Raw genomic sequence first — 72,089 nt, 5'->3', positions numbered from 1 at the left:
TCCACTCACTAGAGGCAGCAAGAGTGCGAAACTCAATAGAGTAATCCGTTATGGATCGATCACCTTGGCATAGGGAAGCCAGGGCCCTAGAAGCCTCCCTACCAAAAACTGAACGGTCAAAAACCCGAATCATCTCCTCTTTAAAGTTCTGGTAATTGTTAGAGCAATCAGCCCTTGCCTCCCAGATAGCTGTGCCCCACTCTCGAGCCCGGCCAGTAAGGAGTGAAATGACGTAAGCAACCCGAGCTCTCTCTCTAGAGTATGTGTTGGGTTGGAGAGAGAACACAATATCACACTGGGTGAGAAAGGAGCGGCACTCCGTGGGCTGCCCGGAGTAGCAAGGTGGGTTATTAACCCTAGGTTCCGGAGGCTCGGCAGGCCAGGAAGTAACAGGTGGCACGAGACGAAGACTCTGGAACTGTCCAGAGAGGTCGGAAACCTGAGCGGCCAGGTTCTCCACGGCATGGCGAGCAGCAGACAATTCCTGCTCGTGTCTGCCGAGCATGGCTCCTTGGATCTCGACGGCAGTGTTACGAGCGTCTGTAGTCGCTGGGTCCATTCTTTGTTCGGATCCTTCTGTTATGCAGGTGAATGAGGACCCAAAAGCGACTTGGCGAAAACAGAGTCTTTAATCCAGTAAAGTAAATATACAATCATAAAGCACAATTCCACTCGTAATGACGAGAACAGACTGGAGACTCGATCATGAACTGCTGGTTGCCTCGGGAAGGCACTTGAACGTAGCAGACTCAGACACCTGCTCACCACGCAGCATCTGAGGGAAACACGACACGACAGGGCGATACACAGACACAGCACGGTGAACAATAGACAAGGATCCGACAGGGCAGAAACGGAAAACAAGGGGAGAAATAGGGACTCTAATCAGGGAAAAAGATAGGGAACAGGTGTGGGAAGACTAAATGATTGATTAGGGGAATAGGAACAGCTGGGAGCAGGAACGGAACGATAGAGAGAAGAGAGAGAGGAAGGGAGAGAGAAAAAGGGGAACGAACCTAAAAAGACCAGCAGGGGGAAAACGAACAGAGGGAAAAGCAAAATGACAAGACAATATAAGACAAAACATGACACTATATCATACACCATACTGTATACACCCTCTATATCATGCACCATACTATATACACCCTCTATATCATGCACCATACTGTAAACACCCTCTATATCATACACCATACTGTATACACCCTCTATATCATGCACCGTACTATACTATATACACCCTCTAAATCATGCACCATACTATATACACCCTCTAAATCATTCACCATACTGTATACACCCTCTATATCATGCACCATACTATATACACCCTCTATATCATGCACCATACTATATACACCCTCTATATCATGCACCATACTGTAAACACACGCTCTATATCATGCACCATACTGTATACACCCTCTATATCATGTACCATACTATATACACCCTTTATATCATGCACCATACTATACTATATAAACCCTCTATATCATGCACCATACTATACTATATACAACCTCTATATCATGCGCCATACTGTAAACACACCCTCTATATCATGCACCATACTATATACACCCTCTATATCATGCACCATACTGTAAACACCCTCTATATCATGCACCATATTATACTATAGACACCCTCTATATCATGCACCGTACTATACTATATACACCCTCTAAATCATGCACCATACTGTATACACCCTCTATATCATGCCCCATACTGTAAACACTCTCTATATCATACACCATACTGTAAACACACCCTCTATATATCATGCACCATACTGTATACACCCTCCATATCATGCACCATACTATATACACCCTCTATATCATGCACCATACTACATATACATACTCTATATCATGCACCATACTGTATAAACCCTCCATATCATGCACCATACTTTACTATATACACCCTCTATATCATGCACCATACTGTAAACACAACCCTCCATATCATGCACCATAATATACTATATACACCCTCTATATCATGCACCATACTATTTACACCCTCTATATCATGCACCACACTATACTATATACACCCTCTATATCATGCACCATACTGTATACACCCTCTATATCATGCACCATACTCTACTATATACACCCTCTATATCATGCGCCATACTGTATACACCCTCTTTATCATGCACCGTACTATACTATATCCCACTTTATATCATGCACCATACTATTTACACCCTCTATATCATGCACCATACTATACTATATACACCCTCTATATCATGCACCATACTATACTGTATACACCCTCTATATCATGCAGCATACTGTAAACACACCCTCTATATCATGCACCATACTGTAAACACCCTCTATATCATACACCATACTGTATACACCCTCTATATCATGCACCATACTATACTATATACACCCTCTAAATCATGCACCATATATACACCCTCTAAATCATGCACCATATATACACCCTCTAAATCATGCACCATACTATATACACCCTCTAAATCATGCACCATACTATATACACCCTCTATATCATGCACCATACTGTTAACACCCTCTATATCATACACCATACTGTATACACCCTCTATATCATGCACCATACTATATACACCCTCTATATCATGCACCATACTGTAAACACCCTCTATATCATACACCATACTGTATACACCCTCTATATCATGCACCGTACTATACTATATACACCCTCTAAATCATGCACCATACTATATACACCCTCTAAATCATTCACCATACTGTATACACCCTCTATATCATGCACCATACTATATACACCCTCTATATCATGCACCATACTATATACACCCTCTATATCATGCACCATACTGTAAACACACGCTCTATATCATGCACCATACTGTATACACCCTCTATATCATGCACCATACTATATACACCCTTTATATCATGCACCATACTATACTATATAAACCCTCTATATCATGCACCATACTATACTATATACAACCTCTATATCATGCGCCATACTATATACACCCTCTATATCAGGCACCATACTGTAAACACCCTCTATATCATGCACCATATTATACTATAGACACCCTCTATATCATGCACCGTACTATACTATATACACCCTCTAAATCATGCACCATACAATATACACCCTCTAAATCATGCACCATACTGTATACACCCTCTATATCATGCCCCATACTGTAAACACTCTCTATATCATACACCATACTGTAAACACACCCTCTATATATCATGCACCATACTGTATAAACCCTCCATATCATGCACCATACTATATACACCCTCTATATCATGCACCATACTGTATAAACCCTCCATATCATGCACCATACTTTACTATATACACCCTCTATATCATGCACCATACTGTAAACACAACCCTCCATATCATGCACCATAATATACTATATACACCCTCTATATCATGCACCATACTATTTACACCCTCTATATCATGCACCACACTATACTATATACACCCTCTATATCATGCACCATACTGTATACACCCTCTATATCATGCACCATACTCTACTATATACACCCTCTATATCATGCACCATACTGTATAATCCCCTCTTTATCATGCACCGTACTATACTATATACACCCTTTATATCATGCACCATACTATTTACACCCTCTATATCATGCACCATACTATACTATATACACCCTCTATATCATGCACCATACTATACTGTATACACCCTCTATATCATGCAGCATACTGTAAACACACCCTCTATATCATGCACCATACTGTAAACACCCTCTATATCATACACCATACTGTATACACCCTCTATATCATGCACCATACTATACTATATACACCCTCTAAATCATGCACCATATATACACCCTCTAAATCATGCACCATACTATATACACCCTCTAAATCATGCACCATACTATATACACCCTCTATATCATGCACCATACTGTTAACACCCTCTATATCATACACCATACTGTATACACCCTCTATATCATGCACCATACTATATACACCCTCTATATCATGCACCATACTGTAAACACCCTCTATATCATACACCATACTGTATACACCCTCTATATCATGCACCGTACTATACTATATACACCCTCTAAATCATGCACCATACTATATACACCCTCTAAATCATTCACCATACTGTATACACCCTCTATATCATGCACCATACTATATACACCCTCTATATCATGCACCATACTATATACACCCTCTATATCATGCACCATACTGTAAACACACGCTCTATATCATGCACCATACTGTATACACCCTCTATATCATGCACCATACTATATACACCCTTTATATCATGCACCATACTATACTATATAAACCCTCTATATCATGCACCATACTATACTATATACAACCTCTATATCATGCGCCATACTGTAAACACACCCTCTATATCATGCACCATACTATATACACCCTCTATATCATGCACCATACTGTAAACACCCTCTATATCATGCACCATATTATACTATAGACACCCTCTATATCATGCACCGTACTATAGTATATACACCCTCTAAATCATGCACCATACAATATACACCCTCTAAATCATGCACCATACTGTATACACCCTCTATATCATGCCCCATACTGTAAACACTCTCTATATCATACACCATACTGTAAACACACCCTCTATATATCATGCACCATACTGTATACACCCTCCATATCATGCACCATACTATATACACCCTCTATATCATGCACCATACTACATATACACCCTCTATATCATGCACCATACTGTATAAACCCTCCATATCATGCACCATACTTTACTATATACACCCTCTATATCATGCACCATACTGTAAACACAACCCTCCATATCATGCACCATAATATACTATATACACCCTCTATATCATGCACCATACTATATACACCCTCTATATCATGCACCACACTATACTATATACACCCTCTATATCATGCACCATACTGTATACACCCTCTATATCATGCACCATACTCTACTATATACACCCTCTATATCATGCACCATACTGTATACACCCTCTTTATCATGCACCGTACTATACTATATACACCCTTTATATAATGCACCATACTATTTACACCCTCTATATCATGCACCATACTATACTATATACACCCTCTATATCATGCACCATACTATACTGTATACACCCTCTATATCATGCAGCATACTGTAAACACACCCTCTATATCATGCACCATACTGTAAACACCCTCTATATCATACACCATACTGTATACACCCTCTATATCATGCACCATACTATACTATATACACCCTCTAAATCATGCACCATATATACACCCTCTAAATCATGCACCATACTATATACACCCTCTAAATCATGCACCATACTATATACACCCTCTATATCATGCACCATACTGTTAACACCCTCTATATCATACACCATACTGTATACACCCTCTATATCATGCACCATACTATATACACCCTCTATATCATGCACCATATATACACCCTCTAAATCATGCACCATACTATATACACCCTCTAAATCATGCACCATACTATATACACCCTCTATATCATGCACCATACTGTTAACACCCTCTATATCATACACCATACTGTATACACCCTCTATATCATACACCATACTGTATACACCCTCTATATCATGCACCGTACTATACTATATACACCCTCTAAATCATGCACCATACTATATACACCCTCTAAATCATTCACCATACTGTATACACCCTCTATATCATGCACCATACTATATACACCCTCTATATCATGCACCATACTATATACACCCTCTATATCATGCACCATACTGTAAACACACGCTCTATATCATGCACCATACTGTATACACCCTCTATATCATGCACCATACTATATACACCCTTTATATCATGCACCATACTATACTATATAAACCCTCTATATCATGCACCATACTATACTATATACAACCTCTATATCATGCGCCATACTGTAAACACACCCTCTATATCATGCACCATACTATATACACCCTCTATATCATGCACCATACTGTAAACACCCTCTATATCATGCACCATATTATACTATAGACACCCTCTATATCATGCACCGTACTATACTATATACACCCTCTAAATCATGCACCATACAATATACACCCTCTAAATCATGCACCATACTGTATACACCCTCTATATCATGCCCCATACTGTAAACACTCTCTATATCATACACCATACTGTAAACACACCCTCTATATATCATGCACCATACTGTATACACCCTCCATATCATGCACCATACTATTTACACCCTCTATATCATGCACCATACTACATATACACCCTCTATATCATGCACCATACTGTATAAACCCTCCATATCATGCACCATACTTTACTATATACACCCTCTATATCATGCACCATACTGTAAACACAACCCTCCATATCATGCACCATAATATACTATATACACCCTCTATATCATGCACCATAATATACTATATACACCCTCTATATCATGCACCATACTGTAAACACACCCTCCATATCATGCACCATAATATACTATATACACCCTCTATATCATGCACCATACTATATACACCCTCTATATCATGCACCATAATATACTATATACACCCTCTAAATCATGCACCATACTATATACACCCTCTATATCATGCATCAGCGTCGCTGTCACTAAGTTAGAAAGTCCTGACAGGTAGCGTAGGCAGGCTGGCTCTGACATGTTAGGTAATTGCATCACCTGTGTGTGTCTGTGTATGTGTGTGTGTGTGTGTGTGTGTGTGTGTGTGTGTGTGTGTGTGTGTGTGTGTGTGTGTGTGTGTGTGTGTGTGTGTGTGTGTGTGTGTGTGTGTGTGTGTGTGTGTGTGTGTGTGTGTGTGTGTGTGTGTGTGTGTGTGTGTGTGTGTGTGTGTGCAGCATCAGTAGTGTGTAACGAGTCCTTGGCAGCGTCCCAGCAACAGGGAACTTCCAGTTAGCCAGTTGATTTCTAATCCAGCCCTCCCTAATCACCATTTACGTAACGCAGCTACAAAATCCTAACAAATGTGAGGACATATATCTGGTAGTTCTTGTCGGTTAAACAACAAGCAGATTTACAGAAAAGTATTCGCCCCCTTGGCATTTTTCCTATTTTGTTGCTTTACACCCTGTAATTAAAATGGATTTTTATTTGGATTTCATGTAATGGACAGACACAAAATAGTGAAATGAAAAAAATAACTTGTTACAAACAATTCTAAAAATAAAAAAAATAAAAATGAAAAGTGGTGTGCATGTATGTATTCACCCCCTTTGCTATGAAGCCCCTCCCCTTTGCGATGAAGCCCCTCCCCTTTGCTATGAAGCCCCTCCCCTTTGCTATGAAGCCCCTCCCCTTTGCCATGAAGCAAATAAGATCTGGTGCAACCAATTACCTTCAGAAGTCACATAATTAGTTAAGTACTGAGTCTTGCTGTCACATGATTGCAAAACCCAAGATAGCAGCATGTCAAGTCATTTGTCTGTGACTAGTAGATTTTAACCTACTAATAACCTATTCATTTATGGTTGCGTAAATCCAGTTTCCTTGTTGTGTCGTGCAAACTATTTTGTTTTGCTGGTGTTAAGATCGCGGGTCTCCCTCAACTCAGACACATTTTGTTTTCTCGCTATTTGCACTTCTTTAGTTGAAGTTTACTAAAGGAACCCTCTCTCTGGCTGGCCTGGGTTCTGTCCCCTTTCCCTCTGCAGAGTGTCTGCTCCAGGCTGCTCCTCTTCCCTCTGCAGAGTGTCTGGTCCAGGCTGCTCCTCTTCCCTCTGCAGAGTGTCTGCTCCAGGCTGCTCCTCTTCCCTCTGCAGAGTGTCTGGTCCAGGCTGCTCCTCTTCCCTCTGCAGAGTGTCTGGTCCAGGCTGCTCCTCTTCCCTCTGCAGAGTGTCTGGTCCAGGCTGCTCCTCTTCCCTCTGCAGAGTGTCTGGTCCAGGCTGCTCCTCTTCCCTCTGCAGAGTGTCTGGTCCAGGCTGCTCCTCTTCCCTCTGCAGAGTGTCTGGTCCAGGCTGCTCCTCTTCCCTCTGCAGAGTGTCTGGTCCAGGCTGCTCCTCTTCCCTCTGCAGAGTGTCTGGTCCAGGCTGCTCCTCTTCCCTCTGCAGAGTGTCTGGTCCAGGCCGCTCCTCTTCCCTCTGCAGAGTGTCTGGTCCAGGCTGCTCCTCTTCCCTCTGCAGAGTGTCTGGTCCAACCTGCTCCTCTTCCCTCTGCAGAGTGTCTGGTCCAGGCTGCTCCTCTTCCCTCTGCAGAGTGTCTGGTCCAGGCTGCTCCTCTTCCCTCTGCAGAGTGTCTGGTCCAGGCTGCTCCTCTTCCCCCTGCAGAGTGTCTGGTCCAGGCTGCTCCTCTTCCCTCTGCAGAGTGTCTGGTCCAGGCTGCTCCTCTTCCCTCTGCAGAGTGTCTGGTCCAAGCTGCTCCCTCTCTGCAGAGTGTCTGGTCCAGGCTGCTCCTCTTCCCTCTGCAGAGTGTCTGGTCCAGGCTGCTCCCTCTCTGCAGAGTGTCTGGTCCAGGCTGCTCCTCTTCCCTCTGCAGAGTGTCTGGTCCAGGCTGCTCCTCTTCCCTCTGCAGAGTGTCTGGTCCAGGCTGCTCCTCTTCCCTCTGCAGAGTGTCTGGTCCAGGCTGCTCCTCTTCCCTCTGCAGAGTGTCTGGTCCAGGCTGCTCCTCTTCCCTCTGCAGAGTGTCTGGTCCAACCTGCTCCTCTTCCCTCTGCAGAGTGTCTGGTCCAGGCTGCTCCTCTTCCCTCTGCAGAGTGTCTGGTCCAGGCTGCTCCTCTTCCCTCTGCAGAGTGTCTGGTCCAGGCTGCTCCTCTTCCCTCTGCAGAGTGTCTGGTCCAAGCTGCTCCTCTTCCCTCTGCAGAGTGTCTGGTCCAGGCTGCTCCTCTTCCCTCTGCAGAGTGTCTGCTCCAGGCTGCTCCTCTTCCCTCTGCAGAGTGTCTGGTCCAGGCTGCTCCTCTTCCCTCTGCAGAGTGTCTGGTCCAGGCTGCTCCTCTTCCCTCTGCAGAGTGTCTGGTCCAGGCTGCTCCTCTTCCCTCTGCAGAGTGTCTGGTCCAACCTGCTCCTCTTCCCTCTGCAGAGTGTCTGGTCCAGGCTGCTCCTCTTCCCTCTCCGCCTGGCTGTCAACGGCAGCTCCCCAACCCGTTCTCTCAATCGACCCTCACACCCATCTACTCACACTCGCACACACTCACATACAGACTCAGACATATACAGTCCCTCTCTCCTCTTACCATTCCTTGGCCTCTGTTTCTTACATCTCTCAGAGAAAATGACCATTGTCGTGGTGTTGCTTTGTGCACTAACTTCACTGAACTCTGGAGAAAACGAACATTGTCGCTGGGTGATCTGACAATGTGCTCTCCTGTACATCTGACAATGTGCTCTCCTGTACATCTGACAATGTGCTCTCCCATCCATTAGACATTTTGTCTGCGGGAACTCGCTCTTTTTCACTCCGTCCACTCGTCCAAGTGCCGATGCATTTGTGGCATGATGTGAACAGTACGAACTTGTGTCACTACCGAAGGTCTAACGGTTTTAAATGACTGTTTGGTATTGTCTGGAAACTCACTTGTAGAATCCGCTTGCGGAAGGTCTTAGCCCTGATATGCAATGTCTCCAAACCCCATCTTATTTTAAATCTAATATAATAATAATAATATAATAATATAATAATAATATAATATAATATAATATCTACTTCTGGCTTTGGTATTTGTCATGTTTTCAAAAATGGATGGTTTGGATTTGGGCTAAATCAACTGATGCTGATGTAATTGTGTTTTCTGAAACCTGGCTCAGCAAGTCTGTTCTAAGGGTTTCTCTATAACATTTACATTTACATTTAAGTCATTTAGCAGATGCTCTTATCCAGAGCGACTTACAAAAAACTGTGATTGGCTGCTATATACCCCCTCTCCTCTCTGTATATGTGATTGGCTGTTATAGACCCCCGCCCTGTGCTCACTATAACTGTGATTGGCTGATAGAACCCCCCCCCCTCTGCTCTCTGATGCACCTGATGTCTAAACTTCTTTAAAAAAAATTTGATCATATTACTCCAGTGCTAGCCTCTCTACACTGGCTTCCTGTCAAAGCAAGGGCTGATTTCAAGGTTTTACTGCTAACCTACAAAGCATTACATGGGCTTGCTCCTACCTACCTCTCTGATTTGGTCCTGCCGTACATACCTATACGTACGCTACGGTCACAAGACGCAGGCCTCCTAATTGTCCCTAGAATTTCTAAGCAAACAGCTGGAGGCAGGGCTTTCTCCTATAGAGCTCCATTTTTATGGAACGGTCTGCCTACCCATGTCAGAGACGCAAACTCGGTCTCAACCTTTAAGTCTTTACTGAAGACTCATCTCTTCAGTGGGTCATATGATTGAGTGTAGTCTGGCCCAGGAGTGGGAAGGTGAACGGAAAGGCTCTGGAGCAACGAACCGCCCTTGCTGTCTCTGCCTGGCCGGTTCCCCTTTTTCCACTGGGATTCTCTGCCTCTAACCCTGTTACGGGGGCTGAGTCACTGGCTTGCTGGGGCTCTCTCGTGCCGTCCCTGGGGGGGGATGCGTCACCTGGGTGGGTTGATTCACTGTTGTGGTCGGCCTGTCTGGGTTCCCCCCCCCACCCCTTGGGTTGTACCGTGTCGGAGATCTTTGTGGGCTATACTCGGCCTTGTCTCAGGATGGTAAGTTGGTGGTTGAAGATTTCCCTCTAGTGGTGTGGGGGCTGTGCTTTGGCAAAGTGGGTGGGGTTATATCCTTCCTGTTTGGCCCTGTCCGGGGGGTGTCCTCGGATGGGGCCACAGTGTCTCCTGACCCCTCCTGTCTCAGCCTCCAGTATTTAACATCTTGGCCACGTTCTGTTATAATCTCCACCTGGCACAGCCAGAAGAGGACTGGCCACCCCACATATGCTCTCTCTAATTCTCTCTTTCTTTCTCTCTCTCGGAGGACCTGAGCCCTAGGACCGTGCCCCAGGACTACCTGACATGATGGCTCCTTGCTGTCCCCAGTCCATCTGACTGTGCTGCTGCTCCAGTTTCAACTGTTCTGCCTTATTATTATTTGACCATGCTGGTCATTTATGAACATTTGAACATCTTGGTCATGTTCTGTTATAATCTCTACCCGGCACAGCCAGAAGAGGACTGGCCACCCCACATAGCCCGGTTCCTCTCTAGGTTTCTTCCTAGGTTTTGGCCTTTCTAGGGAGTTTTTCCTAGCCACCGTGCTTTTACACCTGCATTGTTTGCTGTTTGGGGTTTTAGGCTGGGTTTCTGTACAGCACTTTGAGATATCAGCTGATGTACGAAGGGCTATATAAATAAATTTGATTTGATTTGATTTGACTTTACAGTGAAATGATTTTGATTGGTCAACATCTCACTCTAAAGTTTCCAAAACTGTTACAATAATGTCTGTGAGTATAACAGAACTGGTCCAGGCTGCTCCTCAGCCTCCAGTATTTATGCTGCAGTAGTTTATGTGTCGGGGGGCTAGGGTCAGTTTGTTATATCTGGAGTACTTCTCCTGTCCTATTCGGTGTCCTGTGTGAATCTAAGTGTGCGTTCTCTAATTCTCTCCTTCTCTCTTTCTTTCTCTCTCTCGCAGGACCTGAGCCCTAGGACCATGCCCCAGGACTACCTGACATGATGGCTCCTTGCTGTCCCCAGTCCACCTGGCCATGCTGCTGCTCCAGTTTCAACTGGCCTGGGCCCTAGGACCATGTCCCAGGACTACCTGACATGAGGACTCCTTGCTGTCCCCAGTCCACCTGGCCATGCTGCTGCTCCAGTTTCAACTGTTCTGCCTTACTATTATTCAACCATGCTGGTCATTTATGAACATTTGAACATCTTGGCCATGTTCTGTTATAATCTCCACCCGGCACAGCCAGAAGAGGACTGGCCACCCCACATAGCCTGGTTCCTCTCTAGGTTTCTTCCTAGGTTTTGGCCTTTCTAGGGAGTTTTTCCTAGCCACCGTGCTTTTACACCTGCATTGTTTGCTGTTTGGGGTTTTAGGCTGGGTTTCTGTACAGCACTTTGAGATATCAGCTGATGTACGAAGGGCTATATAAATACATTTGATTTGATTTGATTTTGATTTGAACTGAAATGGCAGGCGAAAACCTGAGGAAAATCCATCCAGGAAGTGCTATTATTTTGAAATGGGTGTTTTTCCATTCAAAGCCTATCCACCATTTAAAGGGATAGGACCCAGATTATGTTTCCTATGGCTTCCACTATATGTGACCAGTCTTTAGACATGGTTTCAGGCCTTTATTCTGAAAAATGAGGGAGAATGAGCAGTTTCAATGTGAGGCCAGTGGAAAATCCCCAACCTGTTTGGTGCACAACCCCGAGAGCCTTTCTTGTTTTTCTTTTATATTGATTATTACAGCTAAAAACAACCTGAGGATTGATTATAATGCATTTGACAGGTTTCTGCCTCTTCTGACCGCATTTGAGCCATTGCATTCCTGAACAAAACGCTCTAACAAAATTGAGGTTTTTAGATATAAAGAGGGACTTTATCGAACAAAACAAACATTTTTTTAGTTATTTATTTCACCTTTATTTAACCAGGTAGGCTAGTTGAGAACAAGTTCTCATTTGCAACTGCGACCTGGCCAAGATAAAGCATAGCAGTGTGAACAGACAACACAGAGTTACACATGGAGTAAACAATTAACAAGTCAATAACACAGTAGAAAAAAGGGGGAGTCTATATACAATGTGTGCAAAAGGCATGAGGAAGTAGGCGAATAATTACAATTTTGCAGATTAGCACTGGAGTGATAAATGATCAGATGGTCATGTACAGGTAGAGATATTGGTGTGCAAAAGAGCAGAAAAGTAAATAAATAAAAACTGTGGGGATGAGGTAGGTGAAAATGGGTGGGCTATTTACCAATAGACTATGTACAGCTGCAGCGATCGGTTAGCTGCTCAGATAGCTGATGTTTGAAGTTGGTGAGGGAGATAAAAGACTCCAACTTCAGCGATTTTTGCAGTTCGTTCCAGTCACAGGCAGCAGAGTACTGGTACGAAAGGCGGCCAAATGAGGTGTTGGCTTTAGGGATGATCAGTGAGATACACCTGCTGGAGCGCGTGCTACGGATGGGTGTTGCCATCGTGACCAGTGAACTGAGATATTAATTGTGTAACTGGGAGTCTTGTGACTGCAACCATACAAAGATCATCAAAGTGATTTAATTTTATTTCTGACTTTCGTGACTAATCTACTTGGCTGCTAACTGTTTAATGTTTTGTGTGCTGAGTTGCATGTTGAATTATGATTGTCTCTGTTTGTTGGGGTGCTGTCCTCAGATAATCGCATGGTTTGCTGTCGCCGTAAAGCCTTTTAAAAATCTGACATGGCGGCTGGATTAACAAGTTAAGCTTCTTTTTTTTAATGTATTGTGATTTCATGAAAGTTAAATATTTATAGTAATTTCATTTGAATTTGGCGCTCTGCAATTTCACCGGAAGTTGTCGAGGTGAGACGCTAGCTCTGTAATTGGTCCCCTCTTATTCACTATTTATATAAATCATTTAGAGAAAAATGTACAAGATGCGCTACCTCGCTTTTATGCTGATGATACTGTTATTTACTGTTGTGCCTCGTCTCTTACAAAAGCTTCCCAGAACTTGTGAACTGCTTTTTATACTGTTCAACATACCTTGTGTCAATTGAAGCTTATCCTCAATACTTACAACACTAAACTAATGGTGTTTTCTAATGCAAGAAATAGATCTCTGAACCTTTCACCTAGTCTGTCAGGGCAAGGAGATTGAGACGGGAACCTCATATAAATATCTTGGAATTTTAAATGATGACGGCCTCTCTTTTAAATTGCAAATTGAAAAAAAATTGAAGCTGAAGTAGGGATTTTATTTTTGGAAAAAGGCCTGTTTTTCTTTTGAAGCCAGAAGGAGGCTAGTATCAGCTACATTTATGCCTTTACTAGACTATGAGGATATTTTATATATGAATGCTTACGCTCAGTGTTTGAGATCAATTGACACCCTTTATCATGGCGCTTTAAGATTAATTTTAAACTGCCAAACCCTTACGCACCACTGCACTTTGTATACCAGGGTTGGCTGGCCTTCTAGTCACTTGTAGGCTCAGTCACTGCTATACTTTTATTTACAAAGCCATTTTGGGTTTATTACTATTTTATTTGGGCATTTTTATTGTTCAGAAATGTGGTGGGTACTCTCTTCGTTCGCTGGACTTTATCCTGCTAACTGTTCCAAATGTCCGAACTGAATTTGGTAAAAGGGCTTTTATGTATTCTGCGCCATCGTCTTGGAACGCCAATTAAAATTACTTTTAATTTGAAGAACTTGTCCCGATTGGTGTTTTTAAATCATTGATGAATGATCTTGAGACTGATTCCCTGACCTGTCAATGTTTTTCATTAGTTGTTTTATGATTTTGTTATACTCTTGTGAATTCTAAGGTTTTTACTAGATTACTTGTAGTTTTCATGTTGTCAGTCTGTAATGACTTGGTGCTGCTTATCTTGGCCAGGAAGCTCTTGAAAGAGATTTAAAATCTCAATGAGCACTTCCGGGTTAAATAAAGATTAAATGAAAAATAAAGTCCACCTGTGTGCAATCTACGTGTCACTTGATCTGTCACATGATCTCAGTTTTGAAAGGCCCCAGTCTGCAACACCACTAAGCAAGGGGCACCACAAAGCAAGCGGCATCATGAAGACCAAGGAGCTCTCCAAACAGGCCAGGGAAAAAGTTGTGGAGAAGTACAGATCAGGGTTGGGTTATAAAAAATATCTGAAACTTTGAACATCACACGGAGCAACATTAAATCTATTATTAAACAATGGAAAGAGAATGGCACCATAACAAACCTGCCAAGAGAGGGCCGCCCACCAAAACTCACAGACCAGGCAAGGAGGGCATTAATCAGAGAGGCAACAAAGAGACCAAAGATAACTCTGAAGGAGCTGCAAAGTTCCACAGCGGAGATTGGAGTATCTGTCCATAGGACCACTTTAACCTGTACACTCCACAGAGTTGGGCTTTACGGAAGAGGGGCCAGAAAAAAGCCATTGCTTAAAGAAAAAAAATAAGCAAACATGTTTGGTGTTCACCAAAAGGCATGTGAGACACTCCCTAAACATATGGAAGAAGGTAGTCTGGTCAGATGAGACTAAAATGTAGCTTTTTGGCCATCAAGAAAAACACTATGTCTGGAGCAAACCCAGCCCCTCGCATTACCCCGAGAACACCATCCCCACAGTGAAGCATGGTGGTGGCAACATCCTGCTGTGGGGATGTTTTGTTTTGGTTAGAATTAAAGGAATGATGGATGGTTCTTTTGCATAAAATTTCAAAGCTCTACTATAATTCTTTATATAATTTATCTGTTTCATAGTGTAGTTTCTTCTTTTTATTCCATTTAGTCACATGATTTCTCAATTTTCAATACTTTTGCCAATCGATTGTACAGCCAGACTTAATTTTGCCTCATCCCGCTCAGCCATACAATTTTTCAATTCCTCATCAAGCCACAGGGATATAACAGTTTTTACAGTCCTTTTCTTAATGGGTGCATGCTTATTAGTAACTGGAATAAACTATGCCATGAATGTGGCAAGTGCAGCATCTGTTTGCTCCTCATTACACACAACAGAGAAGAAATATCATTTACATCAACAACATAGGAATCACTACAAAACGTATTGTATGACCTCATACACTATATTAGGCCCAGTCTTTGGAACCTTGTTTTTCTTAGACTACTATATTGTGATCACTACATCCAATGGACCTGGATGCTGCTTTCAAGCACATTTCTGCATCATTAATCAATCAATTAATCAAATGTATTTATAAAGCCCTTCTTACATCAGCTGATGTCACAAAGTGCCGTACAGAAACCTAGCCTAAAACCCCAATCAGCAAGCAATGCAGGTGTAGAAGCACGGTGGCTCTGAAAAACTCAATTGAAATGCCAGAACCTAGGAAGCAATTTAGAGAGGAACCAGGCTATGAGGGGTGGACAGTCCTCTTCTGGCTGTGCCGGGTGGAGATTATAACAGAACATGGCCAAGATGTTCATAGATTACCAGCAGGGTCAAATAATAAGAATCACAGTGGTTGTAGAGGGTGCAACAGGTCAGCACCTCAGGAGTAAATGTCAGTTGGCTTTTCATAGCCGATCATTAAGAGTATCTCTACCGCTCCTGCTGTCTCTAGAGAGTTGAAAACAGCAGGTCTGGGACAGGTAGCACGTCCGGTGAACAGGTCAGGGTTCCATAGCCGCAGGCAAACAGTTGAAACTGGAGCAGCAGCATGACCAAGTGGACTGGACTGAGTCAGACAGACAGACAGACAGACAGACAGACAGACAGACAGACAGACAGACAGACAGACAGACAGACAGACAGACAGACAGACAGACAGACAGACAGACAGACAGACAGACAGACAGACAGACAGACAGACAGACAGACAGACAGACAGACAGACAGACAGACAGACAGACAGACAGACAGACAATGAATACTGGACTGGAGGCAGCCACGAGTCAGACAGACAGACAGAATACTGGACTGGAGGCAGCCAGGAGTCAGACAGAAAATACTTAAATTGGCACAGGACACCAGATAAGACTGTGGCCCCTTCCGATGATACCCCCGGACAGGGCCAAACAGTCAGGACATAACCCCACCCACTTTGCCAAAACACATCCCCACACCACTAGAGGGTTATCTTCAACCACCAATTTACTATCCTGAGACACGGCCGAGTATGGCCCACGAAGATCAACCCCCACGGCACGAACCCAAGGGAGGGAACCCGGACAGGAAGACCACGTCAGCGACTCAACCCACTCATGTGGCACACCCCTCCCAGGGACAGCATGGAAGAGCACCAGTAAGGCAGTGACTCTACCCACTCATGTGGCACACCCCTCCTAGGGACAGCATGGAAGAGCACCAGTAAGGCAGTGACTCAGCACCTATAATAGGGTTAGAGGCAGAGAATCTCAGCGGAGAGAGGGGAACCGGCCAGGCAGAGACAGCAAGGGTGGTTTGTTGCTTGTGCCTTTCCGTTCACCTTCACACTCCTGGGCCAGACTACACTCAATCATAGGACCTACTGAAGAGATGAGTCTTCAATAAATACTTAAAGGTTGATGATTTCATTCCTGGTAGGGATTAACTGAGCTGGGTTTGGGTCACTGATAAGTCATTGTCTCAATGGTAGGGATTAACTGAGCTGGGCTTGGGTCACTGATAAGTCATTCTCTCAACGCAGCCTTATAATGCTGTAAAAGGATCCAGGAACCCAAATGATTTGGATGGATCCCATCCTCCTCATAAAACAACCTTTGTTTCCAAAAGGTATTGAAATTGTAAATAAAGTTACTCCCACTGAGCTGCAATAATCACGTAGGCAGTTGTGAAGAGAAAGAATTCTGCTAAAGCGTTCAATGCCTCAATTCAGAGAAGGGCACAGGGCCAGATATGATGGGTATTTTATTAGTGTCTAGCAGAGAGTCAACCAGCTCTTTAAAATCCAGTTTCAACTGTTCAGAACTGCCCTTCATAATGGCATTAAGACCCACATAGACTATGATAGAATTCATGTCCATGTCCTGGCCTAGTACACTGGGAGCAGCTTAGTAATGTCATTTACTCAAGATCCGGGATAAGACATTGTTTTTGCACCAGGAACGGTCCCATTTCTTACCATCGAGCTGCCCAAAATCATGGCTGGCGAGAAGGACGAGGAAATCCTCCCACTCCCACGATTCACAGGATTCAGAAAACACTTTCTGGATGGACGTGAGGCAGGACAACTTGAGCCCGTTGGTCCCGACGCCTGGTGCCACCAAACAGATGGAGAAGCTCGATCCAGGAGCAGAGACGGAAGGTTCCCGACGTCGACTTCAAAATCATAGGAGTTGTAGGCACTGCGGCCACAGACCCAGGTACCCCCATCGCTGAAGGTGCAGGAAGATCAGGCTCCAGACACAGACCCCCCCCCATCGCTGAAGGTGCAAGAAGATCAGGTTCCAGGATGGCGAAACTATTCGTTGCTGGTATCCCCTCCGGGCCTCTTGTTGGGAGTGTAGACTGCTTTATGGGAGGCCGCTGTCTTCGTCTTCCACGGCCCGTGACATGCCACCATCGTTGATTGTCATGCTCCTCTTGCTGTGCTCCTTCGACTCCACTATCAGGAGAGGCAGGAGATATCTCCCGTGGCGAACGAACTCTAGGCATCCAACAAGTGTGTGAGCGGTAGTGTTTGTGTGTGAGTGGAACAATGCAAAATAAACAGAATCTGACTACAAAATATATATTTTATAACATTTCTCCACATACATATTTACATGTTTTTACAATGAATCATATTTCCTCTTTAACCTATGTGGTCAAGCTTTGAGAATGTGCCACAAATACTTCATTCACAGCGCACTATAAATGCTGTGCACGCGAGTTAAAGTCTGGATCGGGTTTATGCGTGGTTCACCCTACGTCAAACAGCTTTTCAGAAGATCAAATAAAACAACAGATAATGAAAGGCCTTGCCTAATGAAACCAATAGTTGATTGTAGATTAATTTGGCCAAACGTCATTGAGGAAACACTACCTGGGCCACAACAGACGAGAAGAAAATGACTGCTGGACTGAGCTTTAAAGAGAGGGAACATCACTGTCTTAGTCGGCATCACAAATGGAACCCTACTCCCTATGTAATTCATTACTGTTGACCAGGGCCCATAGGGCAGTGGTGCCCTATAGAGGTAACAGGCTGCCAAATGGACAGACTAACCATGGTGATGGAGCCATTGAACCTCAGATTTGAAAGGAGGAGCAGTAATCACAGCACAGTTCAGTACTCAGGGTAGAAATAGTCTATCAGTTCAGTACTCAGGGTAGAAATAGTCTGATATCAGTTCAGTACTCAGGGTAGAAATAGTCTATCAGTTCAGTACTCAGGGTAGAAATAGTCTATCAGTTCAGTACTCAGCGTATACATAGTCTGATATCAGTTCAGTACTCAACGTAGAAATAGTCAGATGTCAGTTCAGTACTCAGGGTAGAAATAGTCTGATATCAGTTCAGTACTCAGGGTAGAAATAGTCAGATGTCAGTTCAGTACTCAGGGTAGAAATAGTCTGATATCAGTTCAGTACTCAGCGTAGAAATAGTCTGATATCAGTTCAGTACTCAGGGTAGAAATAGTCTGATATCAGTTCAGTACTCAGCGTAGAAATAGGGAGATATCAGTTCAGTACTCAGGGTAGAAAAAGTGAGATATCAGTTCAGTACTCAGGGTAGAAATAGTGAGATTTCAGTTCAGTACTCAGGGTAGAAATAGTCAGATGTCAGTTCAGTACTCAGGGTAGAAATAGTCCGATGTCAGTTCAGTACTCAACGTAGAAATAGTCCGATATCAGTTCAGCACTCAGGGTAGAAATAGTGAGATTTCAGTTCAGTACTCAGGGTAGAAATAGTCAGATGTCAGTTCAGTACTCAGCGTAGAAATAGTCTATCAGTTCAGTACTCAGGGTAGAAATAGACAGATGTCAGTTCAGTACTCAGGGTAGAAATAGTCTGATGTCAGTTCAGTACTCAACGTAGAAATAGCCCGATATCAGTTCAGTACTCAGGGTAGAAATGTCAGATGTCAGTTCAGTACTCAGGGTAGAAATAGACAGATGTCAGTTCAGTACTCAGCGTAGAAATAGTCTGATATCAGTTCAGTACTCAGCGTAGAAATAGTCTGATATCAGTTCAGTACTCAGCGTAGAAATAGTCAGGTGTCAGTTCAGTACTCAGGGTAGAAATAGTCAGATGTCAGTTCAGTACTCAGCGTAGAAATAGCCCGATGTCAGTTCAGTACTCAGGGTAGAAATAGTCAGATATCAGTTCAGTACTCAGCGTAGAAATAGTCCGATATCAGTTCAGTACTCAGGGTAGAAATAGTCTATCAGTTCAGTACTCAGGGTAGAAATAGTCTATCAGTTCAGTACTCAGGGTAGAAATAGTCATTTCAGTACTCAGCGTAGAAATAGTCTGATATCAGTTCAGTACTCAGCGTAGAAATAGTCTATCAGTTCAGTACTCAGGTAGAAATAGACAGATGTCAATTCAGTACTCAGCGTAGAAATAGACAGATGTCAGTTCAGTACTCAGCGTAGAAATAGTCCGATGTCAGTTCAGTACTCAGCGTAGAAATAGTCTATCAGTTCAGTACTCAGGGTAGAAATAGTCATTTCAGTACTCAGCGTAGAAATAGTCTGATATCAGTTCAGTACTCAGCGTAGAAATAGTCTATCAGTTCAGTACTCAGGTAGAAATAGACAGATGTCAATTCAGTACTCAACATAGAAATAGTCAGATGTCAGTTCAGTAGTCAGCGTAGAAATAGTGAGATGTCAGTTCAGTACTCAGCGTAGAAATAGTCTGATATCAGTTCAGTACTCAGCATAGAAATAGTGAGATGTCAGTTCAGTACTCAGTGTAGAAATAGTCTGATATCAGTTCAGTACTCAGCATAGAAATAGTGAGATGTCAGTTCAGTACTCAGCGTAGAAATAGTCTGATATCAGTTCAGTACTCAGCGTAGAAATAGTCTGATATCAGTTCAGTACTCAGGGTAGAAATAGTCAGATGTCAGTTCAGTACTCAGGGTAGAAATACTCAGATGTCAGTTCAGTACTCAGGGTAGAAATAGTCCGATGTCAGTTCAGTACTCAGCGTAGAAATAGTCAGTTCAGTACTCAGGGTAGAAATAGCCCGATATCAGTTCAGTACTCAGCGTAGAAATAGTCAGTTCAGTACTCAGGGTAGAAATAGTCTATCAGTTCAGTACTCAGGGTAGAAATAGTCATTTCAGTACTCAGCGTAGAAATAGTGAGATGTCAGTTCAGTACTCAGGGTAGAAATAGTCCGATGTCAGTTCAGTACTCAGCGTAGAAATAGTCCGATATCAGTTCAGTACTCAGCGTAGAAATAGTCAGTTCAGTACTCAGGGTAGAAATAGTCATTTCAGTACTCAGCGTAGAAATAGTCTATCAGTTCAGTACTCAGCGTAGAAATAGTCTATAGGTTCAGTACTCAGGGTAGAAATAGACAGATGTCAGTTCAGTACTCAGCGTAGAAATAGACAGATGTCAATTCAGTACTCAGGGTAGAAATAGTCTATCAGTTCAGTACTCAGGGTAGAAATAGTCATTTCAGTACTCAGCGTAGAAATAGTCTGATATCATTTCAGTACTCAGCGTAGAAATAGTCAGTTCAGTACTCAGGGTAGAAATAGTCCGATGTCAGTTCAGTACTCAGCGTAGAAATAGTCCGATATCAGTTCAGTACTCAGCGTAGAAATAGTCAGTTCAGTACTCAGGGTAGAAATAGTCATTTCAGTACTCAGCGTAGAAATAGTCTATCAGTTCAGTACTCAGCGTAGAAATAGTGTGATATCAGTTCAGTACTCAGGGTAGAAATAGTCCGATATCAGTTCAGTACTCAGCGTAGAAATAGACAGATGTCAATTCAGTACTCAGTGTAGAAATAGTCAGATGTCAGTTCAGTACTCAGCGTAGAAATAGTCTAATATCAGTTCAGTACTCAGCGTAGAAATAGTCTGATGTCAGTTCAGTACTCAGCGTAGAAATAGTCTGATGTCAGTTCAGTACTCAGTGTAGAAAAAGCCTGATGTCAGTTCAGTACTCAGGGTAGAAATAGTGTGATATCAGTTCAGTACTCAGCGTAGAAATAGTCCGATATCAGTTCAGTACTCAGCGTAGAAATAGTCAGATGTCAGTTCAGTACTCAGCGTAGAAATAGTCAGGTGTCAGTTCAGTACTCAGGGTAGAAATAGTCAGATGTCAGTTCAGTACTCAGCGTAGAAATAGCCCGATGTCAGTTCAGTACTCAGGGTAGAAATAGTCAGATATCAGTTCAGTACTCAGCGTAGAAATAGTCCGATATCAGTTCAGTACTCAGGGTAGAAATAGTCTATCAGTTCAGTACTCAGGGTAGAAATAGTCATTTCAGTACTCAGCGTAGAAATAGTCTGATATCAGTTCAGTACTCAGCGTAGAAATAGTCTATCAGTTCAGTACTCAGGTAGAAATAGACAGATGTCAATTCAGTACTCAGCGTAGAAATAGACAGATGTCAGTTCAGTACTCAGCGTAGAAATAGTCCGATGTCAGTTCAGTACTCAGCGTAGAAATAGTCTATCAGTTCAGTACTCAGGGTAGAAATAGTCATTTCAGTACTCAGCGTAGAAATAGTCTGATATCAGTTCAGTACTCAGCGTAGAAATAGTCTATCAGTTCAGTACTCAGGTAGAAATAGACAGATGTCAATTCAGTACTCAACATAGAAATAGTCAGATGTCAGTTCAGTAGTCAGCGTAGAAATAGTGAGATGTCAGTTCAGTACTCAGCGTAGAAATAGTCTGATATCAGTTCAGTACTCAGCATAGAAATAGTGAGATGTCAGTTCAGTACTCAGTGTAGAAATAGTCTGATATCAGTTCAGTACTCAGCATAGAAATAGTGAGATGTCAGTTCAGTACTCAGCGTAGAAATAGTCTGATATCAGTTCAGTACTCAGCGTAGAAATAGTCTGATATCAGTTCAGTACTCAGGGTAGAAATAGTCAGATGTCAGTTCAGTACTCAGGGTAGAAATACTCAGATGTCAGTTCAGTACTCAGGGTAGAAATAGTCCGATGTCAGTTCAGTACTCAGCGTAGAAATAGTCAGTTCAGTACTCAGGGTAGAAATAGCCCGATATCAGTTCAATACTCAGCGTAGAAATAGTCAGTTCAGTACTCAGGGTAGAAATAGTCTATCAGTTCAGTACTCAGGGTAGAAATAGTCATTTCAGTACTCAGCGTAGAAATAGTGAGATGTCAGTTCAGTACTCAGGGTAGAAATAGTCCGATGTCAGTTCAGTACTCAGCGTAGAAATAGTCCGATATCAGTTCAGTACTCAGCGTAGAAATAGTCAGTTCAGTACTCAGGGTAGAAATAGTCATTTCAGTACTCAGCGTAGAAATAGTCTATCAGTTCAGTACTCAGCGTAGAAATAGTCTATAGGTTCAGTACTCAGGGTAGAAATAGTCAGTTCAGTACTCAGGGTAGAAATAGTCATTTCAGTACTCAGGGTAGAAATAGTCATTTCAGTACTCAGCGTAGAAATAGTCTGATATCAGTTCAGTACTCAGGGTAGAAATAGTCTATCAGTTCAGTACTCAGGGTAGAAATAGTCTATCAGTTCAGTACTCAGCGTATACATAGTCTGATATCAGTTCAGTACTCAACGTAGAAATAGTCAGATGTCAGTTCAGTACTCAGGGTAGAAATAGTCTGATATCAGTTCAGTACTCAGGGTAGAAATAGTCAGATGTCAGTTCAGTACTCAGGGTAGAAATAGTCTGATATCAGTTCAGTACTCAGCGTAGAAATAGTCTGATATCAGTTCAGTACTCAGGGTAGAAATAGTCTGATATCAGTTCAGTACTCAGCGTAGAAATAGGGAGATATCAGTTCAGTACTCAGGGTAGAAAAAGTGAGATATCAGTTCAGTACTCAGGGTAGAAATAGTGAGATTTCAGTTCAGTACTCAGGGTAGAAATAGTCAGATGTCAGTTCAGTACTCAGGGTAGAAATAGTCCGATGTCAGTTCAGTACTCAACGTAGAAATAGTCCGATATCAGTTCAGCACTCAGGGTAGAAATAGTGAGATTTCAGTTCAGTACTCAGGGTAGAAATAGTCAGATGTCAGTTCAGTACTCAGCGTAGAAATAGTCTATCAGTTCAGTACTCAGGGTAGAAATAGACAGATGTCAGTTCAGTACTCAGGGTAGAAATAGTCCGATGTCAGTTCAGTACTCAACGTAGAAATAGCCCGATATCAGTTCAGTACTCAGGGTAGAAATGTCAGATGTCAGTTCAGTACTCAGGGTAGAAATAGACAGATGTCAGTTCAGTACTCAGCGTAGAAATAGTCTGATATCAGTTCAGTACTCAGCGTAGAAATAGTCTGATATCAGTTCAGTACTCAGCGTAGAAATAGTCAGGTGTCAGTTCAGTACTCAGGGTAGAAATAGTCAGATGTCAGTTCAGTACTCAGCGTAGAAATAGCCCGATGTCAGTTCAGTACTCAGGGTAGAAATAGTCAGATATCAGTTCAGTACTCAGAGTAGAAATAGTCCGATATCAGTTCAGTACTCAGGGTAGAAATAGTCTATCAGTTCAGTACTCAGGGTAGAAATAGTCATTTCAGTACTCAGCGTAGAAATAGTCTGATATCAGTTCAGTACTCAGCGTAGAAATAGTCTATCAGTTCAGTACTCAGGTAGAAATAGACAGATGTCAATTCAGTACTCAGCGTAGAAATAGACAGATGTCAGTTCAGTACTCAGCGTAGAAATAGTCCGATGTCAGTTCAGTACTCAGCGTAGAAATAGTCTATCAGTTCAGTACTCAGGGTAGAAATAGTCATTTCAGTACTCAGCGTAGAAATAGTCTGATATCAGTTCAGTACTCAGCGTAGAAATAGTCTATCAGTTCAGTACTCAGGTAGAAATAGACAGATGTCAATTCAGTACTCAACATAGAAATAGTCAGATGTCAGTTCAGTAGTCAGCGTAGAAATAGTGAGATGTCAGTTCAGTACTCAGCGTAGAAATAGTCTGATATCAGTTCAGTACTCAGCATAGAAATAGTGAGATGTCAGTTCAGTACTCAGTGTAGAAATAGTCTGATATCAGTTCAGTACTCAGCATAGAAATAGTGAGATGTCAGTTCAGTACTCAGCGTAGAAATAGTCTGATATCAGTTCAGTACTCAGCGTAGAAATAGTCTGATATCAGTTCAGTACTCAGGGTAGAAATAGTCAGATGTCAGTTCAGTACTCAGGGTAGAAATACTCAGATGTCAGTTCAGTACTCAGGGTAGAAATAGTCCGATGTCAGTTCAGTACTCAGCGTAGAAATAGTCAGTTCAGTACTCAGGGTAGAAATAGCCCGATATCAGTTCAGTACTCAGCGTAGAAATAGTCAGTTCAGTACTCAGGGTAGAAATAGTCTATCAGTTCAGTACTCAGGGTAGAAATAGTCATTTCAGTACTCAGCGTAGAAATAGTGAGATGTCAGTTCAGTACTCAGGGTAGAAATAGTCCGATGTCAGTTCAGTACTCAGCGTAGAAATAGTCCGATATCAGTTCAGTACTCAGCGTAGAAATAGTCAGTTCAGTACTCAGGGTAGAAATAGTCATTTCAGTACTCAGCGTAGAAATAGTCTATCAGTTCAGTACTCAGGTAGAAATAGACAGATGTCAATTCAGTACTCAGCGTAGAAATAGACAGATGTCAGTTCAGTACTCAGCGTAGAAATAGTCCGATGTCAGTTCAGTACTCAGCGTAGAAATAGTCTATCAGTTCAGTACTCAGGGTAGAAATAGTCATTTCAGTACTCAGCGTAGAAATAGTCTGATATCAGTTCAGTACTCAGCGTAGAAATAGTCTATCAGTTCAGTACTCAGGTAGAAATAGACAGATGTCAATTCAGTACTCAACATAGAAATAGTCAGATGTCAGTTCAGTAGTCAGCGTAGAAATAGTGAGATGTCAGTTCAGTACTCAGCGTAGAAATAGTCTGATATCAGTTCAGTACTCAGCATAGAAATAGTGAGATGTCAGTTCAGTACTCAGTGTAGAAATAGTCTGATATCAGTTCAGTACTCAGCATAGAAATAGTGAGATGTCAGTTCAGTACTCAGCGTAGAAATAGTCTGATATCAGTTCAGTACTCAGCGTAGAAATAGTCTGATATCAGTTCAGTACTCAGGGTAGAAATAGTCAGATGTCAGTTCAGTACTCAGGGTAGAAATACTCAGATGTCAGTTCAGTACTCAGGGTAGAAATAGTCCGATGTCAGTTCAGTACTCAGCGTAGAAATAGTCAGTTCAGTACTCAGGGTAGAAATAGCCCGATATCAGTTCAATACTCAGCGTAGAAATAGTCAGTTCAGTACTCAGGGTAGAAATAGTCTATCAGTTCAGTACTCAGGGTAGAAATAGTCATTTCAGTACTCAGCGTAGAAATAGTGAGATGTCAGTTCAGTACTCAGGGTAGAAATAGTCCGATGTCAGTTCAGTACTCAGCGTAGAAATAGTCCGATATCAGTTCAGTACTCAGCGTAGAAATAGTCAGTTCAGTACTCAGGGTAGAAATAGTCATTTCAGTACTCAGCGTAGAAATAGTCTATCAGTTCAGTACTCAGCGTAGAAATAGTCTATAGGTTCAGTACTCAGGGTAGAAATAGACAGATGTCAGTTCAGTACTCAGCGTAGAAATAGACAGATGTCAATTCAGTACTCAGGGTAGAAATAGTCTATCAGTTCAGTACTCAGGGTAGAAATAGTCATTTCAGTACTCAGCGTAGAAATAGTCTGATATCATTTCAGTACTCAGCGTAGAAATAGTCAGTTCAGTACTCAGGGTAGAAATAGTCCGATGTCAGTTCAGTACTCAGCGTAGAAATAGTCCGATATCAGTTCAGTACTCAGCGTAGAAATAGTCAGTTCAGTACTCAGGGTAGAAATAGTCATTTCAGTACTCAGCGTAGAAATAGTCTATCAGTTCAGTACTCAGCGTAGAAATAGTCTGATGTCAGTTCAGTACTCAGCGTAGAAATAGTCTGATGTCAGTTCAGTACTCAGTGTAGAAAAAGCCTGATGTCAGTTCAGTACTCAGGGTAGAAATAGTGTGATATCAGTTCAGTACTCAGCGTAGAAATAGTCCGATATCAGTTCAGTACTCAGCGTAGAAATAGTCAGATTTCAGTTCAGTACTCAGCGTAGAAATAGTCCGATATCAGTTCAGTACTCAGCGTAGAAATAGTCAGATGTCAGTTCAGTACTCAGCGTAGAAATAGTCCGATATCAGTTCAGTACTCAGAGTAGAAATAGACATATATCAGTTCAGTACTCAGGGTAGAAATAGACAGATGTCAGTTCAGTACTCAGGGTAGAAATATACACTTTCCCACACCTCTATTAGCCCCTGAGTTTCTACTCTGTTATTCCCTCAGCTATTTACCAAAACAGTGTCAGGGTGTCGGTTTGAACAGCAGATTGTATCTTTAATCTACTCTAATAAAACATCATCATGTGACGGTGAGCTGGTTTTTAGCACCAAATTACTTCTTGTGAACACACACAACGCACAATGATGGTGGAGTACTTCACACAATTCCCTTAATCTAACACACATAGATGAAACACTATTATAGACCATTATCCAAAAACAAATCGAAATAAAATTTAAACCCTCTTGAAAGTAACATTTGAGCATGTTTTGGTCCGATTCCACTCGAGGGGTTGAGTCAGTATCCCATCGATCAACAGAACAGATCATCCTCCTCTTCCACATCACAGGAAGGCACTGTCTGTTCCACTGAGCCCACTTCCTGTTCACTGACCCCTGTTTCCTGTCCGTTGGCGGCAGTGGTGTGGAACCACGGATGGATAAGCACCTCGGCGGCAGTCAGTCTGTCCCATGGTTCTTTCCTCAGCAGGGATCGCAGCATGCACTTGGCCCGGGGAGAGAGGCTCTCGGGTAGGCAGCAATGGCCCCGGCGGATCTTGGAGAAGAGGGTAGCTGGGTCTGGGTCGTGGAAAGGGTAGCGTCCCACCAGCATAGTGTAGAGCATCACCCCTAGGGACCAGACGTCCGCCTGCTTCCCGGAGTAGGAGCTGGAGACGTTCAGGATCTCTGGGCTGATATAGGCTGGGCAGCCATAGGTGTATGACATGGAGTCATCTTCTCCTTCTAGAACCCTGCAGTCCTCCAGGCCTTCCAGCTTCACATGGGTCCTACAGGATAGAAAGAGCATGGGTTGGTTATTAATAGAGAGGGCGAAGCAAGAGGCTCCACTCACATTAAAATCTGTCCACGCGAGAATACAGCGATAAGCAGACCAAGAGGTTATTTTTGTATGGAGGTCTATGAGAGAGTGTCGGATTTGGTCAACAAAAATTGTGATCGCTAATTTGCTAAGTGAGACTTATTTGATCAAATATAAGTTCCGTAATGTTTATCTTGTTACGAATGTACTGATATAAGTGGACGTACGTGGCATCTCGGCAACTTTGAGAAATCTATTTTATATTGGAGTCTGTTGGTCACACGCGTATCTGCCCTCTCACTGGCTAGAATGTTCCCACCTGATCTCACTTCCTCCCACTGCTCCCAAGCAACTGCTTGCTAACGTTAGGATTATGGTTAGACTAATGGTTAGGTTTAGTACTAGGGTAATGGTTAAGTTTAGGATAAGGGTTAAGATTAGGGTTAGAGCTAGATACTATATATACAAAAGAATGTTGATACCCCTTCAAATTAGTGGAGTTGACTATTTCATCCCATTGCTGACAGGTGTATAAAATCAAGCAAACCGCCATGCAATCTCCATAGTATGCATAGGTAGCAGAATGACATTACTGAAGAGCTCAGTGACTTCCAACGTGACTCCGTCATAGGATACCACTTTTCTAACAAGTCAGTTTGGCAAATATCTTCCCTTTTAAAGCTGCCCCGGTCAACTGTAAGTGCTGTTATTGTAACGTGGAAACATCTAGGAGCAACAAAAGCTCAGCCGCTAAGTGGTAGGCTGCAAAAGCTGCCCTTGGTTGCAATACTCACTACCGAGTTCCAAACTGCCTCTGAAAGCAACATCAGCACAATAACTGTTCGTCTGGGTGTCATGAAATGGGTTTCCATGGCTGAGCAGCACACAAGACTAAGATCACCATGCGCAATGCCACGTGTTGGCTGGAGTGGTGTAAAGCTTGCCGCCATTGGACTCTGGAGCAGTGGAAATGTATTCTCTGGAGTGATGAATCACGCTTTACCATCTGGCAGTCCAAAGGACAAATCTGGGTTTGGCGGATGCCAGAAGAACGCTACCTGCCTGGATTCATAGTGCCAACTGTAAAGTTTGGTGGAGGAGGAATAATGGTTGTTTTTCAAGGTTTGGGCTAGGCCCCTTAGCTCAAGTGAAGGGAAATCTTAATGCTACAGCATACAATGACATTCTAGACATTTCTGTGCCTCCAACCTTGTGGAAACAGTTTGGGGAAGGCCCTTTCCTGTTTCCGCATGACAATGGCCCTCATGCACAAAGCGAGTTCCGTACAGAAATGGTTTGTCAAGATCGGTGTGGAAGAACTTGACTGGCCTGCACAGAGCCCTGACCTGAACCCCATCAAACAACTTTGGGATGAATTGGAACGCTGGCCGTGAGCCTAATCGCCCCCAACATCAGTGCCCAACCCCACTAATGCTTTTTTTGTTTTAATGGAAGCAATGTTCCAACATCTAGTGGAAAGTCCTTCACAAAAGAGTGGAGGCTGTTATAGCAGCAATGTTCCAACATCTAGTGGAAAGTCATTCACAAAAGAGTGGAGGCTGTTATAGCAGCAATGTTCCAACATCTAGTGGAAAGTCCTTATCAGAAGAGTGGAGGCTGTTATAGCAGCAATGTTACAACATCTAGTGGAAAGCCCTTCCCAGAAGAGTGGAGGCTGTTGTAGCAGCAATGTTCCAACATCTAGTGGAAAGCCCTTCTCAAAAGAGTGGAGGCTGTTATAGCAGCAATGTTCCAACATCTAGTGGAAAGCCTTCCTAGAAGAGTGGAGGCTGTTATAGCAGCAATGTTCCAACATCTAGTGGAAAGTCCTTCTCAAAAGAGTGGAGGCTGTTATAGCAGCAATGTTCCAACATCTAGTGGAAAGTCCTTCTCAAAAGAGTGGAGGCAGCAATGTTCCAACATCTAGTGGAAAGCCTTCCCAGAGGCGTGGGGGCTGTTATAGCAGCAATGTTCCAACATCTAGTGGAAAGCCTTCCCAGAGGCGTGGGGGCTGTTATAGCAGCAATGTTCCTACATCTAGTGGAAAGTCCTTATCAGAAGAGTGGAGGCTGTTATAGCAGCAATGTTCCAACATCTAGTGGAAAGTCCTTATCAGAAGAGTGGAGGCTGTTATAGCAGCAATGTTCCAACATCTAGTGGAAAGCCTTCCTAGAAGAGTGGAGGCTGTTATAGCAGCAATGTTCCAACATCTAGTGGAAAGTCCTTCTCAAAAGAGTGGAGGCTATTATAGCAGCAATGTTCCAACATCTAGTGGAAAGTCCTTCTCAAAAGAGTGGAGGCTGTTATAGCAGCAATGTTCCAACATCTAGTGGAAAGTCCTTCTCAAAAGAGTGGAGGCTGTTATAGCAGCAATGTTCCAACATCTAGTGGAAAGCCTTCCCAGAGGCGTGGGGGCTGTTATAGCAGCAATGTTCCAACATCTAGTGGAAAGCCTTCCCAGAGGCGTGGGGGCTGTTATAGCAGCAATGTTCCTACATCTAGTGGAAAGTCCTTATCAGAAGAGTGGACACTATTATAGCAGCAATGTTCCAACATCTAGTGGAAAGCCTTCCTAGAAGAGTGGAGGCTGTTATAGCAGCAATGTTCCTACATCTAGTGGAAAGCCTTCCTAGAAGAGTGGAGGCTGTTATAGCAGCAATGTTCCAACATCTAGTGGAAAGCCTTCCTAGAAGAGTGGAGGCTGTTATAGCAGCAATGTTCCAACATCTAGTGGAAAGTCCTTCTCAAAAGAGTGGAGGCTGTTATAGCAGCAATGTTCCAACATCTAGTGGAAAGCCTTCCCAGAGGCGTGGGGGCTGTTATAGCAGCAATGTTCCAACATCTAGTGGAAAGCCTTCCCAGAGGCGTGGGGGCTGTTATAGCAGCAATGTTCCTACATCTAGTGGAAAGTCCTTATCAGAAGAGTGGACACTATTATAGCAGCAATGTTCCAACATCTAGTGGAAAGCCTTCCTAGAAGAGTGGAGGCTGTTATAGCAGCAATGTTCCTACATCTAGTGGAAAGCCTTCCTAGAAGAGTGGAGGCTGTTATAGCAGCAATGTTCCAACATCTAGTGGAAAGCCTTCCTAGAAGAGTGGAGGCTGTTATAGCAGCAATGTTCCAACATCTAGTGGAAAGCCTTCCTAGAAGAGTGGAGGCTGTTATAGCAGCAATGTTCCAACATCTAGTGGAAAGCCTTCCTAGAAGAGTGGAGGCTGTTATAGCAGCAATGTTCCAACATCTAGTGGAAAGTCCTTCCCAGGACAGTAGAGGCTGTTATAGCAGCAAAGGCGGGACCAACTCCATATTAATGCCTTCCCAGGACAGTAGAGGCTGTTATAGCAGCAAAGGCGGGACCAACTCCATATTAATGCCTTCCCAGGACAGTAGAGGCTGTTATAGCAGCAAAGGGGGACCAACTCCATATTAATGCCTTCCCAGGACAGTAGAGGCTGTTATAGCAGCAAAGGGGGACCAACTCCATATTAATGCCTTCCCAGGACAGTAGAGGCTGTTATAGCAGCAAAGGCGGGACCAACTCCATATTAATGCCTTCCCAGGACAGTAGAGGCTGTTATAGCAGCAAAGGGGGACCAACTCCATATTAATGACTTAGCAGAAGAGTGGAGGCTGTTAAAGCAGCAATGGGGGACCAACTCCATATTAATGACTTAGCAGAAGAGTGGAGGCTGTTAAAGCAGCAATGGGGGACCAACTCCATATTAATGACTTAGCAGAAGAGTGGAGGCTGTTAAAGCAGCAATGGGGGACCAACTCCATATTAATGACTTTTCCTGCTCCTTACTGTAGGGGGAGGACATCCAAATGAAGTGTTTCCTGCTCCTTACTGTAGGGGGAGGACATCTAAATGAAGTGTTTCCTGCTCCTTACTGTAGGGGGAGGACATCCAAATGAAGTGTTTCCTGCTCCTTACTGTAGGGGGGGACATCCAAATGAAGTGTTTCCTGCTCCTTACTGTAGGGGGAGGACATCCAAATGAAGTGTTTCCTGCTCCTTACTGTAGGAGGAGGACATCCAAATGAAGTGTTTCCTGCTCCTTACTGTAGGGGGAGGACATCCAAATGAAGTGTTTCCTGCTCCTTACTGTAGGGGAGGACATCCAAATGAAGTGTTTCCTGCTCCTTACTGTAGGGGGAGGACATCCAAATGAAGTGTTTCCTGCTCCTTACTGTAGGAGGAGGACATCCAAATGAAGTGTTTCCTGCTCCTTACTGTAGGGGGAGGACATCCAAATGAAGTGTTTCCTGCTCCTTACTGTAGGGGGAGGACATCTTAGGTACAACACCAGAAACAATTGTCAAATTAAAGATATAGGTCAAGGATTCTGCAATACAGAGCCTTGCAAAAGTATTCATCCACCTTGGGAGTTTCTCCTGTTTTGTTGCATTACAACCTGGAATTTAAATGGATTTTTATTTTGGATTTCATGTAATGTACAAACACAACATAGTCCAAATTGGTGAAATTTAAAAAAAAAAGATTAAAAACAGAAAAGTGGTGTACCCCAGTACCCCCTTTGTTATGAAGCCACTAAATAACATCTGGTGCAACCAATTACCTTCAGAAGTCACATACTTAAATAAAATCCACCTATCTGCAATTTAAATGTCACATGATCGGTCACATGATCTCAGTATATATACAGCTGTTCTGAAAGGCCCCAGAGTCTGCAACACCACTAAGCAAGAGGCACCATGAAGACCAAGGAGCTCTCCAAACAGGTCAGGGACAAAGTTGTGGAGAAGTACAGATCAGGGTTGGGTTATAAAACAATATCAGAAACTTTGAACATCCCACGGAGCAACATTAAATCTATTATTAAACAATGGAAAGAAAATGGCACCACAACAAACCTGCCAAGAGAGGGCCGCCCACCAACACTCACAGACCAGGCAAGGAGGGCATTAATCAGAGGCAACAACGAGACCAAAGAAACTGTCATTTCTGCAAGTACAGATACCCCCAAAACTACTTAAGTAGTACATTAAAGTATTTTTACTGAAGTACTTTATACCACTGGTATACAGTACATCACTTCACACCCAGACAAATCCAGCCAAACCCTCATTCACTCACACACTGTGCTGTGCTATAGCCATATTAATAGCGGAGCTTAGATCCATGAGGTTGGGAGGTAGGGGGTGTCCCTTAACAGAGTCTGGTGAGGACAAGCTAATGATCTGAGACTGGATGGGATGTGTCCCAAATGGAGCCCTATTGCCTACACAGGGCCTCTGGTCAAAAGTAGTGCACTATACAGTATACTGAGTGCCATTTGGAACTTAGCCAATCTCCGCCACTCTTGTAACCCAAGAAAGACCATGTAGAGTATGGGCTTCCAACAGTGACTGGTCTGTCTGAGAGAGACAAACAGCCCTGGTGCATAGCAACAGAGAGAAAGTAGGTGAGTCATCTCCAGGTGGAGTGGAGATCTCTCTACCTCTCCTCTCTTCTCCTCCTCTCTTCCCCTCCACTCTCTTCCTGTTTTCTCCTCTCCTCTCCTCCCATCCTCTCTTCCCCTCCCCTCTCTTCTCCCTTCCCCTCCACTAATCTTCCTTTTTTCTCCTATCCTCTCCACGCCTCCTCCCTTCCCCGCCCTTTATCTCTTTCTCCCCTCCTCTCTTCCCCTCCTCTCTTCCTCCCGTCCTCTCTTCTCTTAATATTATGATGGTTTATCTGCTGTCAGAATAAAGACTGTAATCAATCATGTGGTTAAACTCAGATCTGCCTGTGCACTTCAATATGATCCATTTATAAAATACAGTTGAAGTCTGAAGTTTACATACACTTGGGTTGGAGTCATTAAAACTAGTTTTTCAACCATTCCACAAATGTATTGTTAACAAACTATAGTTTTGGCAAGGATATCTACTTTGTGCATGACACAAGTAATTTTCCCAACAATTGTTTACAGACAGATTATTTCACATATAATTCACTGTATCACAATTCCAGTGGGTCAGAAGTTTACGTACACTGTGCCTTTAAACAGCTTGGAAAATTCCAGAAAATGTCATGGCTTTAGGAGCTTCTGATAGGCTAATTGACATCATTTGAGTCAATTGGAAGTGTACCTGTGAATGTTTTTCAAGGCCTACCTTCAAACTCAGTGCCTCTTAGCTTGACATCATGGGAAAATCCAAAGAAATCAGCCAAGACCTCAGAAAACAATGTATAGACCTCCACAAGTCTGGTTCTTCCTTGGGAGCAATTTCCAAATGCCTGAAGGTACCACGTTCATCTGTACAAACAATAGTACGCAAGTAAAAACACCATGGGACCACGCAGCTGTCAAAAAGTATCTATTGCCAAAGTAAAACTTGTGAAGATGCTGGAGGAAACAGGTACAAAAGTATCTATATCCACAGTAAAACAAGTCCTATATCGACATAACCTGAAAGACCACTCAGTAAGGAAGAAGCCACTGCTCCAAAACCGCCATAAAAAGCCAGACTACAGTCTGCAACTACACATGGGGACAAAGATCATACTTTTTGGTCTGATGGTCTGATGAAACAAAAATAGAACTGTTTGGCCATAATGACCATCGTTATGTTTGGAGGAAAAAGGGGGAGGCTTGCAAGTCGAAGAACACCATCCCAACTGTGAAGCACGGGGATGGCAGCATCATGTTGTGGAGGTGCGTTGCTGCAGGAGGGACTGGTGCACTTCACAAAATAGATGGCTACATGAGGAAGGAGAATTATGTGGATATATTGAAGCAACATCTCAAGACATCAGTCAGGAGGTTAAAGCTTGGTCTCAAATGGGTTTTCCAAATGGACAATGACCCCAAGCATACTTCCAAAGTTGTGGCAAAATGGCTTAAGGGCAACAAAGTCAAGGTATTGGAGTGGCCATCACAAAGCCCTGACCTCAATCCTATAGAACATTTGTGGGCAGAACTGAAAAAGTGTGTGCGAGCAAGGAGGCCTACAAACCTGACTCAGTTACACCAGCTCTGTAAGGACGAATGGGCCAAAATTCACCCAACTTATTGTGGGAAGCTTGTGGAAGGCTACCAGAAAACGTTTGACCCAAGTTAAACAATTTAAAGGCAAGGCTGCCAAATAATATTTGAGTGTATGTAAACTTCTGACTCTCTTTCTGGGAATGTGAAGAAAGAAATAAAGCTGAAATAAATCATTCTTTCTTCTATTATTCTGACATTTCACATTCTTAAAATAAAGTGGTGACCCTAGCTGACGTAAGACAGGGGATTTTTATTAGGATGTCAGGAATTGTCAGGAATTGTGAAAAACTGAGTTTGAATGTATTTGGCTAAGCTGTATGTAAACTTCAGACTCAACTGTAGATGGTAATGTTGTGGGGCCTCTACACAGCCCTCAGCCAGTTATAGATGATAATGTTGTGGGGCCTCTACACAGCCCTCAGCCAGTTATAGATGGTAATGTTGTGGGGCCTCTACACAGCCCTCAGCCAGTTATAGATGATAATGTTGTAGGGCCTCTTCACAGCCCTCAGCCAGTTATAGATGGTAATGTTGTGGGGCCTCTTCACAGCCCTCAGCCAGTTATAGATGGTAATGATGTTGTGGGGCCTCTTCACAGCCCTCAGCCAGTTATAGATGATAATGTTGTGGGGCCTCTTGACAGCCCTCAGCCAGTTAGAGATGGTAATGTTGTGGGCCTCTACACAGCCCTCAGCCAGTTATAGATGGTTATAGATGTTATAGATGTTATAGATGTTGTGGGGCCTCTTCACAGAGACCAGTGGGGAGAGGAGACTAGTGGGGAGAGGAGAGGAGACCAGTGGGGAGGGGAGAGGAGACCAGTGGTGAGAGGAGAGGAGACCAGTGGGGAGAGGAGACCAGTGGGGAAGGGAGAGGAGACCAGTGGGGAGAGGAGACCAGTGGGGAGAGGAGAGCAGTGGGGAGAGGAGACCAGTGGGGAGGGGAGAGGAGACCAGTGGGGAGAGGAGAGCAGTGGGGAGAGGAGACCAGTGGGGAGAGGAGACCAGTGGGGAGAGGAGAGGAGAGGGGAGAGGAGAGCAGTGGGGAGAGGAGACCAGTGGGGAGGGGAGAGGAGACCAGTGGGGAGGGGAGAGGAGACCAGTGGGGAGAGGAGACCAGTGGGGAGGGGAGAGGAGACCAGTGGGGAGAGGAGAGGAGACCAGTGGGGAGAGGAGACCAGTGGGGAGAGGAGAGCAGTGGGGAGAGGAGACCAGTGGAGAGGGGAGAGGAGACCAGTGGGGAGAGGAGAGCAGTGGGGAGAGGAGACCAGTGGGGAGAGGAGACCAGTGGGGAGAGGAGAGGGGAGAGGAGAGCAGTGGGGAGAGACCAGTGGGGAGGGGAGAGGAGACCAGTGGGGAGAGGAGAGGAGACCAGTGGGGAGAGGAGACCAGTGGGGAGGGGAGAGGAGACCAGTGGGGAGAGGAGACCAGTGGGGAGAGGAGACCAGTGGGGAGGGGAGAGGAGACCAGTGGGGAGAGGAGAGCACTGGGGAGAGGAGACCAGTGGGGAGAGGAGACCAGTGGGGAGAGGAGAGCAGTGGGGAGAGGAGACCAGTGGGGAGGGGAGAGGAGACCAGTGGGGAGAGGAGAGCAGTGGGGAGAGGAGACCAGTGGGGAGAGGAGAGGAGACCAGTGGGGAGAGGAGACCAGTGGGGAGGGGAGAGGAGACCAGTGGGGAGAGGAGAGGAGACCAGTGGGGAGAGGAGACCAGTGGGGAGGGGAGAGGAGACCAGTGGGGAGAGGAGAGGAGACCAGTGGGGAGAGGAGACCAGTGGGGAGAGGAGAGGAGGCCAGTGGGGAGGGGAGAGGAGACCAGTGGGGAGAGGAGAGGAGACCAGTGGGGAGAGGAGACCAGTGGGGAGAGGAGACCAGTGGGGAGAGGAGACCAGTGGGGAGAGGAGACCAGTGGGGAGCGGAGAAGAGAGGGGAGAGGAGAGCAGTTCTATGTAAAAATGTACCCTCACATATCCCAGAACGGTCAAGCTGTTATCTAAGTCAAATCAGTCTGGTGGGTCAGCCTGCTCGCCTGGTGTGTGTGTGCGTGTATGTGCATTTGTGTCTGGCCTGGCAGCAGAGTGTCCCAATGTCAACAGCCACACCACTTAACGCCTAGCTTGCTAATATTATCTCTGTGCAAGGTTGGCTGTGTCTCCGTTCATGATCTCCAACTATCTCTGAGCGCCTCCCTTCCACCCTCGCTCTCTCCCACCCTCTGTCCCTCCCTTGCACCCCCACTCTCTCCCACCCTCTGTCCCTCCCTTGCACCCCCACTCTCATCCCACCCTCTGTCCCTCCCTTCCACCCTCACTCTCTCCCACCCTCTGTCCCTCCCTTCCACCCTCACTCTCTCCCACCCTCTGTCCCTCCCTTCCACCCTCACTCTCTCCCACCCTCTGTCCCTCCCTTCCACAATCACTCTCTCCCACCCTCTGACCCTCCCTTCCACAATCACTCTCTCCCACCCTCTGCCCCTCCCTTCCATCCTCACTCTCTCCAACCCTCTGTCCCTCCCTTCCACCCTCACTCTTTCCCACCCTCTGTCCCTCCCTTCCACCCTCACTCTCTCCCACCCTCTGTCCCTTCCTTCCACCCTCACTCTCTCCCACCCTCTGTCCCTCCCTTCCACAATCACTCTCTCCCACCCTCTGTCCCTCCCTTCCACCCTCACTCTCTCCCACCCTCTGTCCCTCCCTTCCACAATCACTCTCTCCCACCCTCTGTCCCTCCCTTCCACCCTCACTCTTTCCCACCCTCTGTCCCTCCCTTCCACAATCACTCTCTCCCACCCTCTGTCCCTCCCTTCCACCCTCACTCTTTCCCACCCTCTGTCCCTCCCTTCCACCCTCACTCTCTCCCACCCTCTGTCCCTCCCTTCCACCCTCACTTTCTCCCAACTTCCTTCCCTCGTCAGTGGAGTGACTCATCCCCTTTGCAGCCATATTGCTATCAGAGAGACCATATTGCTATCAGAGAGACCGTGTTGCTATAAGAGAGACTGTATTGCTATAAGAGAGACCGTGTTGCTATAAGAGAGACCGTATTGCTATAAGAGAGACCGTGTTGCTATCAGAAAGACCGTATTGCTATCAGAGAGACCGTGTTGCTATCAGAGAGACCGTGTTGCTATCAGAGAGACCATATTGCTATCAGAGAGACTGTATTGCTATCAGAGAGACCGTGTTGCTATCAGAGACCGTATTGCTATCAGAGAGACCGTATTGCTATCAGAGAGACCATATCAGAGAGACCGTATTGCTATCAGAGACCGTATTGCTATCAGAGAGACCGTATTGCTATCAGAGAGACTGTATTGCTATCAGAGAGACCGTGTTGCTATCAGAGAGACCGTATTGCTATCAGAGAGACCGTGTTGCTATCAGAGAGACCGTGTTGTTATAAGAGAGACCGTATTGCTATCAGAGAGACCATATTGCTATCAGAGAGACCGTATCAGAGAGACCGTATTGCTATCAGAGATCATATTGCTATCATAGAGACCGTGTTGCTATAAGAGAGACCGTATTGCTATCAGAGAGACCGTATTGCTATAAGAGAGACTGTATTGCTATAAGAGAGACCATATCAGAGAGACCGTATTGCTATCAGAGACCGTATTGCTATCAGAGAGACCGTGTTGCTATCAGAGAGACCATATTGCTATCAGAGAGACTATCAGTGTTGCTATCAGAGAGACTATCAGAGAGACCGTGTTGCTATTGCTATCAGAGAGACCGTGTTGCTATATCAGAGAGACCGTATTGCTATCAGAGAGACCGTACCAGAGAGACTGTATTGCTATCAGAGAGACCGTGTTGCTATCAGAGAGACCGTATTGCTATCAGAGAGACCATATTGCTATCAGAGAGACCGTATTGCTACCAGAGAGACCGTATTGCTATCAGAGAGATCGTATTGCTATCAGAGAGACCATATTGCTATCAGAGAGACCGTATTGCTATCAGAGAGACCATATTGCTATCAGAGAGACCGTATTGCTATCAGAGAGACCATATTGCTATCAGAGAGACTGTATTGCTATCAGAGAGACCGACCGTATTGCTATCAGAGAGACCATATCAGAGAGACGGTATTGCTATCAGAGACCGTATTGCTATCAGAGAGACCGTATTGCTATCAGAGAGACCGTATTGCTATCAGAGAGACTGTATTGCTATCAGAGAGACCGTGTTGCTATCAGAGAGACCGTATTGCTATCAGAGAGACCGTGTTGCTATCAGAGAGACCGTGTTGCTATAAGAGAGACCGTATTGCTATCAGAGAGACCATATTGCTATCAGACAGACCGTATCAGAGAGACCGTATTGCTATCAGAGATCATATTGCTATCATAGAGACCGTGTTGCTATAAGAGAGACCGTATTGCTATCAGAGAGACCGTATTGCTATAAGAGAGACTGTATTGCTATAAGAGAGACCATATCAGAGAGACCGTATTGCTATCAGAGACCGTATTGCTATCAGAGAGACCGTATTGCTATCAGAGAGAGCATATTGCTATCAGAGACTGTATTGCTATCAGAGAGACCGTGTTGCTATCAGAGACCGTATTGCTATCAGAGAGACCGTGTTGCTATCAGAGACTGTATTGTTATCAGAGAGACCGTGTTGCTATCAGAGACCGTATTGCTATCAGAAAGACCGTATTGCTATCAGAGAGACCATATCAGAGAGACCGTATTGCTATCAGAGACCGTATTGCTATCAGAGAGACCGTATTGCTATCAGAGAGACCGTATTGCTATCAGAGAGACTGTATTGCTATCAGAGAGACCGTGTTGCTATCAGAGAGACCGTATTGCTATCAGAGAGACCGTGTTGCTATCAGAGAGACCGTGTTGTTATAAGAGAGACCGTATTGCTATCAGAGAGACCATATTGCTATCAGAGAGACCGTATCAGAGAGACCGTATTGCTATCAGAGATCATATTGCTATCATAGAGACCGTGTTGCTATAAGAGAGACCGTATTGCTATCAGAGAGACCGTATTGCTATAAGAGAGACTGTATTGCTATAAGAGAGACCATATCAGAGAGACCGTATTGCTATCAGAGACCGTATTGCTATCAGAGAGACCGTATTGCTATCAGAGAGAGCATATTGCTATCAGAGACTGTATTGCTATCAGAGAGACCGTGTTGCTATCAGAGACCGTATTGCTATCAGAGAGACCGTGTTGCTATCAGAGACTGTATTGCTATCAGAGAGACCGTGTTGCTATCAGAGACCGTATTGCTATCAGAGAGACCGTATTGCTATCAGAGAGACCGTATTGCTATCAGAGAGACTGTATTGCTATCAGAGAGACCGTGTTGCTATCAGAGAGACCGTATTGCTATCAGAGAGACCATATTGCTATCAGAGAGACCGTATTGCTACCAGAGAGACCGTATTGCTATCAGAGAGATCGTATTGCTATCAGAGAGACCATATTGCTATCAGAGAGACCGTATTGCTATCAGAGAGACCATATTGCTATCAGAGAGACCGTATTGCTATCAGAGAGACCATATTGCTATCAGAGAGACTGTATTGCTATCAGAGAGACCGTGTTGCTATCAGAGACCGTATTGCTATCAGAGAGACCATATCAGAGAGACGGTATTGCTATCAGAGACCGTATTGCTATCAGAGAGACCGTATTGCTATCAGAGAGACCGTATTGCTATCAGAGAGACTGTATTGCTATCAGAGAGACCGTGTTGCTATCAGAGAGACCGTATTGCTATCAGAGAGACCGTGTTGCTATCAGAGAGACCGTGTTGCTATAAGAGAGACCGTATTGCTATCAGAGAGACCATATTGCTATCAGAGAGACCGTATCAGAGAGACCGTATTGCTATCAGAGATCATATTGCTATCATAGAGACCGTGTTGCTATAAGAGAGACCGTATTGCTATCAGAGAGACCGTATTGCTATAAGAGAGACTGTATTGCTATAAGAGAGACCATATCAGAGAGACCGTATTGCTATCAGAGACCGTATTGCTATCAGAGAGACCGTATTGCTATCAGAGAGAGCATATTGCTATCAGAGACTGTATTGCTATCAGAGAGACCGTGTTGCTATCAGAGACCGTATTGCTATCAGAGAGACCGTGTTGCTATCAGAGACTGTATTGTTATCAGAGAGACCGTGTTGCTATCAGAGACCGTATTGCTATCAGAAAGACCGTATTGCTATCAGAGAGACCGTGTTGCTATCAGAGACCGTATTGCTATCAGAGAGACCGTGTTGCTATCAGAGACTGTATTGCTATCAGAGAGACCGTGTTGCTATCAGAGACCGTATTGCTATCAGAGAGACCGTATTGCTATCAGAGAGACCGTATTGCTATCAGAGAGACTGTATTGCTATCAGAGAGACCGTGTTGCTATCAGAGAGACCGTATTGCTATCAGAGAGACCATATTGCTATCAGAGAGACCGTATTGCTACCAGAGAGACCGTATTGCTATCAGAGAGATCGTATTGCTATCAGAGAGACCATATTGCTATCAGAGAGACCGTATTGCTATCAGAGAGACCATATTGCTATCAGAGAGACCGTATTGCTATCAGAGAGACCATATTGCTATCAGAGAGACTGTATTGCTATCAGAGAGACCGTGTTGCTATCAGAGACCGTATTGCTATCAGAGAGACCATATCAGAGAGACCGTATTGCTATCAGAGACCGTATTGCTATCAGAGAGACCGTATTGCTATCAGAGAGACTGTATTGCTATCAGAGAGACTGTATTGCTATCAGAGAGACCGTGTTGCTATCAGAGAGACCGTATTGCTATCAGAGAGACCGTGTTGCTATCAGAGAGACCGTGTTGCTATAAGAGAGACCGTATTGCTATCAGAGAGACCATATTGCTATCAGAGAGACCGTATCAGAGAGACCGTATTGCTATCAGAGATCATATTGCTATCATAGAGACCGTGTTGCTATAAGAGAGACCGTATTGCTATCAGAGAGACCGTATTGCTATAAGAGAGACTGTATTGCTATAAGAGAGACCATATCAGAGAGACCGTATTGCTATCAGAGACCGTATTACTATCAGAGAGACCGTATTGCTATCAGAGAGAGCATATTGCTATCAGAGACTGTATTGCTATCAGAGAGACCGTGTTGCTATCAGAGACCGTATTGCTATCAGAGAGACCGTGTTGCTATCAGAGACTGTATTGTTATCAGAGAGACCGTGTTGCTATCAGAGACCGTATTGCTATCAGAAAGACCGTATTGATATCAGAGAGACCGTATTGCTATCAGAGAGACTGTATTGCTATCAGAGAGACCGTGTTGCTATCAGAGAGACCGTATTGCTATCAGAGAGACCATATTGCTATCAGAGAGACCGTATTGTTACCAGAGAGACCGTATTGCTATCAGAGAGATCGTATTGCTATCAGAGAGACCATATTGCTATCAGAGAGACCGTATTGCTATCAGAGAGACCATATTGCTATCAGAGAGACCGTATTGCTATCAGAGAGACCATATTGCTATCAGAGAGACCATATTACTATCAGAGAGACCGTATTGCTATAAGAGAGACCGTGTTGCTATCAGAGAGACCATATTGCTATCAGAGAGACTGTTTTGCTATCAGAGACCGTATTGCTATCAGAGAGACCATATTGCTACCAGAGAGACCGTATTGCTATCAGAGAGACCGTATTGCTATAAGAGAGACCATATCAGAGAGACCGTGTTGCTATCAGAGAGACCGTATTGCTATAAGAGAGACCATATCAGAGAGACCGTATTGCTATAAGAGAGACCGTATTGCTATCAGAGAGACTGTATTGCTATCAGAGAGACCGTGTTGCTATCAGAGAGACCATATTGCTATCAGAGAGACCGTATTGCTATCAGAGAGACCATATTGCTATCAGAGAGACCGTATTGCTATAAGAGAGACCATATCAGAGAGACCGTGTTGCTATCAGAGAGACCGTATTGCTATCAGAGAGACCGTATTGCTATCAGAGAGACCGTATTGCTATAAGAGAGACCGTATTGCTATCAGAGAGACCGTATTGCTATCAGAGAGACCATATTGCTATCAGAGACCGTATTGCTATCAGAGAGACCGTATTGCTATCAGAGAGACCGTATTGCTATCAGAGAGACCGTGTTGCTATCAGAGAGACCGTATTGCTATCAGAGAGACCGTATTGCTATCAGAGACCGTATTGCTATCAGAGAGACCGTATTGCTATCAGAGACCGTATTGCTATCAGAGACCGTATTGCTATCAGAGAGACCGTATTGCTATCAGAGACCGTATTGCTATCAGAGAGACCGTATTGCTATCAGAGAGACCGTATTGCTATCAAAGACCGTATTGCTATCAGAGAGACCGTATTGCTATCAGAGAGACCGTATTGCTATCAGAGAGACCGTGTTGCTATCAGAGACCGTATTGCTATCAGAGAGACCGTATTGCTATCAGAGAGACCGTATTGCTATCAGAGAGACCGTGTTGCTATCAGAGACCGTATTGCTATCAGAGAGACCGTATTGCTATCAGAGAGACCATATTGCTATCAGAGACCGTATTGCTATCAGAGAGACCGTATTGCTATCAGACAGACCGTATTGCTATCAGAGAGACCGTGTTGCTATCAGAGAGACCGTATTGCTATCAGAGACCGTATTGCTATCAGAGAGACCGTATTGCTATCAGAGAGACCGTATTGCTATCAGAGACCGTATTGCTATCAGAGAGACTTGAGCATAGCGACTCCAGCTTCTCACACAACACAACAACAAAACAACACACCACAACACAAGCATTGCTGTTGAAAGTAAATGCTGTTGAAACTCTGCACCAATCAGTTCTAGCACATTAGAGGCTGCTGCCTATAGGCATAGACTAGGAATCACTGGCCACATTAAGGAATGGAACACTAGTCACTTTAATAATGTTTACAAATCTGGCATTAATCATCTCATATGTATATACTGTATTCTATCCTATTCTATGGTATCTCATTCACTTAATAATGTTTATATATATGTCATTAATAATCTCATATGTATATACTGTTTTCAAAACTATTCTACGGTATCTTAGTCCTTCCGCTCTGACATCGCCCGTCCATATGTACATAGTCTTAGTGCATTCCTTACTTAGATTTGTGGTATATATTGTGTAATTTGTTAGGTATTACTGCACTGATGGAGCTAGGAACACAAGCATTTAGTTAGACACTACTGCACTGTTGGAGCAAGGAACACAAGCATTTAGTTAAATATTACTGTACTGATGGAGCTAGGAACACAAGCATTTAGTTAGATACTACTGCACTGTTGGAGCTATGAACACACGCATTTAGTTAGATACTACTGCACTGACGGAGCTAGGAACATAAGCATTTAGTTAGATACTACTGCACTGTTGGAGCTAGGAACACCAGCATTTAGTTAGATACTACTGCACTGTTGGAGCTAGGAACACAAGCATTTAGTTAGATACTACTGCACTGATGGAGCTAGGAACACAAGCATTTAGTTAGATGCTACTGCACTGTTGGAGCTAGGACCACAAGCATTTAGTTAGATACTACTGCACTGTTGGAGCTAGGAACACCAGCATTTAGTTAGATACTACTGCACTGATGGAGCTAGAAACACAAGCATTTAGTTAGATACTACTGCACTGATGGAGCTAGGAACACAAGCATTTAGTTAGATACTACTGCACTGATGGAGCTAGGAACACAAGCATTTAGTTAGATGCTACTGCACTGTTGGAGCTAGGAACACCAGCATTTAGTTAGGTATTACTACACTGTTGGAGCTAGGAACACTAGAATTTAGTTAGATATTACTGCACAGTTGGAGCTAGAAAACCAGCATTTAGTTAGATATTACTGTACTGATGGAGCTAGGAACACAAGCATTTAGTTAGATACTACTGCACTGTTGGAGCTATGAACACAAGCATTTAGTTAGACACTACTGCACTGTTGGAGCAAGGAACACAAGCATTTAGTTAAATATTACTGTACTGATGGAGCTAGGAACACAAGCATTTAGTTAGATACTACTGCACTGTTGGAGCTATGAACACACGCATTTAGTTAGATACTACTGCACTGACAGAGCTAGGAACATAAGCATTTAGTTAGATACTACTGCACTGTTGGAGTTAGGAACACAAGCATTTAGTTAGATACTCCTGCACTGTTGGAGCTGGGAACACCAGCATTTAGTTAGATATTACTGTACTGATGGAGCTAGGAACACAAGCATTTAGTTAGAAACTACTGCACTGTTGGAGCTATGAACACAAGCATTTAGTTAGACACTACTGCACTGTTGGAGCAAGGAACACAAGCATTTAGTTAAATATTACTGTACTGATGGAGCTAGGAACACAAGCATTTAGTTAGATACTACTGCACTGTTGGAGCTATGAACACACGCATTTAGTTAGATACTACTGCACTGACGGAGCTAGGAACATAAGCATTTAGTTAGATACTACTGCACTGTTGGAGCTAGGAACACCAGCATTTAGTTAGATACTACTGCACTGTTGGAGCTAGGAACACAAGCATTTAGTTAGATACTACTGCACTGATGGAGCTAGGAACACAAGCATTTAGTTAGATGCTACTGCACTGTTGGAGCTAGGACCACAAGCATTTAGTTAGATACTACTGCACTGTTGGAGCTAGGAACACCAGCATTTAGTTAGATACTACTGCACTGATGGAGCTAGAAACACAAGCATTTAGTTAGATACTACTGCACTGATGGAGCTAGGAACACAAGCATTTAGTTAGATACTACTGCACTGATGGAGCTAGGAACACAAGCATTTAGTTAGATGCTACTGCACTGTTGGAGCTAGGAACACCAGCATTTAGTTAGGTATTACTACACTGTTGGAGCTAGGAACACTAGAATTTAGTTAGATATTACTGCACAGTTGGAGCTAGAAAACCAGCATTTAGTTAGGTATTACTGCACTGTTGGAGCTATGAACACTAGAATTTAGTTAGATATTACTGCACTGTTAGAGCTGGGAACACCAGCATTTAGTTAGATATTACTGTTGGAGCTAGTAACACAAGCATTTAGTTAGTTATTACTGTTGGAGCTAGAAACACAAGCATTTAGTTAGATACTACTGCACTGTTGGAGCTAGGAACATAAGCATTTAGTTAGATACTACTGCACTGTTGGAGCTAGGAACACAAGCATTTAGTTAGATACTACTGCACTGTTGGAGCTAGGAACACAAGCATTTAGTTAGATACTACTGCACTGATGGAGCTAGGAACACAAGCATTTAGTTAGATGCTACTGCACTGATGGAGCTAGGAACATAAGCATTTAGTTAGATACTACTGCACTGTTGGAGCTAGGAACACAAGCATTTCATTAGATATTACTACACTGTTGGAGCTGGGAACACCAGCATTTAGTTAGATATTACTGTTGGAGCTAGTAACACAAGCATTTAGTTAGATATTACTGTTGGAGCTAGAAACACAAGCATTTAGTTAGATATTACTGCAGTGTTGGAGCTAGGAACACCAGCATTTATCTAGATACTACTGCATTGTTAGATACTACTGCACTGTTGGAGCTGGGAACACAAGCATTTAGTTAGATACTACTGCACTGTTGGAGCTAGAAACACAAGCATTTAGTTAGATATTACTGCACTGTTGGAGCTAGGAACACAAGCATTTGGTTAGATACTACTGCACTGTTGGAGCTAGGAACACAAGCATTTAGTTAGATACTACTGCACTGTTGGAGCAAGGAACACCAGCATTTAGTTAGATACTACTGCACTGTTGGAGCTAGGAACACCAGCATTTAGTTAGGTATTACTGCACTGTTGGAGCTAGGAACACTAGCATTTAGTTAGATACGACTGCACTGTTGGAGCTAGGAACAACAGCATTTAGTTAGATACTACTGCACTGTTGGAGCTAGGAACACAAGCATTTAGTTAGATATTACTGCACTGTTGGAGCTAGGAACACCAGCATTTAGTTAGATACTACTGCACTGTTGGAGCTAGGAATACAAGCATTTAGTTAGATACTACTCCACTGTTGGAGCTAGGGTCACAAGCATTTAGTTAGATACTACTGCACTGATGGAGCTAGGAACACCAGCATTTATTTAGATACTACTGCACTGTTGGAGTTAGAAACACCAGCATTTAGTTAGGTATTACTGAACTGTTGGAGCTAGGAACACCAGGATTTAGTTAGATACTACTACACTGTTGGAGCTAGGAACATAAGCATTTAGTTAGATACTACTGCACTGTTGGAGCTGGGAACACAAGCATTTAGTTAGATACTACTGCACTGTTGGAGCTAGAAACACAAGCATTTAGTTAGATATTACTGCACTGTTGGAACTAGGAACACAAGCATTTGGTTAGATACTACTGCACTGTTGGAGCTAGGAACACAAGCATTTAGTTAGATACTACTGCACTGTTGGAGCAAGGAACACCAGCAGTTAGTTAGATACTACTGCACTGTTGGAGCTAGGAACACCAGCATTTAGTTAGGTATTACTGCACTGTTGGAGCTAGGAACAACAGCATTTAGTTAGATACTACTGCACTGTTGGAGCTAGGAACACAAGCATTTAGTTAGATACTACTCCACTGTTGGAGCTAGGGTCACAAGCATTTAGTTAGATACTACTGCACTGATGGAGCTAGGAACACCAGCATTTATTTAGATACTACTGCACTGTTGGAGTTAGAAACACCAGCATTTAGTTAGGTATTACTGAACTGTTGGAGCTAGGAACACCAGGATTTAGTTAGATACTACTACACTGTTGGAGCTAGGAACATAAGCATTTAGTTAGATACTACTGCACTGTTGGAGCTAGGAACACCAGCATTTAGTTAGATACTACTGCACTGTTGGAGCTAGGAACATACGCATTTAGTTAGATACTACTGCACTGTTGGAGCTAGGAACACCAGCATTTAGTTAGATACTACTGCACTGTTGGAGCTAGGAACACAAGCATTTAGTTAGATGCTACTGCACTGATGGAGCTAGGAACATAAGCATTTAGTTAGATACTACTGCACTGTTGGAGCTAGGAACATAAGCATTTAGTTAGATACTACTGCACTGTTGGAGCTAGGAACACAAGCATTTAGTTAGATGCTACTGCACTGATGGAGCTAGGAACATAAGCATTTAGTTAGATACTACTGCACTGTTGGAGCTAGGAACATAAGCATTTAGTTAGATACTACTGCACTGTTGGAGCTAGGAACACCAGAATTTAGTTAGATACTACTACACTGTTGGAGCTAGAAACACCAGCATTTAGTTAGGTATTACTGCACTGTTGGAGCTAGGAACACTAGAATTTAGTTAGATATTACTGCACAGTTGGAGCTAGAAAACCACCATTTTGTTAGGTATTACTGCACTGTTGGAGCTAGGAACACAAGCATTTAGTTAGATATTACTGTTGGAGCAAGAAACACAAGCATTTAGTTAGATACTACTACACTGTTGGAGCTAGAAACACCAGCATTTAGTGAGATACTACTGCACTGTTGGAGCTAGAAACACAAGCATTTATATAGATACTACTGCACTGATGGAGCTAGGAACACCAGCATTTTGTTAGGTATTACTGCACTGTTGGAGCTAGGAACACAAGCATTTAGTTAGATATTACTGCACTGTTGGAGCTGGGAACACCAGCATTTAGTTAGGTATTACTGCACTGTTGGAGCTGGGAACACCAGCATTTAGTTAGATATTACTGTTGGAGCTAGTAACACCAGCATTTAGTTTGATAGTACTGCACTGTTAGATACTACTGCACTGTTGGAGCTGGAAACACCAGCATTTAGTTAGGTATTACTGCACTGTTGGAGCTGGGAACACCAGCATTTCGTTAGATATTACTGTTGGAGCTAGTAACACCAGCATTTATATAGATACTACTGCACTGATGGAGCTAGGAACACAAGCATTTAGTTAGATGCTACTGCACTGATGGAGCTAGGAACATACGCATTTAGTTACATACTACTGCACTGTTGGAGCTAGGAACATAAGCATTTAGTTAGATACTACTACACTGTTGGAGCAAGAAACACCAGCATTTAGTTAGGTATTACTGCACTGTTGGAGCTAGGAACACTAGAATTTAGTTAGATATTACTGAACAGTTGGAGCTAGAAAACCAGCATTTTGTTAGGTATTACTGCACTGTTGGAGCTAGGAACACAAGCATTTAGTTAGATATTACTGCACTGTTGGAGCTAGGAACACAAGCATTTATATAGATACTACTGCACTGATGGAGCTAGGAACACAAGCATTTAGTTAGATGCTACTGCACTGATGGAGCTAGGAACATACGCATTTAGTTAGATACTACTGCACTGTTGGAGCTAGGAACATAAGCATTTAGTTAGATACTACTGCACTGTTGGAGCTAGGAACACCAGCATTTAGTTAGATACTACTACACTGTTGGAGCTAGAAACACCAGCATTTAGTTAGGTATTACTGCACTGTTGGAGCTAGGAACACTAGAATTTAGTTAGATATTACTGCACAGTTGGAGCTAGAAAACCAGCATTTTGTTAGGTATTACTGCACTGTTGGAGCTAGGAACACAAGCATTTAGTTAGATATTACTGCACTGTTGGAGCTAGGAACACCAGCATTTAGTTAGATACAACTGCACTGATGGAGCAAGGAACATACGCATTTAGTTAGATACTACTGCACTGTTGGAGCTAGAAACACAAGCATTTAGTTAGATATTACTGCACTGTTGGAGCTGGGAACACCAGCATTTAGTTAGATATTACTGTTGGAGCTAGTAACACCAGCATTTAGTTAGATACTACTGCACTGTTGGAGCTAGGAACACCAGCATTTAGTTAGATACTACTGCACTGTTGGAGCTAGGAACACAAGCATTTAGTTAGATACAACTGCACTAATGGAGCAAGGAACATACGCATTTAGTTAGATATTACTGCACTGTTGGAGCTAGGAACACCAGCATTTAGTTAGATACTACTGTACTGTTGGAGCTAGGAACACTAGAATTTAGTTAGATATTACTGCACTGTTGGAGCTAGAAAACCAGCATTTATTTAGATATTACTGTACTGTTGGAGCTACGAACACCAGCATTTAGTTAGATAGTACTGCACTGTTGGAGCTAGGAACACCAGCATTTAGTTAGATGCTACTGCACTGATGGAGCTAGGAACATACGCATTTAGTTAGATACTACTGCACTGTTGGAGCTAGGAACATAAGCATTTAGTTAGATACTACTGCACTGTTGGAGCTAGGAACACCAGCATTTAGTTAGATAGTACTGCACTGTTGGAGCTAGGAACACCAGCATTTAGTTAGATGCTACTGCACTGATGGAGCTAGGAACATACGCATTTAGTTAGATACTACTGCACTGTTGGAGCTAGGAACATAAGCATTTATATAGATACTACTGCACTGATGGAGCTAGGAACACAAGCATTTAGTTAGATGCTACTGCACTGATGGAGCTAGGAACATACGCATTTAGTTAGATACTACTGCACTGTTGGAGCTAGGAACATAAGCATTTAGTTAGATACTACTGCACTGTTGGAGCTAGGAACACCAGCATTTAGTTAGATACTACTACACTGTTGGAGCTAGAAACACCAGCATTTAGTTAGGTATTACTGCACTGTTGGAGCTAGGAACACTAGAATTTAGTTAGATATTACTGCACAGTTGGAGCTAGAAAACCAGCATTTTGTTAGGTATTACTGCACTGTTGGAGCTAGGAACACAAGCATTTAGTTAGATATTACTGCACTGTTGGAGCTAGGAACACCAGCATTTAGTTAGATACAACTGCACTGATGGAGCAAGGAACATACGCATTTAGTTAGATACTACTGCACTGTTAGAGCTAGAAACACAAGCATTTAGTTAGATATTACTGCACTGTTGGAGCTGGGAACACCAACATTTAGTTAGATATTACTGTTGGAGCTAGTAACACCAGCATTTAGTTAGATACTACTGCACTGTTGGAGCTAGAAACACAAGCATTTAGTTAGATATTACTGCACTGTTGGAGCTGGGAACACCAGCATTTAGTTAGATATTACTGTTGGAGCTAGTAACACCAGCATTTAGTTATATACTACTGCACTGTTGGAGCTAGGAACACCAGCATTCATTTAGATACTACTGCACTGTTGGAGCTAGGAACACAAGCATTTAGTTAGATACAACTGCACTGATGGAGCAAGGAACATACGCATTTAGTTAGATATTACTGCACTGTTGGAGCTAGGAACACCAGCATTTAGTTAGATACTACTGCACTGTTGGAGCTAGGAACACCAGCATTTAGTTAGATACTACTGCACTGTTGGAGCTAGGAACACAAGCATTTAGTTAGATACAACTGCACTAATGGAGCAAGGAACATACGCATTTAGTTAGATATTACTGCACTGTTGGAGCTAGGAACACCAGCATTTAGTTAGATACTACTGTACTGTTGGAGCTAGGAACACTAGAATTTAGTTAGATATTACTGCACTGTTGGAGCTAGAAAACCAGCATTTATTTAGATATTACTGTACTGTTGGAGCTAGGAACACCAGCATTTAGTTAGATGCTACTGCACTGATGGAGCTAGGAACATACGCATTTAGTTAGATACTACTGCACTGTTGGAGCTAGGAACATAAGCATTTAGTTAGATACTACTGCACTGTTGGAGCTAGGAACACCAGCATTTAGTTAGATAGTACTGCACTGTTGGAGCTAGGAACACCAGCATTTAGTTAGATGCTACTGCACTGATGGAGCTAGGAACATACGCATTTAGTTAGATACTACTGCACTGTTGGAGCTAGGAACATAAGCATTTATATAGATACTACTGCACTGATGGAGCTAGGAACACAAGCATTTAGTTAGATGCTACTGCACTGATGGAGCTAGGAACATACGCATTTAGTTAGATACTACTGCACTGTTGGAGCTAGGAACATAAGCATTTAGTTAGATACTACTGCACTGTTGGAGCTAGGAACACCAGCATTTAGTTAGATACTACTGCACTGTTGGAGCTAGGAACATAAGCATTTAGTTAGATACTACTGCACTGATGGAGCTAGGAACACCAGCATTTTGTTAGGTATTACTGCACTGTTGGAGCTAGGAACACAAGCATTTAGTTAGATATTACTGCACTGTTGGAGCTGGGAACACCAGCATTTAGTTAGGTATTACTGCACTGTTGGAGCTGGGAACACCAGCATTTAGTTAGATATTACTGTTGGAGCTAGTAACACCAGCATTTAGTTAGATAGTACTGCACTGTTAGATACTACTGCACTGTTGGAGCTGGAAACACCAGCATTTAGTTAGGTATTACTGCACTGTTGGAGCTGGGAACACCAGCATTTCGTAAGATATTACTGTTGGAGCTAGTAACACCAGCATTTATATAGATACTACTGCACTGATGGAGCTAGGAACACAAGCATTTAGTTAGATGCTACTGCACTGATGGAGCTAGGAACATACGCATTTAGTTACATACTACTGCACTGTTGGAGCTAGGAACATAAGCATTTAGTTAGATACTACTACACTGTTGGAGCTAGAAACACCAGCATTTAGTTAGGTAATACTGCACTGTTGGAGCTAGGAACACTAGAATTTAGTTAGATATTACTGCACAGTTGGAGCTAGAAAACCAGCATTTTGTTAGGTATTACTGCACTGTTGGAGCTAGGAACACAAGCATTTAGTTAGATATTACTGCACTGTTGGAGCTAGGAACACAAGCATTTATATAGATACTACTGCACTGATGGAGCTAGGAACACAAGCATTTAGTTAGATGCTACTGCACTGATGGAGCTAGGAACATACGCATTTAGTTAGATACTACTGCACTGTTGGAGCTAGGAACATAAGCATTTAGTTAGATACTACTGCACTGTTGGAGCTAGGAACACCAGCATTTAGTTAGATACTACTACACTGTTGGAGCTAGAAACACCAGCATTTAGTTAGGTATTACTGCACTGTTGGAGCTAGGAACACTAGAATTTAGTTAGATATTACTGCACAGTTGGAGCTAGAAAACCAGCATTTTGTTAGGTATTACTGCACTGTTGGAGCTAGGAACACAAGCATTTAGTTAGATATTACTGCACTGTTGGAGCTAGGAACACCAGCATTTAGTTAGATACAACTGCACTGATGGAGCAAGGAACATACGCATTTAGTTAGATACTACTGCACTGTTGGAGCTAGAAACACAAGCATTTAGTTAGATATTACTGCACTGTTGGAGCTGGGAACACCAGCATTTAGTTAGATATTACTGTTGGAGCTAGTAACACCAGCATTTAGTTAGATACTACTGCACTGTTGGAGCTAGGAACACCAGCATTTATTTAGATACTACTGCACTGTTGGAGCTAGGAACACAAGCATTTAGTTAGATACAACTGCACTGATGGAGCAAGGAACATACGCATTTAGTTACATACTACTGCACTGTTGGAGCTAGGAACATAAGCATTTAGTTAGATACTACTACACTGTTGGAGCTAGAAACACCAGCATTTAGTTAGGTATTACTGCACTGTTGGAGCTAGGAACACTAGAATTTAGTTAGATATTACTGCACTGTTGGAGCTAGGAACACAAGCATTTATATAGATACTACTGCACTGATGGAGCTAGGAACACAAGCATTTAGTTAGATGCTACTGCACTGATGGAGCTAGGAACATACGCATTTAGTTAGATACTACTGCACTGTTGGAGCTAGGAACATAAGCATTTAGTTAGATACTACTGCACTGTTGGAGCTAGGAACACCAGCATTTAGTTAGATACTACTACACTGTTGGAGCTAGAAACACCAGCATTTAGTTAGGTATTACTGCACTGTTGGAGCTAGGAACACTAGAATTTAGTTAGATATTACTGCACAGTTGGAGCTAGAAAACCAGCATTTTGTTAGGTATTACTGCACTGTTGGAGCTAGGAACACAAGCATTTAGTTAGATATTACTGCACTGTTGGAGCTAGGAACACCAGCATTTAGTTAGATACAACTGCACTGATGGAGCAAGGAACATACGCATTTAGTTAGATACTACTGCACTGTTGGAGCTAGAAACACAAGCATTTAGTTAGATATTACTGCACTGTTGGAGCTGGGAACACCAGCATTTAGTTAGATATTACTGTTGGAGCTAGTAACACCAGCATTTAGTTAGATACTACTGCACTGTTGGAGCTAGGAACACCAGCATTTATTTAGATACTACTGCACTGTTGGAGCTAGGAACACAAGCATTTAGTTAGATACAACTGCACTGATGGAGCAAGGAACATACGCATTTAGTTAGATATTACTGCACTGTTGGAGCTAGGAACACCAGCATTTAGTTAGATACTACTGCACTGTTGGAGCTAGGAACACCAGCATTTAGTTAGATACTACTGCACTGTTGGAGCTAGGAACACAAGCATTTAGTTAGATACAACTGCACTAATGGAGCAAGGAACATACGCATTTAGTTAGATATTACTGCACTGTTGGAGCTAGGAACACCAGCATTTAGTTAGATACTACTGTACTGTTAGAGCTAGGAACACTAGAATTTAGTTAGATATTACTGCACTGTTGGAGCTAGAAAACCAGCATTTATTTAGATATTACTGTACTGTTGGAGCTACGAACACCAGCATTTAGTTAGATAGTACTGCACTGTTGGAGCTAGGAACACCAGCATTTAGTTAGATGCTACTGCACTGATGGAGCTAGGAACATACGCATTTAGTTAGATACTACTGCACTGTTGGAGCTAGGAACATAAGCATTTAGTTAGATACTACTGCACTGTTGGAGCTAGGAACACCAGCATTTAGTTAGATAGTACTGCACTGTTGGAGCTAGGAACACCAGCATTTAGTTAGATGCTACTGCACTGATGGAGCTAGGAACATACGCATTTAGTTAGATACTACTGCACTGTTGGAGCTAGGAACATAAGCATTTATATAGATACTACTGCACTGATGGAGCTAGGAACACAAGCATTTAGTTAGATGCTACTGCACTGATGGAGCTAGGAACATACGCATTTAGTTAGATACTACTGCACTGTTGGAGCTAGGAACATAAGCATTTAGTTAGATACTACTGCACTGTTGGAGCTAGGAACACCAGCATTTAGTTAGATACTACTACACTGTTGGAGCTAGAAACACCAGCATTTAGTTAGGTATTACTGCACTGTTGGAGCTAGGAACACTAGAATTTAGTTAGATATTACTGCACAGTTGGAGCTAGAAAACCAGCATTTTGTTAGGTATTACTGCACTGTTGGAGCTAGGAACACAAGCATTTAGTTAGATATTACTGCACTGTTGGAGCTAGGAACACCAGCATTTAGTTAGATACAACTGCACTGATGGAGCAAGGAACATACGCATTTAGTTAGATACTACTGCACTGTTAGAGCTAGAAACACAAGCATTTAGTTAGATATTACTGCACTGTTGGAGCTGGGAACACCAGCATTTAGTTAGATATTACTGTTGGAGCTAGTAACACCAGCATTTAGTTAGATACTACTGCACTGTTGGAGCTAGAAACACAAGCATTTAGTTAGATATTACTGCACTGTTGGAGCTGGGAACACCAGCATTTAGTTAGATATTACTGTTGGAGCTAGGAACACCAGCATTTATTTAGATACTACTGCACTGTTGGAGCTAGGAACACAAGCATTTAGTTAGATACAACTGCACTGATGGAGCAAGGAACATACGCATTTAGTTAGATATTACTGCACTGTTGGAGCTAGGAACACCAGCATTTAGTTAGATACTACTGCACTGTTGGAGCTAGGAACACAAGCATTTAGTTAGATACAACTGCACTAATGGAGCAAGGAACATACGCATTTAGTTAGATATTACTGCACTGTTGGAGCTAGGAACACCAGCATTTAGTTAGATACTACTGTACTGTTGGAGCTAGGAACACTAGAATTTAGTTAGATACTGCACTGTTGGAGCTAGAAAACCAGCATTTATTTAGATATTACTGTACTGTTGGAGCTACGAACACCAGCATTTAGTTAGATAGTACTGCACTGTTGGAGCTAGGAACACCAGCATTTAGTTAGATACTACTGCACTGATGGAGCTAGGAACACCAGCATTTAGTTAGATACTACTGCACTGTTGGAGCTAGGAACACCAGCATTTAGTTAGATACTACTGCACTGTTGGAGCTAGGAACACCAGCATTTAGTTAGATACTACCTTACTGTTGGAGCTAGGAACACCAGCATTTAGTTAGATACTACTGCACTGTTGGAGCTAGGAACACAAGCATTTAGTTAGGTATTACTGCACTGTTGGAGCTTGGAACACTAGAATTTAGTTAGATATTACTGCACAGTTGGAGCTAGAAAACCAGCATTTATTCAGATTTTACTGTACTGTTGGAGCTATGAACACCAGCATTTAGTTAGATAGTACTGCACTGTTGGAGCTAGGAACACAAGCATTTAGTTAGATATTACTGCACTGTTGGAGCTGGGAACACCAGCATTTAGTTAGATATTACTGTTGGAGCAAGAAACACAAGCATTTAGTTAGATACTACTGCACTGTTGGAGCTAGGAACACAAGCATTTAGTTAGATACTACTGCACTGATGGAGCTAGGAACATAAGCATTTAGTTAGATATTACTGCACTGTTAGATACTACTGCACTGTTGGAGCTAGGAACACAAGCATTTAGTTAGATACTACTGCACTGTTGGAGCTGGAAACACCAGCATTTAGTTAGATACTACTGCACTGTTGGAGCTAGGAACACAAGCATTTAGTTAGATACTACTGCACTGTTGGAGCTGGAAATACCAGCATTTAGTTAGATGCTACTGCACGGATGGAGCTAGGAATACCAGCATTTAGTTAGATGCTACTGCACTGATGGAGCTAGGAACATAAGCATTTAGTTAGATATTACTGCACTGTTGGAGTAAGGAACACCAGCATTTAGTTAGATACTACTGCACTGTTAGATACTACTGCACTGTTGGAGCTAGGAACACCAGCATTTAGTTAGATACTACTGCACTGTTGGAGCTAGGAACACAAGCATTTAGTTAGATACTACTGCACTGTTGGAGCTAGGAACACAAGCATTTAGTTAGATACTACTGCACTGTTGGAACTAGGAACACCAGCATTTAGTTAGATACTACTGCACTGTTGGAGCTAGGAACACAAGCATTTAGTTACTTACTACTGCACTGTTGGAGCTAGGAACACAAGCATTTAGTTAGATACTACTGCACTGATGGAGCTAGGAACATAAGCATTTAGTTAGATACTACTGCACTGTTGGAACTAGGAACACAAGCATTTAGTTAGATACTACTGTTGGAGCTAGGAACACAAGCATTTAGTTAGATACTACTGTTGGAGCTAGGAACACAAGCATTTAGTTAGATACTACTGCACTGTAGGAGCTAGGAACACAAGCATTTAGTTAGATACTACTGCACTGTTGGAGCTAGGATTACCAGCATTTAGTTAGATGCTACTGCACGGATGGAGCTAGGAACACCAGCATTTAGTTAGATACTACTGCACTGTTGGAGCTAGGAACACAAGCATTTAGTTAGATACTACTGCACTGTTGGAACTAGGAACATAAGCATTTAGTTAGATATTACTGCACTGTTGGAGCTAGAAACACAAGCATTTCACTACACCCATAATAACATCTGTTGACCGTGTGAATGTGACAAATAAGATTTGGTTTTAATTTATATTAAGAGAGGAGAGAACTATGGGAAAAGTTGTTCTACAGTAAGACTTTGAAGCTGTCTGGAGGGGGAGGAGGGGGAGGGGGTGTTCTACAGTAAGACATTGAGGCTGTCTGGAGGGAGAGGGGTGTTCTACAGTAAGACATTGAGGCTGTCTGGAGGAGGGGGGTGTTCTAGAGTAAAACATTGAGGCTGTCTGGAGGGGAAGGAGGTGGAGGGGTGTTCTACAGTAAGACATTGAGGCTGTCTGGGGGGCTGTCTGGGGGAGGGGTGTTCTACAGTAAGACATTGAGGCTGTCTGGAGGGGGAGGGGGTTTTCTACAGTAAGACATTGAGGCTGTCTGGAGGGGGAGGGGTGTTCTACAGTAAGACATTGAGGCTGTCTGGAGGGGGAGGGGGTTTTCTACAGTAAGACATTGAGGCTGTCTGGAGGGGGAGGAGGTGATGAACAGCATATGACCAATACATTCTGATTAGATTCATATGAAGGACTTCTGAATGTAGTAAACAACAGTACTGTGAACAGGTAACTGTGAAACACAATAAACATTGTATTTGGCCATTAACCCCAATTACACTGTGAAACCAAAGACGTCCCGTAAACATGTACGACCCCTTATCAGCCCCTCCCCTGCCCACCCAACTGGGTGCAGTACGTGTCTCTAATATAATAGAACTGACATCAATCAAGGGCCCTTTCACACTACACAGCCAAGCTGAGCCAAGCCGAGTCGAGCCGAGTCGAGCCAAATCGAGCCGAATCGAGCCGAGCTGAGCCGAGTAAAGCCGAGCCCAGCTGAGCCGAGTAAAGCTGAGCCGAGCCGAGCTGAGCCGAGTAAAGCCGAGCCGAGTCGAATCGAGCCGAGTCAAGCCGAGCCGAGTCAAGCTGAGCCGAGTCAAGCCGAGCCGAGTAAAGCCGAGCCGAGTCGAATCGAGCCGAGTCAAGCCGAGCCGAGTCAAGCTGAGCCGAGTCAAGCCGAGCCGAGTAAAGCCGAGCCGAGTCGAATCGAGCCGAGTCAAGCTGAGCCGAGTAAAGCTGAGCCGAGTCGAGCTGAGCCGAGTCAAGCTGAGCCGAGTAAAGCTGAGCCGAGTCGAGCTGAGCCGAGTAAAGCTGAGCCGAGTCGAGCTGAGCCGAGTAAAGCTGAGCCGAGTCGAGTCGAGCTGAGCCGAGTCGAGCTGAGCCGAGCCGAGCCGGAACGGTTACATATCCACCATAAGTCCTGGAATGGTCAAAAGAAAGGCAATATCTGACCCAGCTTGGTACGGTTTGGGTTGACATGATATTGTATGAAAACGGTACACGTGTCATCTCACCTTTTCCTGTCAGAGAAGACAAACTTGCGTAGCTTCAGGTCTCCTAATACGACGCCATGCTGGTGACAGTGTGACACGGCCGACGCCACCTGGTGAAAGAGCTGTGCCGCCCGCTCCTCGTCCAAACGCTTGCAGCTCTTAACGAAGGTGTGCATGTCCCCGTGGTCCTTCTCTAGGAAGACGTATGCCCAACGCTCTCCCAGGACAATGTCTCGGATACAGCTGATGTTCCTGTGGACCGGCAGGATGCGGTAGGCCCGGATCTTCTCCTGGTACAGACCCATGTCAAACACCTGTGAGAACAGAGAGAGGAGACGGGGATCTATCGATCAGGATTCAGATGTATTAGCTTAGAGGTTGGCCTCATTGGTGTGAGTCAATACGTATTATAATCGTCTAACAAATCCAATCCATTGAAAACAACTGATTTCAAATGTTTAGTATTTAAACCTGTAGGCTATCAGTGTGGACTGAGCTTATTTATGAGAGTTTTGCCCCCAAGGGGTGGAGAGAGCGGCCTTCCACCAATAATAACGTTTGTATGTTACTTATTAATGTGTTAAAATTAGGGGACGCAGGTCTCCCAAACTACACCTGGCTTTAATCTCATCTGTGATCAAGGTTGGTCTTTATTTAAGCACCTGGAACAGGAGAATGATGACTCTACATTTCCACTCCGGTGTTTACATATCATATGTCACCCACGGTGTGGTGTTTTCTACTGACGTGAGTATGCCAATGAGAGGAGTTGATAAACAGCAGAGAGGGCGTGATGTGTGAAATCATCATAACATAAGCTAATGAAAGGTGGCCAAGGTCAAGAAGGCTTTTACCGTATTAGTAGGCTATTACTGTATTATTAGGCTTTTACCGTATTAGTAGGCTTTTACCGTGTTAGTAGGCTATTACTGTATTATTATTAGGCTTTTACCGTATTAGTAGGCTTTTACCGTGTTAGTAGGCTTTTACCGTATTAGTAGGCTATTATTGTATTATTATTAGGCTTTTACCGTATTAGTAGGCTTTTACCGTGTTAGTAGGCTATTACTGTATTATTAGACTTTTACCGTATTAGTAGGCTATTATTGTATTATTATTAGGCTTTTACCGTGTTATTAGGCTATTACCGTATTATTAGGCTATTACCGTGTTATTAGGCTATTACCGTATTATTAGGCTTTTACCATATTAGTAGGCTATTACCGTGTTATTAGGCTATTACCGTGTTATTAGGCTATTACCGTGTTATTAGGCTTTTACCATATTAGTAGGCTTTTACCGTGTTATTAGGCTTTTACCATATTATTAGGCTTTTACTGTATTATTAGGCTTTTACCGTATTAGTAGGCTTTTACCGTGTTAGTAGGCTATTACTGTATTATTAGACTTTTACCGTATTAGTAGGCTATTATTGTATTATTATTAGGCTTTTACCGTGTTATTAGGCTATTACCGTATTATTAGGCTTTTACCGTATTATTAGGCTTTTACCGTATTATTAGGCTTTTACCGTATTATTAGGCTTTTACCGTATTATTAGGCTTTTACCGTATTATTAGGCTATTACTGTATTATTAGACTTTTACCGTATTAGTAGGCTATTATTGTATTATTATTAGTCTTTTACCGTGTTAGTAGGCTATTACTGTATTATTAGACTTTTACCGTATTAGTAGGCTATTACCGTGTTATTAGGCTATTACCGTATTATTAGGCTTTTACCATATTAGTAGGCTATTACCGTATTATTAGGCTTTTACCGTATTATTAGGCTTTTACCGTATTATTAGGCTATTACTGTATTATTAGACTTTTACCGTATTAGTAGGCTATTATTGTATTATTATTAGGCTTTTACCGTGTTATTAGGCTATTACCGTGTTATTAGGCTATTACCGTGTTATTAGGCTTTTACCATATTATTAGGCTTTTACCGTATTATTAGGCTTTTACCGTATTATTAGGCTTTTACCGTATTATTAGGCTATTACTGTATTATTAGACTTTTACCGTATTAGTAGGCTATTATTGTATTATTATTAGTCTTTTACCGTGTTAGTAGGCTTTTACTGTATTATTAGACTTTTACCGTATTAGTAGGCTATTACCGTGTTATTAGGCTATTACCGTGTTATTAGGCTATTACCGTGTTATTAGGCTTTTACCATATTAGTAGGCTTTTACCGTGTTATTAGGCTTTTACCATATTATTAGGCTTTTACCGTGTTAGTAGGCTATTACTGTATTATTAGACTTTTACCGTATTAGTAGGCTATTATTGTATTATTATTAGGCTTTTACCGTGTTATTAGGCTATTACCGTGTTATTAGGCTATTACCGTGTTATTAGGCTATTACCGTATTATTACTCAATGTGAAAAAGGCGCAAGGGGTATTTGGATCATTGGCCACTGCTCATCAATGCATAAGGTAATGAATAAATGAATGATTTCAGGTGATTTAAATAGGCTACGGTCACATTATTATTTCAGTTAAAACGTTGTATAATGACACCAAAGGGTTCATGAAGACTAGGCTTCATGTGAGGTTGTGTGCTGTTGAGCAACACACCACATCTCAGAAACAGTCATTCATTCAAAGAAATTGCACAATGACTGGTTATGGTCTTTGGACTTACCTTACACACCAGCGCGTCTCCAGTGTCAATGTTGAGTGCGCTGTGCATCCTGTCCCTTTCAGCCATATGTAGGAGCAGAAACTGGCCTATCCGGGACGGACCTTGATGGGTCAGGCCGCTCAAGGTGACCGGGGACAGCAGTGACCCCGGCGAGCTACCGAGGAGCCCCGCGTCACCCGGAGACTCACTCAGCCTGGCGCATTTAGACACCAGTTCTTCACCCGTTTCTGAGTCCTCCCGTTTCTGTCCGACTCTTCTCGTGCGGATGCATGGGATCGGGTTGCTCCACTTAACGTTTATCATTTTAATAGAGCAAATTATCACTCTGCAAACGCGAATCAATAAACCGTTTATTGTATCCAAATCAGATTACTTTTATGATTAATGGCAAATTGTGCTTTTCATTATTGTAGCTTCCTATGCGCATGGAGCAGCTGCTGTCCCAACGCTTTTCACCAAACTGCAACTCTTACTTCTCAGGTTAAATCTATTTGTATGCTGCATCAAGAATCTGGTAGTGGAATGTATCCTTCAAATACAGTTTCTGTGTCAAACCCTGTCGTCGCTTTTTGGGGACAGCCCCAGTCCAGTCCCCAAAAGGGTCTCTCAAAGGTCCGTCTGGACTGGAGAGAGGATGTCCAGAGAGATCGCGTTGTACTTTCTGGAGTGAAATTCTCCCGGCTGTACGGAGAGAGAGACAAGTCTAGCTGTAGCACAGAGCAGAGAAAGCTACAGCTGATTCCAAAGACTCACGCTCAGTGGAACAGCGCCGCTGGAACTCCGCCCGGTCCAGCCTCCTCTTGTATGACACACGCAGCCTCTGGCGACGATTGAGCAATTCACACACACACACACCACACACGCATTACACAGGCCGATAACCCATCATCATACATGAATGTGGGTCATATAGCCTACAGTAGGTCTACTATGACAAGGCGACAAGGGCTCAATAAATAGTTAATCTGAACCAAATAGTCCTACTTACTATTGTCGAAAGGTAGCCTAGAGGTTAAGAGCATTGGGCCAGTAACCGATAGGTCGCTGGTTTGAATCTGTGAGCTGACTAGGTTAAAATATTCTGCTGATGTGCCCTTGAGCAAGGGGCTTAACCCTAATTGCACCTATAAATTGCTCTGGTTAAGAGTGTCTGCTAAATCAGGGGTTCCCAAACTGTGGGATGTATTGTGTGTTGTCGTCGCCCCCCCATCTGGCTTTCAATTTACTCTTGAATGTTGTAATGGTAGAAGCTCAAGGTGCAATTTGGAAATTGGATCGTGAATCATCAGTTCCTCTTGTCATGTCAGTCATTGTAGACCTTAGAGAGATATTTATAACTTGTCAGAAATATCCAGATCAACTAGCCCATGTCAGCTAACGTTTTTTAGTTATGTTTTTTTAGTCCATAGATTGAAAATGTGTTTTTTAGTCCATAGATGAAACATTTGTAGAATTTCAGGAATTAAGCTTTAAACCTGCAGATTTCTCTCCACCAATAGGAAGGGTGTGAACAGTGCTTGTGGCCATTGAAATATATATGTAATATATATATATATATATATATAACCTTTATTTAACTTGGCAAGTCAGTTATGAACAAATTCATATTTACAATGACGACCTAACCCGGACAACGCTGGGCCAATTGTGCGCAGCTCTTTGGGACTCCCAATTGCGTCCGGGTTGTGATACAGCCTGGAATCGAACCAGGGTCTGTAGTGATGCCTCTAGCCCTGAGATAGAGTACCTTAGACAGGTGTGCCACTCGGGAGACCAAATAGACGTTGTGCGGGATATTCCCCAATGCTGGAAGGGGAGCCCTGGGTGAAAATGGTTGGGAACCGCAGTGCTAAATGACTAAAATCTAAATGTACTATCTACTACGAACAGACTCAATACTCTAGCAGGGATTTTCCATAGTTGGAGCCTTAGCATTATCTAAAGGACTGTTATTTAGCAGTAGAACATGTTTTCCCTGCCGTGCATGTTAGTTGTGTTCGTGACTCACCTCCATAAAGGTTGAGTGGTGGTAGTGCAGGCCTATAGTCTGACTCAAGCATTCACATAAACTGCAGGCCTTCTTGTAAACAAGACTATAGCTGGATCACAGAGAGGGAGAGGTATTGCAAATCAGCCGGGGTTTAGTGTATGCCAACCAAAACCACAAAGAACAAATCATGCTAAAACAATAGCTACAACACCATCAAATATTTTCACACAAGTAGTGAGATAGCAAAGGGAATAGTCAGCACCTTTTTATTTTTATTGTTGACTGTAAAGTTAAAGTGACAGTCAGAGGCTGTATCACAAATGGCACCCAATCTATCCTATGCAGAGCACTACTTTTGTTAAAAAGTTCTATAATTTTCTGCCTGTATGAGTGATGATGACTATTTGTCTGTCTCCTGTCTGATGACCTGTGTAGAGGGCCCACCGATGTCATTGTGAATGGTGGAAGACAAAAGAGATGGGGCAATCCTCACACCGTAGCAGAAAGAGGTGCTGAACATAACATAGCATAACATAATATGACATATTACAACATAACATAACATATCATAATGTAACATAACATATCATAATGTAACATAGCATAGCATAGCATAACATAGCATAGCATAACATAATGTTACATATTACAACATAACATAGCATAGCATAACATAATATGACATATTACAACATAACATAACATAACATAATGTAACATAGCATAGCATAGCATAACATAACATATCATAATGTAACATAGCATAGCATAGCATAGCATAACATAACATATCATAATGTAACATAGCATAGCATAACATAACATATCATAATGTAACATAGCATAGCATAGCCTAACATAACATATCATAATGTAACATAGCATAGCATAGCATAACATAACATATCATAATGTAACATAGCATAGCATAGCATAACATAACATATCATAATGTAACATAGCATAGCATAGCATAACATAACATATCATAATGTAACATAGCATAGCATAGCATAACATAACATATCATAATGTAACATAGCATAGCATAGCATATCATAATGTAACATAGCATAGCATAGCATAACATAGCATATCATAATGTAACATAACATAACATAGCATAACATAGCATAACATAATATTACATATTACAACATAACATAGCATAATGTAACATAACATAACATATCACATAGCATAACATAATATGACATAGTGTAACATAACATAGCATAATGTAACATAACATAAAATGTCACATAGCCTAACATAACATAGCACAACATAGCATAACATAATATGACATATTACAACATAACATAACATAATGTAACATAACATATCATATAGCATAGCATAATGTAACATAACATATCACATAGCATAACATAATATGACATATTACAACATAACATATCATATAGCATAACATAATGTAACATAACATATCATAATGTAACATAGCATAACATAATATGACATATTACAACATAACATAACATAGCATAACATAATGTAACATAACATATCATATAGCATAACATAATGTAACATAACATATCATATAGCATAGCATAATGTAACATAACATATCATATAGCATAACATAATGTAACATAACATATCATATAGCATAACATAATGTAACATAACATATCATAATGTAACATAGCATAACATAATATGACATATTACAACATAACATAACATAGCATAACATAATGTAACATAACATATCATATAGCATAACATAATGTAACATAACATATCATATAGCATAGCATAATGTAACATAACATATCATATAGCATAACATAATGTAACATAACATATCATATAGCATAGCATAATGTAACATAACATATCACATAGCATAACATAATGTAACATAGCATAACATAATATGACATATTACAACATAACATAACATAACATAACATAGCATAATGTAACATAACATATCATATAGCATAACATAATGTAACATAACATATCATAATGTAACATAGCATAACATAATATGACATATTACAACATAACATAACATAGCATAACATAATGTAACATAACATATCACATAGCATAACATAATATGACATATTACAACATAACATAGCATAACATAGCATAATGTAACATAACATATCGCATAGCATAACATAATGTAACATAACATATCATAATGTAACATAGCATAACATAATGTAACATAACATATCGCATAGCATAACATAATGTAACATAACATAGCATAACATAGCATAATGTAACATAACATATCACATAGCATAACATAGCATAACATAATGTAACATAACATAGCATAACATAGCATAATGTAACATAGCATAACATAGCATAATGTAACATAACATATCACATAGCATAACATAATATGACATATTACAACATAACATAGCATAACATAGCATAATGTAACATAACATATCGCATAGCATAACATAATGTAACATAACATATCATAATGTAACATAACATAGCATAATGTAACATAACATATCACATAGCATAACATAATGTAACATAACATATCGCATAGCATAACATAATGTAACATAACATATCATAATGTAACATAGCATAACATAATGTAACATAACATATCACATAGCATAACATAATGTAACATAACATATCATAATGTAACATAGCATAACATAATGTAACATAACATATCGCATAGCATAACATAATGTAACATAACATAGCATAACATAGCATAATGTAACATAACATATCACATAGCATAACATAATGTAACATAACATATCACATAGCATAACATAATGTAACATAACATATCATAATGTAACATAACATATCATAATGTAACATAACATAGCATAGCATAACATAATGTAACATAACATATAGCATAGCATAATGTAACATAACATATCGCATAGCATAACATAATGTAACATAACATATCACATAGCATAACATAATGTAACATAACATATCATAATGTAACATAACATAGCATAATGTAACATAACATATCACATAGCATAACATAATGTAACATAACATATCACATAGCATAACATAATGTAACATAACATATCACATAGCATAACATAATGTAACATAACATATCATAATGTAACATAACATATCATAATGTAACATAACATAGCATAACATAATGTAACATAACATATCATAATGTAACATAACATAGCATAGCATAACATAACATATCATAATGTAACATAACATATCATAATGTAACATAACATATCATAATGTAACATAACATATCATATAGCATAGCATAATGTAACATAACATATCGCATAGCATATCATAATGTAACATAACATAACATAATGTAACATAACATATCATAATGTAACATAACATAGCATAATGTAACATAACATATCACATAGCATAACATAATGTAACATAACATATCACATAGCATAACATAATGTAACATAACATATCATAATGTAACATAGCATAACATAATGTAACATAACATATCATATAGCATAACATAATGTAACATAACATATCATATAGCATAGCATAATGTAACATAACATATCATATAGCATAACATAATGTAACATAACATATCATAATGTAACATAACATATCATATAGCATAGCATAATGTAACATAACATATCACATAGCATAACATAATGTAACATAACATATCATATAGCATAACATAATGTAACATAACATATCATATAGCATAGCATAATGTAACATAACATATCATATAGCATAACATAATGTAACATAACATATCATAATGTAACATAGCATAACATAATATGACATATTACAACATTACATAACATAACATAATGTAACATAACATATCACATAGCATAACATAATGTAACATAACATATCATAATGTAACATAGCATAACATAATGTAACATAACATATCATATAGCATAGCATAATGTAACATAACATATCATATAGCATAACATAATGTAACATAACATATCATAATGTAACATAGCATAACATAATATGACATATTACAACATAACATAACATAACATAGCATAATGTAACATAACATATCGCATAGCATAACATAATGTAACATAACATATCACATAGCATAACATAATGTAACATAGCATAACATAATATGACATATTACAACATAACATAACATATCACATAGCATAACATAATGTAACATAGCATAACATAATATGACATATTACAACATAACATAACATAGCATAATGTAACATAGCATAGCATAATGTAACATAGCATAACATAATATGACATATTACAACATAACATAGCATATCATAATGTAACATAGCATAGCATAGCATAACATAATGTAACATAACATATCACATAGCATAACATAATGTAACATAACATATCGCATAGCATAACATAATGTAACATAACATATCACATAGCATAACATAATGTAACATAGCATAACATAATATGACATATTACAACATAACATATCGCATAGCATAACATAATGTAACATAACATATCATAATGTAACATAGCATAACATAATATGACATATTACAACATAACATAGCATATCATAATGTAACATAGCATAGCATAGCATAACATAACATATCATAATGTAACATAGCATAGCATAGCATAACATAACATATCATAATGTAACATAGCATAGCATAGCATAGCATAACATAATATGACATATTACAACATAACATAGCATATCATAATGTAACATAGCATAACATAGCATAACATAATATGACATATTACAACATAACATATCATAATGTAACATAACATATCACATAGCATGACATAAGTCGTAAGTCGCTTTGGATAAAAGCGTCTGCTAAATGGCATATATATACATATATATACATATATATATATATATATATATATATACATAATATGACATATTACAACATAACATAGCACAATGTAACATAACATAAAATATCACATAGCATAACATATCATAATGTGACATAGCGTAACATGGTATAGAATCAGCTTGATCCCCTCTGTCGAAGACGCTTGAACCTTCTTATTTTATATTTTCAGTGGTATTGTTAACAAACACACCCCCATAAAGAAAATGAGAATTAAAAACAGGTTCAGCCTGGCAGTTACTCCACCTCAAGAATTCCATTTGGCGAAAGGCTCGGCACAGACATACTGACTGGCTGTCTTTCAGGCAAATGAGAAATAAGTGCACTCAGGCTATCTGGAAGGCCAAAGTTAGTTACTTCAAGGAGAGTTCTCTCTCTGTGGGGCCTAACCCCAAGAAGTTCTGGAAAACAGTTAAAGACCTGGAGAATAAACCCTCCTTCTCACAATTGCCCATATCCCTTAATGTTGATGATGTGGTTGTTATAGAAAAGAAGAGCATGGCTGAGTTCTTTAATCACCACATCATTAAGTCAGGATTCCTATTTGACTCAGCCATGCCTCCTTGCACGTCCAACATTTACGCATCCCCCACCCCTTCTAATGCGACTATCCCTGATGCTTCTCCCTCTTTTTCCCCTGCCCAGCTACAAAGTTTCTCCCTGTAGGCAGTCACTGAGTCCGAGGTGCTAAAGCAGCTCCTGAAATCCCCAAAAACATCTGGGTCAGATGGTTTAGACCCTTTCTTCTTTAAGGTTGCTGCCCCTATCATGGCAATGCATATCTCCAACCTTTTTAATCTGTCTCTCCTTCCTGGGGAGGTTCCCATTGCTTGGAAGGCAGCCACGGTTCATTCTTTATTTAAAGGGGAGATCAAGCTGATCCTAACTGTTACAGGCATATTTCTATCTTGCTCTGCTTATCAAAAGTTTTGGAAAACCTTGTCAAAAATCAACTGACTGGGTTTATTGATGTCTGTCGTCTTCTCTTGGGTATGCAATCTGGTTTCTGCTCAGGTTATGGCTGTGTCACTGCAACCTTAAAGGTCATCAATGATGTCACCATTTGCCCTTGATTCTTAGCAATATTGTGCTGCTGTTTTTATTGACGTGGCCAAAGCTTTTGATACGGTAAACCATTCCATTCTTGTGGGCCGACTAAAGAGTATTGGTGTCTCTGAGCGGTCTTTGGGCTGGTTTGCTAACGACCTTTCTCAAAGAGTGCAGTGTATAAGGTCAGAAAATCTGCTGTCTCAGCCACTGCCTGTCACCAAGGGAGTACCCCAGGGCTCAATCCTAGGCCCCATGCTCTTCTCAATTTACGTCAACAACACAGCTCAGCAGATCATACAGTTTTATACTCAGCTGGCCCCTCCCTGGATTTTGTGTTAAATGCTCTACAACAAAGCTTTCTTAGTGTCCAATAACCTTTCTCTACCCTTAACCTTAACCAGGAACAGATATAGCCCTTGGTTCTCCCAGACCTGACTGCCCTTAACCAACACAAAAACATCCTATGGCGTTCTGCATTAGCATTGAACAGCCCCCGTGATATGCAGCTGTTCAGGGAAGCCAGAACCATTATACACAGGAAGTTAGAAAAGCCAAGGCTAGCATTTTCAAGCATAAATTTGCTTCCTGCAACACTAACTAAAAAATGTTATGGGACACTGTAAAGTCCATGGAGAATAAGAACACCTCCTCCCAGCTGCCCACTGCACTAAAGATAGGAAACACTGTCACCACTGATAAATCCACCATAATTGAGAATTTCAATAAGCATTTTTCTACGGCTGGCCATGCTTTCCACCTGGCTACTCCTACCCCGGTCAACAGCACTGCACCCCCAACAGCAACCCAAGCCCAAGCCTTCCCCATTTCTCCTTCTCCCAAATCCGTTCAGCTGATGTTCTGAAAGAGCTGCAAAATCTGAACCCCTACAAATCAGCCGGGCTAGACAATCTGGACCCTTTCTTTCTAAAATTATCTGCCGAAATTGTTGCCACCCCTATTACTAGCCTGTTCAACCTCTCTTTCATGTCGTCTGAGATTCCCAAAGATTGGAAAGCAGCTGCGGTCATCCCCCTCTTCAAAGGGGGGGGGACACTCTTGACCCAAACTGCTACAGACCTATATCTATCCTACCATGCCTTTCTAAGGTCTTCGAAAGCCAAGTCAACAAACAGATTACCGACCAATTCGAATCTCACCATACCTTCTCTGCTATGCAATCTGGTTTCAGAGCTGGTCATGGGTGCACCTCAGCCACGCTCAAGGTCCTAAACGATATCTTAACCGCCATCGATAAGAAACATTACTGTGCAGCCGTATTTATTGATCTGGCCAAGGCTTTCGACTCTGTCAATCACCACATCCTCATCGGCAGACTCGACAGCCTTGGTTTCTCAAATGATTGCCTCGCCTAGTTCACCAACTACTTTGCAGACAGAGTTCAGCGTGTCAAATCGGAGGGCATGCTGTCCGGTCCTCTGGCAGTCTCTATGGGGGTGCCACAGGGTTCAATTCTCGGGCTGACTATTTTCTCTGTATATATCAATGATGTTGCTCTTGCTGCGGGCGATTCCCTGATCCACCTCTATGCAGACGACACCATTCTGTATACTTCCGGCCCGTCCTTGGACACTGTGCTATCTAACCTCCAAACGAGCTTCAATGCTGTACAACACTCCTTCCATGGCCTCCAACTGCTCTTAAAGGCTAGTAAAACCAAATGCATGCTTTGCAACCATTCGCTGCCTGCACCCGCACGCCCGACTAGCATCACCACCCTGGATGGTTCCGACCTAGATTATGTGGACATCTATAAGTATCTAGGTGTCTGGCTAGACTGTAAACTCTCCTTCCAGACTCATATCAAACATCTCCAATCTAAAATCATTGCTATCCAAGCCGGCTGGTCGTTTGTTCTATCGGTTCGGTTGCCTGGTACGCGACCCAGTCTTTTTGTTCCAAACCTTTGGAGGCGAGCCAGACGTTCGTTCTAAATGTTCCATTCCATGATGGTTGACAATGTTCTTATCTCTTGCCTGCTAGCTAGCCAACTATGGCTAACACAGTCACGTCAAACAGTGCAGCCAGAATAACAGCAAAGAAGCTGCGTTTTTGTTTGTTTAAGCTGTTTTCTAGGGATTGTTTGGGGATACATCCAGAACAATGAGCTAATGATGCGTGATTTTGCCTGACATAGAACATTTTCTCTCTCGCCAGGACACTATTCAGAGGAGCTAGCCAACTAAACAGATAACACAATCACTTTTTACTCAATGTGTAATGACAGCAAACTAACTG

General features: G+C 42.1%; 1 protein-coding gene across 1 annotated transcript; it reads right to left on the bottom strand.

Moving 5' to 3' along the window:
- Positions 1–27,034: 27,034 nt before the first annotated feature.
- Positions 27,035–62,609, bottom strand: LOC124013283 (tribbles homolog 1-like). Its single transcript, XM_046327548.1, has 3 exons — positions 61,887–62,609; positions 59,249–59,541; positions 27,035–28,003 (listed from the first exon to the last, which is right to left on the bottom strand). The coding sequence occupies exons 1-3, from the start codon at positions 62,187–62,189 to the stop codon at positions 27,529–27,531; spliced, it is 1,071 nt and encodes a 356-aa protein (XP_046183504.1). The 5' UTR covers positions 62,190–62,609; the 3' UTR covers positions 27,035–27,528.
- Between the last annotated feature and the right edge of the window lie 9,480 nt (positions 62,610–72,089).

The sequence above is a fragment of the Oncorhynchus gorbuscha genome, linkage group LG24 (genome assembly GCF_021184085.1).
Source record: "Oncorhynchus gorbuscha isolate QuinsamMale2020 ecotype Even-year linkage group LG24, OgorEven_v1.0, whole genome shotgun sequence".
Classification (NCBI taxonomy): Eukaryota; Metazoa; Chordata; class Actinopteri; order Salmoniformes; family Salmonidae; genus Oncorhynchus; species Oncorhynchus gorbuscha.
This window is presented reverse-complemented; position numbering and strand designations above follow the sequence as displayed.

Bases quoted from the DNA above. Each gene is read 5' to 3' on its own strand.
- LOC124013283 (XM_046327548.1), bottom strand. From the start codon at position 62,189: ATGATAAACGTTAAGTGGAGCAACCCGATCCCATGCATCCGCACGAGA. The intron at 59,542-61,886 runs GTAAGTCCAAAG...CTGTTCTCACAG, and splicing joins GAGACGCGCTGGTGTGTAAG to GTGTTTGACATGGGTCTGTA. The intron at 28,004-59,248 runs GTGAGATGACAC...TCTATCCTGTAG, and splicing joins GTCTTCTCTGACAGGAAAAG to GACCCATGTGAAGCTGGAAG.